This window comes from Symphalangus syndactylus, chromosome 1, assembly GCF_028878055.3.
Source record: "Symphalangus syndactylus isolate Jambi chromosome 1, NHGRI_mSymSyn1-v2.1_pri, whole genome shotgun sequence".
In the NCBI taxonomy this organism is placed as follows: domain Eukaryota; kingdom Metazoa; phylum Chordata; class Mammalia; order Primates; family Hylobatidae; genus Symphalangus; species Symphalangus syndactylus.
In genome coordinates this window covers 150,456,252-150,528,067 of record NC_072423.2, presented here as the reverse complement: position 1 = coordinate 150,528,067, position 71,816 = coordinate 150,456,252, and the positions used below count along the sequence as shown (strand labels likewise).

At 49.3% G+C, this 71,816-nt stretch overlaps 1 protein-coding gene across 1 annotated transcript; it reads left to right on the top strand.

Annotated features, from left to right (window-relative positions):
- The first annotated feature begins 37,789 nt into the window (after window positions 1–37,789).
- Window positions 37,790–70,916, top strand: C1H8orf74 (chromosome 1 C8orf74 homolog). Its single transcript, XM_055295017.1, has 4 exons — window positions 37,790–37,875; window positions 39,542–39,734; window positions 67,954–68,360; window positions 70,554–70,916. The coding sequence occupies exons 1-4, from the start codon at window positions 37,828–37,830 to the stop codon at window positions 70,788–70,790; spliced, it is 885 nt and encodes a 294-aa protein (XP_055150992.1). The 5' UTR covers window positions 37,790–37,827; the 3' UTR covers window positions 70,791–70,916.
- Window positions 70,917–71,816: the final 900 nt, after the last annotated feature.

The following is a 71,816-nucleotide window of genomic DNA, read 5'->3' as shown; positions in this document are numbered from 1 at the left end:
CTGTTGTTTTAACTGCTCTCAGCTTCCTCCTTTTGTCTCGGGCATGATAAACAAGCCTATTCCCTCAAGCCACAGCTGCTAATCCAGCTGCAAGAGGGCAGCGGTCAAGCAATCAGACATGCTCTTCGCTGCGATTAGGTAACTCCCAGCCGGGCCTGACCCCTCCCCGGCCTGGCAGCACGTCAGAACCGACTCCCTCCTGGCTATCCCTGGGGCTGCTGGGCTCGGATGCCCCGGGAGGCTGCCGGTCACCTGGATGGAACTGGAGTGACCAGGACTGTGGCCAGTCTGTCACACAGCTCCCTGACACAACTCCCAGGCCTGGCCCAGCCTTAGAACCTTCCCTGCCCTGAGGCCCTGATGGCAGGGCCCTACGTGGGGCCACTCTCCGGTGTACAAAGCATCCTCACTCACTCTTCCAGGTGGGCCTTGCAGTACGCTTGTGAGGGAGAGAGACAGGCCGAGATTTAGCGAAAAAGAATGCAAGGGTCGCTCAGGGCCATAGAGCAGGCAAGGAGAGAGCTGAGCCTTCCTGGTCAGGTTCCCGGACTCAAACTCAACGCTCACCGCAAGGCTGCCTCTCCCCATGTAGTCAGGGGCGTCCCCTTCACAGTCCCCAACCTTCCAGGCTTGGAAGTTTGCGCAGAGGGGCAAGGTCCTCTCGCCCCGGAGCAGAGCACGGGATTTCCTCCAGGATTTACCAAATGCACCACAATTAAGCCAATTAGGCAAAAAGACTTAATGGGGACCTCCTGTGTGTGCTGTCAATGTTGGGGCCAGAAAACTCCTCTAAGCCTTTTTTGGCATTAAATGAAGGCATAAACATAGCAATAAAAAATAAAAGCCGGCCACAGTGGCATGTGCCTGAAGTTCCAGCTACTCTGGAGGCTGAGGCGGGAGGATCGTTTGAGCCCAGCAGTTCAAATGTAGCCTGGGCAACAGAGTGAGACCCCATCTCTAAAAAAAAAATAAAATATATAAAAAAATTAAGAAACCTCCCCATTTATAGTCACTTGATCTACTTGATATATGCTGGACACTCTAGTTAAGTATAGCTCAGCTGAGTTTTCCTGCAAACAAAGAGTTAACGTAGCTGTTATTTGTGGTAACTTATCTCCTGCATAGGAGTTTATTTCCCTAGGTTGGTTGAGACAGGAGGGGAAAGAGAGGGGGGAAGTAGGAAGAGAGAGAGGAAAAATGGATTAGCTTCAAGATCAAAAGATGCTCAGAGATCTGAAAGGAAACACAAACTCCAGGGGTGGGGGGATTTTCAGGACTCTGTATCCTCCTGATAAGGAGCTAGTTCTTGGGACAGCCCCACCCTCCTGCCTGCAGCTCCACGGCTGGGTCCCCTTTGCAACAAGAATAGGCGATGGTGCCCACTCCAGAAGCTGGTGGCCTGCGAGGCCAGAGCAGCTTAGGAGGCACAGCCACTGATCCTGGGAAACGTGCCCTCAGTTCATGGTGGGAACAATTGGGAAATACCTGCTTTGTTTACATTTTGTCAGGCTTAATGCAATATTTTGTTAGTTTCAGGTAGGGCTTACATCGATTACACAGGTGAACACAAAAATATCAGATATGCTTGCCCGTGCAGATGAAACATACATTCAAACATATTTCCATGTATCCACAGGCACTTGTGATTCCCACCGAGGTCTGGTTGAGTAAAAGAGTTTGGGTAGCCTTGATGATAAAAGTACAAACAGAAGCATGAAATAGAAACTTGCCCTGAATGCTGGGGACTCAAGGAGGAATTCGAGACAGTTTCATGTGGGAAAAAAAATCAAAGGAAGAATTGCAATAATACTTTTTCCCACAAAATGAGATACAAATTTCTACTTGAATTGTTTGAAGTCCCAGCTACTCTGGAGGCTGAGGTGGGAGGATTGCTTGAGTCCAGCAGTTCAAATGCAGCCTGGGCAACACAGTAAGACCCCATCTTTAAGAAAAAATAAAATATATAAAAAATTTAAGAAACCTCCCCATTTATAGTCACTTGATCTACTTGATATATACTGCACACTCTAGTTAAGTATAGCTCAGCTGAGTTTTCCTGCAAAGAAAGAGTTAACATAGCTGGGACTAGGGCTGAGGACAAACGAGGGGGCTCTCCAGATGGAGGGACACAGATAAAACCCATTTGCTGCCCGGTGGATCATTAAGAAGCTGCAGCTGGGCAGTGGGACCCACATTCCCGCCTCTGCTCTCTGATAGAGCAAGCAAGCACGGGCCAGGCGTGGTGGCTCGCACCTGTAATCCCAGCACTTTGGGAGGTTGAAGCCAGCTGATCACTTGAGGCCAGGAGTTCGAGACCAGCCTGGCCAACACAGTGAAACCCAGGCTCTACTAAAAAATAAAAAATTAGCTGGGCATAATGGTGCATGCCTGTAATCTCAGCTACTTGGGAGGCTGAGGCAGGGGAATCACTTGAACCTGGGAGGCAGGGGTTGCAGTAACCCAAGATCGCACCCTGCATTCTAGCCTGGATGACAGGGCGAGACTGTCTCAAAAAAAAAAAAAAAAAGAAAAGAAAAGAAAAAAGAGAGCAGGCATTGCCTCTGTGTAGACCTTTGCTTGCCCTCAATTCTGCTCTTCATGCCTCTGCCCGGCCGCCCCGTCTGGGAAGTGAGGAGCGCCTCTGCCCGGCCACTCATCGTCTGGGAAGTGAGAAGCGCCTCTGCCCGGCCACCCTTCGTCTGGGAAGTGAGGAGCGCCTCTGCCCGGCCACCCATCATCTGGGAAGTGAGGAGCGCCTCTGCCCGGCCACCCCGTCTGGGAAGAAGTTAGGAGCGCCTCTACCCGGCCACCCATCATCTGGGAAGTGAGGAGTGCCTCTGCCCGGCCACCCCGTCTGGGAAGAAGTTAGGAGCTCCTCTGCCCGGCCGCCCCATCTGGGAAGAAGTGAGGAGCGTCTCTGCCTGGCCGCCCCGTCTAGGAAGAAATGAGCAGCGCGTCTGCCCGGCCGCCCCCTCTAGGAAGTGAGGAGCACCTCTGCCCGGCCGTCCCGTCTAGGAAGAAGTGAGGAGCGTCTCTCCCGGGCCGCCCTGTCTGGGAAGAAGTGAGGAGCACCTCTGCCCGGCCGTCCCGTCTGGGAAGAAGTGAGGAGCGCCTCTGCCCGGCTGCCCCGTCTGGGAGGTCTACCACGGAGGCCAGAAGCAATGTGGGGGCTGGACGTGGTGGCTCACGCCTGTGGTCCCGGCACTCTGGGGGGCCGGGGCGGGTTGATCACTTGAGGCTAGGAGTTCGACACCAGCCTGGCCAACATGGCGAAACATATGAAAAATACAACAGACAAACCAACCAACCAACCCAGTGACAACAGAACAGGTCTACCCTGGAGTCCTACTCTAATCTTTTCTATTTTCCTCCCTTTCTGATCCTTTATCCCACTTCGTTTTTCTTCCTCTTCCTTCTCCTTCTTCTTTGTCAAATAGAGGATTGAGTTATTATCACTGATCCATATAAAGTCCCTCTCTCATTTATTTTCTTTAATTCCCACTCCCCATTTCTATTCTCTGTCTTCCCATGTGCAACCTTCCTAATATGTTTGATACGCATCTTTTTGTTTGTATGTATTTTTAGAAAATGTTTATTGTTTTGTGTGCAAAAAAAAAAAAAAATTCTGCTCTTCAAAACCCCGTCAACAGTGGGAAAGACTCATGCATCAGAGAGAGAAAGAGACAGGACAAACGAGCAGCGTACAACCAAGGAATCTGCTCACGTGGCTCTATCCTCCGTGTGTGTTAACCTGTCCTGCCTGTTTTCCTTTGCTTCTTGCTGACTGTTTGAATTTATTTATTTATTTAGAGACAGGGTCTTGCTCAGGCCGGAGTGCAGTGACACAATCATAGCTCACTGCACCCTCAAACTCCTGGGCTCAAGTTATCCTTCCGTCTCAGCCTCCTGAGTAGCTGGGACTACAGGCATGCACCACCATACCCGGCTAATTTTTGTACTTTTTGTAGATATGGGGGTGTCATTTTGTTGCCCAGGCTGGTCTTGAACACCTGACCCCGAGCAGTCCTCTTGCCTCAGCCTCCCAGAGCACTGGGATTACAGGTGTGAGCCACTGTGCCTGGCCAGTTTAAATTTGTTGAATAAACCACATTATTGGAGAATCTTATTGCGAGCCTTTCTGTTTCATGACCTCAGGGAAAGCTTGACCGAACCGTACATAGACTACCTTTATTTCAAGGAATCCCCACATAACAAATTTGAAAGACGAATGCCATTTAACTCAGCAAAAATGAAATGAAAAGTATTTCCAGAAGAAAGGACAAAGTTCCTCCATTATTTCCCTCTTTTCAGGGGATGGTGTTGGTAGAATGTTACATGGGGTGTATTTATTTATTAAATACATTTTAATACAATATATGCAATTTATTTATTGTATTTACAGGGTTCTAAATGGTCAGGGTTTTTGTTTGTTTGCCTTTTAGTTCTACTTTGTTTTAAAAACAAAACTAAAAAATAAAGCTATCTCAGGATGACACCCATCATGGGAAAGAAAATATGAAAACAGGCTCGAGGATTTAAGGGTGAGATTGCTAATGGCCTTACACTGGCCCAAGGGGTAAATCTGCATGATCCAAATGGCTTCCTTTGTTCCTTTGTCTTAGCAGTGATGCTATTCTGACACTCAGGCCTCATTTACTTCACATAGTTGGAGAATGAACCATTTTACGTAAGTGAATTTCCCATGCAGGTAACAGAAATTTTCAAAGAAAAGATCAAGATTGTTTTATGTGCTGAAAATCATTCTAAATTGTTTTTTAATACTTTGTGGCTAGGCATGATGGCTCACGCCTATAACCCCAGCACTTTGGGAGATTGAGGCAGGCGGATCACTTGAGGCCAAGAGTTTAAGACAAGCCTGGCCAACATGGTAGTGTCTACTAAAAATACAAAAATTAGCCGGGCATGGTGGTGGGTGCCTGTAATCTCAGTTACTCGGGAGGCTGAAGCAGGAGAATCACTTGAACCCAGGAGGTGGAGATTGCTATGAGCCAAGATCACACCACTGCACTGCAGCCTAGGTGACAGAGCGAGATTCCATCTCAAAATAATAATAATTATTATTATTATCTATAAGGTGTAGGAAAGAGATTCTGTTGTAATATTTTGTGCTATAATATTCCAAGATTGTGCTATGTATTTTTTTGAGACAGGGTCTTTGAAACAGGGTCTGTCACCCAGGCTGGAGTACAATGGCGTTAACACAGCTCAGTGCAGCCTGGACCTCCCAGGCTCAAGCGATCCTCTCACCTCAGCCTGCTGAGTAACTGGGACTATAGGTGCATGCCACCATGCCTGGCTAATTTTTGTATTTTTTGTAGAGAGGAGGTTTTTCCATGTTGCACAGGCAGGTTGCAAACTCCTAGGTTCAAGCAATCCTCTCGCCTAAGCCTCCCAAGTAGCTGGGACTACAGGCATATGTCACCACGCCTGACTAAATAACATTAACCCATAAAATAAAATACGTTTTTCATACATTACATGACAGATGCAGTGCCACGGCTCATCCCATCAGGGGCCATGTTCTTCCATGTTCTTTGCATGTTTTCTTGTCCCTCGCATTTAGATGGAGCCATATGAGAAGTTCTTGCCAATGAAATGTGAACAGACATGACGTGGGTCACTACCATGTTGCTGCAGTCAGAATAGCAGAGCCCAAATCCTAGAGCAGCTTGGATCCTGGAGTCACCATCCACAAGACAGCGACCCCTGGGGGTTGTCTGGACTGACAGTGACCTTGTATCAATGAGAAATAAATGTGTTGCACGAAGCCACTGAGATTTGGGAATCATTTGTCACAGCAGCATAACCTTGCCTATCCACACAAATGCACACAGAAACATGAGAACAAAAATGATATACACATTTGAAAAAGATGTGAGGAGAAAACCCACCAGAATTTTGACAGTGCTATTTTTAGATGATGGCACCTACAGGTGAAAGAAATAGCTTTTAACCTTTTTGCATATTTTCAACATTATCGTAATGTAAAATGGACCATATGATTGGGCACTTGCAATCTTGGACATTTATCCTAGAGAAATGAAAACTTAAGTTCACACAAAAAGTTGTACAAAAGTATTCATAGCAGCTTTTATGTCAAACACTGGAAATATTCAGATGTCCTTCAAAGAATGAAGACTTAAGCAAACTGGTATGTTCATATCATGGAATGCTACCATTCAGCATTGAAAAGGAATGAACTATTGATACACACAAAAAATTGAACCCAAATGTTTACCTACACTGTGACTGAATTTACATAACATTCTCAAAATGACAACATTATAGAAATGGAGAATAGATTAACAGTTGCCAGGGTTAAGGAGGAATGGAGCTGGGAGGGAAGTGGGTGTGGCTATCAGACGTAGCAGGAGGCATCCCTGTGATGATGGACCTGCCTTGTCTCTTTACCAGGTCAATGTCAATGTCTTAGTGGTGATATTGTACTATAATTTTACAAGATGTTACAATTGGGGGAAACTGGGTGAAGACTATACAGGTGATCCCTCTGTATTATTTCCTACACATGCATAGAAATCTATAATTAATTATGTCAAAATGAAAGGTTTAATTTTTTTCAAAGAGGTTTTTAAAAAGTAAAAAGAGTGACAGAGATGTATGGTAAAGACTGTTAATATCTACTCTCCTTTTTTTCTTACCCACTGAGTTCCTATTTTGGGGGACTGCAATAGATACAGTTAATAAAACTACTGTCCCAAATTCCTTTCCAGATGAGGATGGCCAATAACTTTTTAACTGGACGTCATTTTGAAGAGCGTCTAGGAAACCTCTTGAAAGGTTGCTAAAACCCTTCCCTCCTTGCCCCTTGCTTCTTCCAGATGCCTGGAACACATATGCGATGGCTGGGGCTACAGATGCCATTTTGTGACCATAGTGAAACCTAGTACTAAAGACAAAAGACAAAAGGCACTCAGATGCCAATGATCAGAGACATCATAGCAGACCTGGACTGCCTCTGAATTTCTTGTTTAAGCCACTCAAATTTGATTTTCCATTAAATTCAATCAAATGTAATCCTAATTAGTATACCATATAATTCACCACATTGTTCTCTGCCTCATTTCCCCCTGCCCAGTCCCACTCCCTACAGAGCAAAAGAAATTTGTTGCCCTGGGTTTTGGTTGTGGTTTAGGGTAATAAGTGAGTGCAGAATCAAAAGAGCAGAGAATGTGTGGATTTTTTCACATTAGAAAGCTCTGGAGAAACTTAAAACATAATAATGATTAGGAAGTTGAAAGTGAAGGAAGAGAGGAGAGAACAATGCATAGTACCAGCTAAGATCATAAGAAGATTTTAAGTGTTTTGAAAAATTTTGGAGAGAGAAGATAGGTGAAGAATAGCTGTGGATGTTTTCCTATGGAATTATTTCCCTGGGGCCTCTTAGGAAGGATTCAGTAAAGATTTGGGTTAAAAAATTTTTTCAGGCAGGGCATGGTGGCTCACACCTGTAATCCCAGCACTTTGGGAGGCCAAGGCAGGAGGATTGCTTGATCCCAGTAGTTCGAGATCACCCTGGGCAAACATGGCAAGATCCTGTCTCTACAAAAAAACACAAAAGTTAGGTGGGAGTGGTGACGTGTACCTGTAGTCCCAGCTACTCAGGAGGCTGAGGTGGGAGGATGGTTTGAGCCTAGGAGGTGGAGGCTGTGGTGAGCCATGATCACACTACTGCACTCCAGCCTGGGTGACAGAGTGAGACCTTGCCTACAAAAAACAAATTGTTTTAGTATCAGAATGGTGTCTCTCTGATTCTGACTGCAGGCTGAGATGTGGCTGGTACACAGTCGGTCTCCATGTTAGTCCTTCCCCTCCTGGGACCTCTCCTAATCCAGCATCTGCCATGGGATGGTGAATCTGCCATAAACTACCTCACGATTCAGGGATCAGGGACAAGAGATACACTCTCAGCTTCTCAGAAAGGAGAGAAAAGCATTTAAGGTAATGTACTGGAAAAGAAAAAAAAAAAGCTGTCTTTCCATCTGGCTCTTTTGCCAAGTAGCAAAGAGTCTGGGGAAAGCTGGAATGTGGTCTTTCCTGCCTGGGAGATGAAAGCCAATCCCTGCATCAGGAAAGAGAAGATCCTGGTGCTGCCAACAACCTAATGTGGGTGCTGGAAAAACACCGCAGCCTTGCCTGGGGCCTCGCTGGCTACCTCTCACCTGGGCAGGTGGTGGTGCAGGGCAGAGCATCCAGTTCCAGGAACATGTCGATAGCGCCATGGAAATTCAGGGAATGGAAGCAACCAGGATGTTACCAGAAACTGATCTGCAAGACCAGGGCAACAAAACTGGCTGCGGTCTCTATCAAGCAGGCAGACATGGCCAGGTCGGTGGAAGGAAGTTGGGAGGTGGTCAGCGGGGAAGTAGAACCTTCTCGCGCCTGTCAACAAGGGATTGTATTGCCTGGGAGTGGTTTGGGAGGTGAAGAAGGCTACGTTGGGTTCCAAGAGCATCTGGCTCAATTCTACCTCTTTTGAAAGCTTGCACTCTGCCCCCTGCCATCTTAACCAACTGGGCCCCAAGCTCCGTTCGGAGACAGGGCAACTGATATCACAGGGTTACTCCCTCAGTACTGGGGCTGAGTGAATAGCATGCTGGTCTCACTGGGCAGTAAGGACTCAGGGATGTCACATCACACCTCCAGACTTTCTTCTCAAAAAAAAAAATGGGGAGGCTAGACAAGGCAGTCCCTAGAGAATCTGCTCATCCTGAAATTCTATGACCCTACAGGAAGGCTTCCAGGACACAGCAGCCCCAGCTGAGCTTCTGGGCTGAGCTGGTCTATCCATGCCTGGCCCTGACCGTTGAAGGGTCACACTAGGCCACATGGTGTAAGTCCCCCAGCCCTTAGCTGTGCAGAGAATTGTGATGGCTGAGAATTGATGGGTCAAGGTGATGCTGGACAGAGACCCAGGAACCAGTCCTTCCCCTCTCTAGTTTTGGCTAATTCATTCATCTCCCTGGACCTCAGCTCTTTAATCCTTTTCCATCAACAGAACCAGAACAAAAACCCTGCCCCTCTCACAGGCTTTCTCTGGCGATGCTGTGAAGCTGGCACCAGGAGGAGCCCTGAAGCCACACCCGCAGCTCTCGCACCAGCCACCCCAGGAATGCAGCCATGGCTCGCCCCGCAGAGAGACCTATTTAACTCCTTTCTAATATCTTTCTGACGCTTCCTATGGGGCTCTAATGTACAGCCAGGGATGAGAACCACATTTTACAACTCTGCATAAGTACAGGGGCTGTTATTACCAATAAAGGTGAAACATTCAGCCACATAATTTACTTTATACAACAGTAACAACCAGTTTGACTATTTTTAGTACTAATGACCATTTATTTTAACATTGTTTGACACAACTTCAGTGACCCCACTCACTGACCTCTTAAGTTTCTGTAATGTAGGACTGGGCATGGTGGCTCATGCCTGTAATTTCAGCACTTTGGGGGGCTAAGGCAGGAGGATCACTTGAGGCCAGGAGTTCGAGACCAATCCAAGAAACATAGCCAGATCCCATCTCTACAAAAAATAAAAACTTTAGCTGGGTGTGGTGGTGTACACCTGTAGTCCCACCTACCGGGGAGGCTGAGGCAGGAGGATCGCCTGAACCCAGAAGGTTGAGGCTTCAGTGAGCTATGATCGCCCCACTGCACTCCAGACTAGGCTACAGAGTGAGACCCTGTATCAAAAACAAACAAACAGACAAACAAAAATGTCTACAATGCTTCAAATTTTGGAACGAATGAGGGACACGTAAGCAAAAGGTAAAAATTTAAATTAATTTTTATGACTCCCTTCGAAATTAGTGGTGTTCAAACATCAGTCTTCAACACCAAATAGATCCTACTCAGCAGGGACTTTGGTCCACATCACAGATGTCCAATATCACTTTGTAGAGCAGAGGCCAGCCCTTGGAGGGAGGATGGGAAGTCTGTTAGCAAGCACCCCAGGTGACTCGGAAGCACAGCCAGGCTGCGGAATCACTGCCATGGGAACGTCCTGCCAGGAGCAAAGCCCTCTGGGAAGGGAAGGAGTCATGAGGCTGCGGGCATTGGGCTTCCCTGGGTCTTCAGGTCCTCTACCAAGCAAAGGGACACCTGCAAGTGATGGCACCGGTGCAAGCAAGTCCAGTCCTCCAGAGTCAATTAGGCCAGGCGGAAGGACACGCTCACCTATCGGCCACCAGGGACCTCTGAACCCTGCACCAGGCTCCATGAGGCATGACAAGCATGGCCCTGGTGGCTGGGAGCACCTGCCACACCTGGCCTTTCTCCTCCTCCCTCTTGTCTGGGCCCTACACAGAAAGCCTCATCCCTTCAACTCCCTGCAGGCAGCCCTGCCCTCTCCATTCCTTCCCTCAGAAGGGGCAGACTGAGCCTCCCGCTGGTCACCAAGAGAACAAGATAGAAGCCATCCCTGCACTTCCAAACTTAGAGTCTAACCTGGGGGGACAGGAAAGAAGCAGGCTACACTGGGAAGGGCAGAAGGTGCTGCAGGACCCGCAGGAGGGTATCGCCCACGAGGCTGCCAAGAGAGCCCACTGTGCCGAGGACCTGGCATCCCCATGCCAACTTTGTCACCACACACTCCTGAGGGAGACGCTATTCTATCTCCATTTTATGGTGGAGGACGTGGAGGCTCAGGGGTTTAAACTACCTAGAGTCATGCAGCTCTAGGGAGGGAGCTGGAGTTTCAACCCAGAAGCAGACACCAGGGCTGGTTTTCTGAATGGCTGGGAGGCTTGTATGCTCTCCTAAGATCTCACCTTTCATTTAGGAGCCGTTTAGGCAGCCTACATGCTAATGGGCCTTTAGGATTTTGCCCGTTATTGGAGCCCATGAGAGGATGGAGCCAGAGAAGAGGTAACACAGGCCCTAGAAACACCCAGGGGATTCCAGGTCCCCAGTGTGGACTCCAGATAGGGCAGAGGATAACACGTCTGCTTGGCCCTCTGGACTCCCTGTCCCTAGGAAGTGGTGTGGACGGAGGGGACCGAGCCAGCCCCTCTAAAGTCCGGGGCCTAGGCAGGGCCTCTCTTGCCCACACCTATGGGTGGCACACAAGCACTGCGGACAGCTGTAAGCCAGCTCAGCCACCTACTAGCTACGTGACTTTAGGCCACTGACTTATCTGCTCCACGCCCTCCTTACAAAACAAGGATAATACTGCTTTCCGCGGAGAGGCTATGAAGATCACAGTGAAGATTAAACAAAGATGGGTATTAAAGGCCTATTGTGTGTCCCCAGCTCTTAGGCACTTGCAGTCACTTTTGTCAAATGCCAACCTCCCCCCACCCCCCCGCATTTGTCAGCTTCCTTAGGGGGTCGCTCCAGTGGAAGAAAGCCTCGCCCGAGGCCGAACCCCTGGCAAGGCAGTGCACGACCAACAGAGATCCACGAGGGGCTGTAAAGGCCATGCATCCTCATCCGGCCCCCAGGCTGGGGCAGCAGGAAAGAGCTGTCCTGCCTTCAGAACTCCCTGTAAAAGTGGCTGCATTTCCACTGAGGCGCCACGGCAGCTCAGCTTCTAGCCTGTCCAGCCTGCTCAGGGGCCTCCCTACAACGGAGACTGGTTACAAGGCAACCAAGTACAAATCCTAATGAACGTCCGCCCTCTGGCCTTCCCAGGGAACATATCTGTGACAGCTGAGCCTGCTATGGTTGTCACTCTACTGTTTGTGTTTTTATTTTTTCAATTGTGGTAAAGTACACATAAAGTACACATCTCAGCCATTTTTAAATGTACAGCCCAGTGGCATTAAGCACATTTGTTGTTATGCAACCATCACTCCCATCTGTCTTCAAAACTCTTTCTATCACCCCGGGTTGAAGCCCTGGACCCTTTGCACACTCTATCCTCATTTCTTCTCTCCCCAGCCCCTGACAGCCACCATTTTGCTTTCTGTCTTTATAAATCTGACGCCTCTAGGAACTTTACAGAAGCAGAATCGTGCAGTATTTGTCATTTGTAACTGGCTTATTTCACTTAGCATCATGTCTCCAACATTTCAACGTTTTGCAGCATGAGTCAGCATTTCCCTCCTTTTTAGGGCTGAGTAATATTCCACCTTATGTATATGCCAGTGTTTGTGTTTCTCCATTCACTTATTGATGAATCCATGGATTATTTCTACCTTTTGGCTATTGTGAATAATGCTGCCATGAACAAGATGTACAAACAGCTTTTCAAGACCCTGTTTTCAATTCTTCTGTGTGTATACGTAGAAGAGGAATTGCTGGATCCTATGACAATTGTACATTTAATTTTTTGAAGGAAACTCCATTCTGCTGTCCACAGCGGCTGCACCATTTTATATTCCCACCATGGTGCACAAGGAATCCAGATTCTCCACATCCTCACCAGCATTTTTTATTTTCTGGTTTCTCTCTCTCTCTCTATATATATATATATATTTTTTTTTAGACAGAGTCTCACTCCATTGTTCAGGCTGGAGTGCAGTGGCGCCATCTTGGCTCACTGCAACCTCCACCTCCTGGGTTCAAGCGATTCTCCTGCCTTGGCCTCCCGAGTAGCCAGGACTATAGGCGTGTGCCACCATGCCTGGCTATTTTTTATATTTTTAGTAGAGATGGGTTTTCACTATGTTGGCCAGGCTGGTCTCGAACTCCTGACCTCAGGTCACCTACCCGCCTCGGCCTCCCAAAGTGCTGGGATTACAGGTGTGAGCCACCGCACCTGGCCAATTTTCTGTTTTTTTTTTTTTTTTTTTTTTTTTTTTTTTTTAAATAGTACCTATTCTAATGGCTGCTATTGTTTTTCAGTTTAGATTCCCAGTGCCCCCCTAGAGCTGTTCTGTTTATAAAGTGTCCTAGGCAAGTCTGACACACAAGTAGGCTTGAGACCCACAGCTCTGAAACCCAGCAGTTGCAGTGTATGTTCCAGCATGCATCTGTTATGCATTTCCAAGCTTTTAAAATAAACATCATGAGGAACAGTGGGGCAGGTCTGGGAATATGCCATCCAAGGCCCTAGGTTCTCTGTCTCCTTCAAAATGGACCCCACATCTTTGCCAGTAAAATGGGAGCTTCCAACTGAAAGGCAATGAGATCCATTTGGCCTTGCCATTCTGTGACTTTTATATGGGCTTAAGACCCTGACAGGGAACTTAGAGTAATCTCTTTGGCTGGGAAATCACTTGGATTGACAGACACCGCACACCCAGGGGAATCAGACCTAATGTTCCCGATTCCCAGCATTTATCTTCCTCTATCCTGCACATACCATCACTAGAGAAGCCCTGATGGTCTCAACATTACGGCTTTCCCATGATGCTTCACAGGATCTGCGAGGAGGCTTTAGGACCAAAGACATCCACTGACCAGGCAGGAGGGGCCAGGGCAGTGAGGGTGTAGGCCCTCCCCTCCCAGCCCTACTTTCATGAGGAGCTGCAGGGCCATGCCTGAGCCCAGACAGGAGCCTTCTCTATGGAATAAAAGCCTTGTAGGGGTTTTCCCTTCCTTAGAAAATTCCTGGATTCACCGCTCCTGTGGATTCGCAAAGCTCTCACAGAGGAGGAAGCGTGAGATTCAAACAACCCACAGACACGACTTTCTTCCAGTAAAACTGATTCTACTCTCAAGTCCCTCTTCATTCTCCTCGTCCACTTGCTGACTATACTCTGGTACTCGTGGCCGTTAGAGTTTCTTTCTTAAGCACTCAGGCGTGTGTCGGGAGCCTGCTCTAGGGACTACGGCTATGTTCAATTTGGGAGGAAACACAGCACACCATAGCAAGGCTTCAACCTTCATTTGTGAATCGCCAGGATCAAGGGCTTTGCTGAGAAATACCCGTGGCCAGCTGAGTCCCACCAGCTGTGGTCTCACTGTGACCCGCTAGACCACAGCCTGCCCCAGCCAGGACAGTAGGCTGCTCCATGGTGGGTTGCTGTCCGTGGCTCCCAGAGAGCTCAGTGTTCTCTCGGGAAGGCTCACAAATACCTATTTAAGAAGCTTCTGGCCAGGTGCGGTGGCTCATGCCTATAATTCCAGCACTTTGGGAGGCCAAGGCAGGTGGATCACTTGACAGCAGGAGTTCGAGACCAGCCTGGCCAACATGGTGAAACCCCATCTCTACTAAAAACACAAAACAATTAGCTGGAAATTCTGCTGGGGCCCCTTTCTGGCTGTGCTTCCAGCTCCAGGACAACACACGGGACTACAGATGTGCAAGCAATTCCCTGATGCCCATGATTCTTCCCGGAAAGAGATAGTGGATGTGGCCAATACTGTTGGCTGCCTCCCCGTCAGCCGACCCTGCCCCACCCTTTGCTTGCTGTCACAGGTCTGTTTGGGCGGCCTGCAGTTGGTGGGCCCCTCCCAGCTGCAGGGGTTGAATATGAGCTGGCCTAAGTCAATTATGCAGTTCCATTTGCCTCATTGTAGGGCACGTGATCCAACCCTGACCAATGAGAGGATTCTGAGAAACTGTTTTCATCCATCAAGAGAGACACGAATTTGAGACTCGCCTCTTCCTGCTTCTGGGGATTGTCATGTTGTATGGAATGCTGGGTGCTGCTGCAGCCACCACGTGATCATGAGGAGAAAGCCAAGAGAATCCCAGAGTCTCTACTCATGAAGCCAGTGAGTTAATCAACCCCAAACTTCCCTGCCTCTGGACTTCTTGTTAGACAGGAAAACAAACCCCACATTCTTCAAGCCACTTTTAGCTGGGAATTTTGTTTCCCACAGGCAGAAGCATCCTAGCTGGTAATAGTCTCCCAAAATACAGCTTTGACCAAAGAGGCCAACAAGACACAGAGCAGCATCAGCCAGTGTGTTAAATGCAAACTTGCGTTATTCACATCTATGATAATGAGCTGTCACGTGACCAAGGCTGGCACACCAGTGGACCCACTGGCCGTCCTGTCACATTGGGGATGCAGAAACTGAGGCTCAGGGAAGTCATAAGAGCAAGACTCCGTAGTTCTCTTTTTTTTTTTTTTTTTTAATTGAGAGGGAGTCTCGCTCTGTCATCCAGGCTGGAGTGCAGTGGTGCGATCTCAGCTCACTGCTAACCTCTGCCACCCAGGGTTCAAGTGATTCTTCTTGTGCCTCAGCCTCCCGAGTAGCTGGGACTACAGGTGTGTGCCACCACAACTGGTTAATTTTTTGTTGTTGTTGTATTTTTAGTGAAGACAGGGTTTTGCCATGTTGGCCAGGTTATTCTCGAACTCCTGACCTCAGGTGATCCACCTGCCTCGGCCTCCGTAAGTGCTGGGATTACAGGCATGAGCCACCGCGCTCAGCTGACTCCTTAGTTCTTCACACTTCACAAAAGGCTTTTATGTAGATCATCTTACTTAATCTTTATTAAAATTGCCATTATTATCCCCATTTGATAGATGAGCAAGTGAAAGCTAAAGGGGAACATTAAGTTGCTAATAGCTATAGTGTTTTCTGGTTTGCAAAGTGATCTGGGATAATTTGTCTAATTATTACCTTGAGATCTAGTCTGTAAGGTAAAGGTTGATAAATCAGGAAGCAGGCTCAGAAGGGGCAACTGACTCTGCCAAACTCCGCTAAACTCCAGGGCTGTGCTTCCCATACCAGAGGTTCTCACAGTGTAGGTCTTGGGCCTGCAGCCTCAGCCTGGCCTGGGAACTTCTTACAAATGCAAATTACCTGGGGGTGGAGCCCAGCACTCTGTGTTTTACCAAAACCTCCAGGTGATTCTGCTCACACTCACATTTGAGGAGCGCTGCAGTGCTTTCTCTGTGATTTGTCTGAAATGACCTTGCCAGGTGAATCTGGGGCCTTGGTCAAGGACCAAGTGCTCTTTCTAGAACAGCAAATTGATGCTAAACTAAAAAATAGAAGTAAAAGCTATGCTCAGGCCAGGCGCGGTGGCTAACGTCTGTAATCCCAGCACTTTGGGAGGCTGAGGCGGGCAGATCACGAGGTCAAGAGATTGACCATCCTGGCCAACATGGTGAAACCCCATCTCTACTAAAAATACAAAAATTAGCTGGTCGTGGTGTCATGTGCCTGTAGGCCCAGCTACAGGAGGCTGAGGCAGGAGAATCCCTTGAACCTGGGAGGCAGAGGCTGCAGTGAGCCGAGATCATGCCTCTGCACTCCAGCCTGGCAACAGAGCGAGACTCCATCTCAAAAAAAAAAAAAAGTTATGCTCAGAACTGTTGCTCCATGACTGTAAAATCCCAAGGCAAACAGTACACAGTCATGCACCACACAACGGCATTTCTGTCAATGACAGACCTCATCAATGACAGTGCCCCATGAGATACTCATGGCGCTGCCTATACAGGTGTGCCATTTTAAAAAATCTTTTATACTGTATCTATACTGTTTCTTTTCCGTGTTTAGAAACACAAATATTTCACGTTGTGCTGCAATTGTCTATAGTACTCAGTATAGTACCATGCTGAGCAGGTTTGTAACCTTGGAGCAATAGGCTACAATGTAAGACCTGAGTGTGTAGCAGACAACACCATCTAGTTTTGTGCAAGTACACTCTACGATCGCACAATGACACAGCTAACAACACACTTCTCAAAATGCATTCCCATCATGAAGCCACGCATGACTCCACTATAAATAAAAGACTGCCCTTCAGGGTTGAAGGAAATGATTTTAGGATCAAGAAGCAGGGACTGTAATATGATACACGTCACAAAGTGGACTCACAGAACTTAGAGCCCTAGCTAACAGTACGGCTGACAATATAGATATCCATCCAGAAGGGTTGGGGGCCTCCTCAGAAACTGATCCATCATGAGTGGTGGAGAGAAAGCAGATTATACATGTAGATCGCCTGCTGTGCACCAGACACTTGACGAATGCGATGTCATCTAACTCCAATATTCCTTCCTGCTGGGTATAACAAGCTCCGCAGTATCTTAAAGAATCTGGGGCTTGGAAAGCTTCAATGACTTGCCCAAGGTTCATGTAGGTAGTGAGCGGTGAAACCACTCTTTGAACGAAAGTCTGGTTTTCTCCAAATTCAATGCTTTTAGCTACTTCATTTTACAATTGATCCTTCTGTATTGAAGGAAAAAAAAAACCTTTCAAAGCAGCCCACAACTTAACACCAAGATTCCATCTGCAGCCTGAGGGTGGCCGGCTCTCCACTCTGATTCCCTATCTCCTCCCGTCCTCTGTGCGTACCTGCCCTTCTTGGAGGTCATCATGCTCAATTTTGTAACAATCACAGTGCCTAGCAGAGCTCTGAACAGAGCAGGTGCCCAGCTAATGTTACCTAAAGTATTTTCAGACATTAATGTTGGAGGAAGGCTCCGGTCTTTGGGGATCGATGACATCCCAGTGGGTGCCCAGTGCCTCAGGCCACTGTTGCACAAATGAACTCCTGATCTGAGGCAAGGTGAAAACTCTTTTTGTACCTGTGTGGCTGGGTTGTATCAGCCCAGCACCTCCAGCAAGCCACAGAGTGATTACTCAAGAGATACTGTTGACAGATTGATTTACTGACTAATTTATATGACATACTTATTCAATGACACAGGTCTCTTGGAGCGAGTTCACAGGAAAGTAACCAAGATGATTAAAGGATTGGAAAATGTGTTTTACAGGGAAAGGTTACAGGGACGGGTTATTTAACTTGGAGCTGAGAAAGCTGTTGAACACTGCATGCACAGGCCATCGAGATGGAAAGAACCGAAGGCTTGTTTAGTCCAGACCCCTTGATTTCCACCTAAGAGACCAAAACCCAGGAGCAGAGGAGCAGAGAACCATGTCGCCAGCCACAGTCCACATTTTGTGACTGCAGGTCCAGGGATCCCTCCAAAACACCAGGTGTCTCCCTCCAACACACACACACATGCGCACACACACACACGTGCAGTCATACACCAACACATCCATCACATGCACACACACATATCACATGCACACCCACCTGTATACACATACACACTCATGTACACACCCACACCCACATCACATGTGCACACACACCTGTATACACATGCACACTCATGTGCACACCCACACACATAGACACACACTTGTACACACATGTGCACTCATGGGCACACCCACACACCTGTACACACATGCACACTTATGTGCACACCCACACACATAGACACACACTTGTACACACATGTGCACTCATGGGCACACCCACACACACCTGTACACACATGCACACTTATGTGCACACCCACACACATACACACACCTGTATACACATGCACACTCATGTGCACACGCCCACACCCACATCACATGTGCACACACACCTGTATACACATGCACTCATGTGTGCACACCCACACCCACATCACATGTGCACACACCTGTAAAAAAATGCACATTCATGTGCACACACCCGCACCCACATCACGTGTGCACACACATACACACATGCACACTCATGTGTGCACCCCCACACACATACACGTATACACATGCACACTCGTGCACACACCGACACCCACATCACATGTGCACACACATACACACATGCACACTCATGTGCCCATCCACACACATACACACATGTGTATACACATGCACACTCATGTACACACACCCACACACATCACATGTGCACACACACCTGTACAAACATACACACTCACGTGCACACCCACACATGCATACACACACACACATTAAGCACAGAGGTGCAGAAAATGGCAACCAGCTCTTCTCGTCCCCTCCTGTTAGAGGAGAGCAGCAGGCCTGTCTGAGGTCACTATAATTTATAAGAGGATTTCTGGAAGATGTTTAACCAAGGGGGTAAAGAAAGAATGGTGTGGAGTGCACATCTTGAAGGTGTCTTCTCACCGTCTGAGATGCGTTTCTGGGCTGTGCACCTCCCCCAGGGAAGGAGTCCTGGTGCCCTCCCGCTACCTCCTCCAAGCTTCCACCCTGAGGCAGCGTCTTTGTTCCTTTTCCCTTCACTGTGCAGCAGCTGGGGAGGGAGCCTGGGGCAGGGGGATGAGCTGGCTGTGGGGCATCGCCCCATGGGGAACTACAGATCTCAGGCACAGGGACAGTTAGCCGCAGCCGCGCCGGACCTGGTCTGAGGAACCCAGTCTGGGCCATGGATCTCTGCTCACTTGCTGTTGGAACCACTGATCTCCCCTATGCCTCGGTTTCTCCATCAGAAAACTGGGACAGGAGACGGGCACTTGCCTGGCTGCTGGGGGTATGTTATTACCATAAAAAGAGCAGACCCCAGTTTGATTTTGTGGCCCTTCCATGACTTCATCTGTCCGGGCCTCAGTCTCTTCTGCAGAAATGGGCCCAGGATGCCAGCTTTGAAGCTAGGTAGAGAAAATTCAATGACCTCATTTATAGGGACCTTCTATGCCCGTTCCTTGCCACTCTCTCTATTTGCCCTGGATCTTCAGAGATTCTTGAAGTCTGGGTCCTCTAAGAAGCAAATTGGACCCCTCCCCAGAATGTGCTCCCACCCCAGCCAACCTCACCCTGCAGGAGTCAAGGGGCAGTTCCCCCCTCTCCCTTTTCCCCAAGAGCCCCAAGAAATCCTCAGGAGGGATTTCTCCCTCTCTGGCTCCAGCGACTGCATTGCTCACCCTCCAGGTCCAGGTGGGAGAAACAGACAGGCTGTGATACTAACATCCTGTAAATCAACGAGCAGAAACCTGAAACTCCACTGTGTCGTGTTTAAACATGATCTGCTCCCAAACAGCCCAGCAGGCCTTGCAGAAGAGACCCGATCTTGCGTCACCGCAAGCATCCTGTTCAAGACATCCCTCCCAGGCTCTCAAGCTGAAACGCCTCCCCACTTGCTGTGACTTCCCAGAGCCAAGACTCTCTGCCCCTCAGGTGGCTGGCTGACCCTGTGGGACACAGGCAGCTGCTGACTCACCGTCCTCCAGGGAGCACAAGGGCATGGCTCAGCCCCTAAGCCTCAGGGGGACGTCCTTCGGAGGAAAGTCAGGCCAGTGTGGACAGCGCCTCCTTCCCTGACACTGGCTCAGGGCTGGCCACCCTCCTCCAGACAGTCCTCGGGGCCACTCTCCTTGGCCTGAGAGCCTGAGGCCCCAGTCCCTTGGGCAGGAGCCCAGCCTCCTGAGCTCCAACAGATGGTCCATTTGCACAGAGACCTGCCACCCTGGCCACTCTTCCCAGAGGGAGCTGGATTATGGCAAACCCAAGAGGATTAGTGCGGGAGGCCATCTGCAGAGAGGATAATTAGCTTAGTGGGGTTACATGGATTGTTCCTGGCCCTCTGCCCAAGGGTACACTTGTCAAGACTGTTAAACACAGCCTGGGGGCTTGCAGGGGAGCCCTCTGAGCACCAGCAGCTCCCACCCTGTTCCAGCCTTCTGGGTGGGCCATGACAGGCCTGCAGGATTGGAGGAGCGCCCCGCCCACTGTGGTACTGGGCAGGAACTCCAGGTCCTGAGTGGGGGACACCCGGGGAAAGGTGGGGAACTGTTTTCCATCTCCTGGAAGAAAGCAGAGAAGGAAACATGGTGATACTGCATCGGGCAGGAGGCAGCACATGGAGGCCTGAAAGAAGCAGCCGAGAAGTCAACCCATCCTCAGCTGTTTTCTCCTCCAAAGCCAAACAGCAACTTCCCCCTGGAGGGACCTCCTTCTTCATTTCAGACAACATGGATCATTTTGGTTTTAGGTTGGCAGTGCCTATGGGGAGCCACGGGAGCCTAGAATATTCAAATCAACTCTCTCAGAGGGCTGGAAATTTGTTTTTTGTTTGTTTAGAATACGCATGTTTAGGTGCAGGGCTGCCTGGAGGCAGGGGACAAACTGTGACCTCCAGCCTAGCAGTTTCCTCCCTGGAAATTAACTATGTGGAAGGGCAGCCTGTGGAAGTTATGGGGACTCAGGGTGTGTTGCCATCAAGAGGCGAAGATTTAGTGTATGTGTAGTCCGCCTTGAACTGATCAGTTCCACAAATGAAATCACTTAAGGCTTGTTTCTGGCTGACAGACACAGCAGGTCAGTCCCAGTGATCAGATGTGTGTGGATGTGGGCTCTGGGGTGCAGATCACGCTGTAGGTGAAAGATAGGCTTGCCCAGGTAATTTTAATAAGTTAGCACAAGCATCGTCAAACACAGTAGTGATCAGCCAAAGTCCAGATGCTTCATGCAGAGCACAGAATATGAGTAGCGCAAAGGCATTTCCGATGATGTATGTTTGGTTCACATGTATTGAGCACCTACCTGCAAAGTGTACAGCAGTCATTGCTGTTCAGTAAATGCCAGTTCATCCAAATCCACGAATAAGCACAGAGCGGCAATAAAACACTTCACTAGCTTCTCTTCCCCAGGGGAATGTGGGGAAACATTCTAAGTAAAGGGAAAATACAATTTGTTCAATGTCCACACTTATAAAGGAGAGTATACTTAGGGGCCTCAAAGTGGGGTTACTGCATATTTTATCAGCTAAACCAACGCACTTTGGAGAGTGAAACAAGATATTATCAAGTTCATCTGGAAGACAGGAGTAAACCGCGACTGTCCCCAGGCAATCAGGACCCAGGGCTCCCTTACCTCGAAGAATGACCAAGTGTAATATCTCTGATTTTGTGAGTTGCATGGTCAAATAGCCTTTGTACTACAGAAAACCTACTTCAATGATTCAAAGCTGCAAGATGGTAGCTAGAAATTTTGAACCTGAGCCTCAGAGGTCTTTGTACCAACCAATAAGAGATTCATGGCTCAGTGTTTCCCAAACACCTACTATGTTCCACCTGCCCTCTTAGCCACTACTGAATATGCAAAGAAACCTCAGAGAAGCCAACATCAAATTGTAGCCGCAGAGATAAGCTAGTTAAAGTCAAATACCAATCCTAGGCTTTGACAACCCTTCCGAGTGGCTGAAAGCAGAACATGCAAAATGACTATTATTGACAGTAAGTGCTATAAATATTCCAAAGCTAGAAAGACTATCATGATTGGAAGGAGGACGCCATTCTTGAAGGATGAAAAGGAGAGGGCATTCTGATCCAGATGAAGCAGCATGTCTGTGCATGAATTTACACCCTCTGCTCCAATCTCATAGCCATGAGGGACCAAATGAAACAAAGGAACAATAAAAAGATATAACTAGGGTTTCCCCCTATACTCCCCAAAAGGCAAACATCTCTATTGCCCAAAATTAGAAGAAAAACACAAAGCAGTGAGTAGGGCTGAGACCGCAGGCTGGCTGGGCTCCTCCATACCTTTAACACACAGAAGTTGTGAAAGGGAATGCTGACCCCTGTGTGGGGGCGTGGCTTTATGATACTAGATCTCTGCTGGTGGAGCAGGGGTTGCCCAAGGATCATGTGGCACTGGTTGAAGACATTTCTGGTTGTGTCAGCTGGAGGGGGGAGTGCTACCAACATCCAGTGGATAGAGGCCAGGGACACCGCTAAACACCCTGCAATACACAAGACAGCCCTCTCCATGACAAAGAACTACCCAGCCCCAAATGTCAGCAGTGATGAGATTGAGAAACCCTGGGTTATAGGAAGTCATTAGTGTAATACACGTAAAGTATCTGAAATATATTTGTGCGACTCATATTCTGGCCTCTGCATGAAGAATCAGGACTTCAGCTGATAACCACTGGGTTTAATAACCTTTATTCTAACTTATAAAAATTATTTTGTTTACAAGAACCCATTGGTATAGTAAGTAAGAGGGACCAAAAAGATTCAGCCGCATGGCTGGTGACTGGGTCTAGAATATCCCCCAATATATTTGCAGAAGAAGAACTCCGAAAATGTCACCAGGAGACTCGGTTCTGACTAGGGAACTGCATGAGGGACACCATAAAACTACTACCCAGGGAGGGTAGCAGACAGAGAGGGAGAGAAAACAGAACAAAAGCAAACCCGCTGCTCTAGGTGAGCCTGAAGCCAACATTTAAAATCACATGACAAATATGATGTAAAGAAAGACAGTCGACAAAATCAGCAATGAGAACATGAATTCACTCCAAATGAAACTAATTTCATGGGATGGTCTGACAAAGACTTAAAATGTGCCTTATCTGGAGCCAGAGGGGTAGACAGGAGAGCTCTGAAGGAGAGAGGCTTCGTAGTTATCATATAGCAGCCATTGTCTAGAGTTTCAAAAACCCTAGGAGGTAGGTATTATCATACCACTTCCCATATGAGGAAACCGAGTCATGGAATTGAGAACTAATTTCCCAGGGTCATTTGGCTGGTATGTGGTGGAGCCAGAATTTGGGTCTAGGCAGTTTGGCATTGGCCTCCATGCATCTCATCAATACACTGTGCTTTGGGTAGAGAGAAGAGCATAGCCCCAAGAAGGGATTTTATTAAAGATATAAGAAAGAGAATTAAGCATCAAAAAGAGAATGAAGAGAGAAGAGTCAAGTACAGCAGTGTGAAAACAGGCTAATTGTGTTTGCAGGGTGCAGGAATGGTAATCCAGCCATGGCTGCTGAGACACCCAGGAGAATAAAAGGGAAAAGGCACCAGTTCTTGGCAGTGCAGGGAGCCCTCGTGGCCTTCAAGAGAGCTGTTCAGTCGAGAGGAGAGGGCAGAAGAGAGAGAGACTACAGGTGAGAAGCTGGTGGGGAAACAGAGGCAGGAATTACAAACCTTTTGTTTCGGAAGTTTGCCAATGCAAGGCAGGAAAGAAACAAGATGGTAGCCAGAGCAGGCAGCAGGAAGTGGCCAGTGATGGGGAGAGACTGAGGATGCAGGAGGGAGGGGACAATGCAGGTCCTAAAAAGGTGAGAGGAGGAGCCACAGCTTGTTACTGGGGCCTGGTTCCTGCGACTGGTATGTAAACCCAGCAACGGGGCATTTATGCACTGAGTAAGAACTACAGCCGGCTCCACATCACCTGGACACAGCCCGGGACAATGCAGCCTCTAGACCGTCACTTCCTTAGCTGTTCTCAAGGGAATTCTGCCACCACAGGCCTTCCTAGGGATGGGCTGGTTTTCCACAAACTGCGCTGACGGGCCATCATTCTCACACGTGGGCACAGCCCCTCCTTCCTTCAAAGGGCACGCCCACTGTCAGATTCCACCACCATTGGCAGCTCCTTGCTGCTGTCATCTTTGGACCTCATGGACTCACTCCCTCGTTCATGAGGAGTTGGGCACCTGGCCATGCAGAATCTCCCTGTCCGCTTTAGAAATGCCACTGTTCCCTGATGCCCCTATGTCTGTGTGGCACCCATCCCACAGCCTGGCCTCAGATCCCCTCAACTCAACACCCTCCATCCACACTCCAACTCACCAACTCACTCCCCGTCTGTTCCCCAGGCTTTGTTGCCCAGATGTGATCAGCTCTAGAAACCTAAACTCAAAGAGTTCAGTCTCAGGCCACAGTCTCCTATCCCTACAGCTCTCTCCTCTCCTGCTTTCACCACAGGACTGCCCAGTAGCCTTTCAGCCATTTTGCTCCCATGCCTTCTCCTGCTTCCTGGCTCTACAGTGGCTCTCTGCCTAGCCGTATTCTCATGGGACACACTTCATACACTGTCTTGCAGATCAATGCAACGACCTAACTTCCTCTCCTCCACTGCACCAATTGGAAGCTTCTGGAAGAATTTGCTCACTTCTGTGGCTTTAGGTTACTTCAAATTCACAGTCTCAGCATTAACTGAGACTTTGATTCATTTCCTCAATGTTTTTCTCATTCCCTGGTCCAGTCTTTGATGCTCTTTTCAAGGTTTCTCTCATTCCCTGGTCAGGTCCAGCCCTCACCGTTGCTACGCCAAATCTTCACCAGCTTCCCTGAGTCACCATCTCCACGGACCTTTGGGCAGGATAATAGGAGGTGAGCTATTTTTAACATTGTTCCTCTGCTAGTTGCAGAGGAATAGCAAATCTCCCCGAAAGAAGCTGCTCTATGTCCCGTTATAGTTCTGTCTCTATGATTGTCTTTACCCAGACACCACAGTAAGCAACATCCTACAGTCATGTGAGCTCAAATTGACTTCAGCAGGAAATCCACCAAGTCCTTACTGCAGAGCTAAGGTGGCTGCTGTGGTTGGATTAGGAGTTTTATCTTCCCGTTACCCTCTGGATTCTTCTCTTTCCTTCCCCGCTGCACCCCTCTTTACTCCCGGGGGGGGAAAAATGCTCATTTTTTTTCTCCTTACTGTTGAGAAGGCTCTCAGCTGCAGCCAGCCAGGCCATGCATGAGTGGTCTCTACAGGGCACCATCACTGGGGGTGTAGCTCGCAGGACCCCTCGGAGCTCCCCGCTGGACACGGCTCCCCAAGTGTCTGATCTCTAAGGCCAGACCAATCCTGGAATGAGTGGCAGGGCCTTAGAGCAGGGCTTCTAAAGGAATTGCAACCAGTTGTGAGTTGTGGGCAGTTTGTTACCTACCCAAAGTGGGATAAGTACAGACATGGTGGGTATGCATTTAGAAACTTAGAGCAATTTGACTCTGTGGTGATATCCAGGTGCAAGAACACTTGGCTCATATTTTGTGTGTCTAATACGTTTTTAAATAATTCCTTTTATTGTAATCTTTTAAGTACTGACCGACAATAGGTTCAAAATTTTTAAACCAAACAAATAGGTTCTTCTTTCCCAGGTGTTGCTGGAGAAGCACTTCTCTCCCCTGGGAGCCATCACGTCTTTCCCCTTTCTTTGGAGGGAGCCACCGACCTGGCTCATACCCATGCAAGGCTGGCACCCACACTGCAGTCGGCTTCGGCTTCCATAACACAGGACCACAGACCGGGGGCTTAGATTGCAGAAACGTATTTCCTCACAGTTCCGGAGTCTGGAAGTCCGAGCGTAGGGTGTTGCCAGGGCCGGTTTCTCCGGGTACCCCCCTCCTGGCCTGTAGATGGCCGTCTGCTCCCCGCGTCCTCACATGGCTGTCCTTCTGTGAGTGTCTGTTTCCTAATCTCCTCTGTTTGTAAGGACATCAGTCCTATGGGATTAGGGCTCTCCTCATACGACCTCCTTTTACCTTATTTACTTCGTTAAAGACTCTATCTCCAAATACAGTCACATTCTGAGGAACGGGGGATTAGCACTGCAACTTGTAAGTTTGGGAGGACCTGATTCCCCCTTCACACCATGAATTCACACACTCAGGACCCCGTCCTCCCAGCTTTTTATCCTCTCTGTGAGACTCCCATGTCTCCAGCAGCTCAGCTCTCCCCTTTCAACAGAACCACAGGTAAGGGCGGACTCGAGAACCTGGGCTCATTTCCAAAGTGCCCGACCAGTTGTAAACTGGTAAACCCCCAGGGCTGCTGCTGGCCAAATTACTACCATCAGGGGCTTCTTTCTTTCATTAATTCAACAAATACGGATCTGGTTTTTGGTTATGCGTCTGACAGTGTTCTAGGCACAGGAGATACCAAATAAACACGCAGTGCTCTCACGGGCTGAAGTTCTGGGGTCTCCAATTCTTCCTTTCACATCTCAGGCTCCCAAGATCGCTCCCTCCTTTCCGAAGGCTGCTTCAGACCAACCCTCCCCAGCCTCTGACCTCCCAGCCACAGCCTCCCCTCCAGGAGAGGCCTTGACCGGAACTCCTCCAGCCAGTGTGCCAGCTCTCCCAGGCATACAGAGGACAGGCTTTGATGAAATTAAGTTTCCACGTGGGTCTGGGTACTGCAGGGCCACTCTTGGAATCATTGGTGTCCTGTTCCCTACAGATGCACTTCCAAACCTCTGTAGACCCACCCCCGCCCCCACCTCTGCAATGACATCATCTCTGCTCTCTTTTGTAAAATGAAAATCAGACTGAGGTCTCTCTTTTTTCAGAGATTCAGGTAAACAGGCTCCAGCCCCATCTTACTGGATAGGGAACTTGGCCTCTCTCCGCAGATCCGTGGGGGCATTTGGGGGTTAATGCTTTCACCTAGTTAGAGCCAAGTCTGGTTTACTGCAGCCAAATTTCTCGTCTGTCATCTGTTGGGGTTAGGAAAGGCAGCTGGGGTTAGCTCAAAGGCCTGCAAGGGAGGACTTTTGAGAGTGACCAGTATGCAGCCTGGCACACCAAGCCGTCGGGCTCAACCCTCCTTGCATGAAGGAGTGTCCTGGTGGCATCTCCCCTCAAACTCCCTACTGCCCCCACTTCACTCTTGCCTCCAACCTCTTCACTGAGAGCCCTAACCCTCCACCTTTCCTACCCGTCTAGTGTCCTGCCACATGTCTTTTCCAGCCAATGTTTCCTTACCCCCAGGCAGAAGGTCCATGCCACTGTGACAGAGGGTGTTGGCTTTCCACGTGACTTCTCTACCTCCTTCCTGGCTGGAGAAGCTACTTTTGTCCAGACATTGAAGCCTCACCCCTTCTTACATACAGCCCTGAGCCAGCACTGGCTCCAGGAATCGCCCACAGCCATCCTTCCACGACCAAAGAAGCTATTAAAAACAAACTAAAAACCAAAGCTATTAAAACAAGCCATTAAAAAGAGACTATTAAAAACAAAAGACTCTCCCCAGGGGGCATGCCCCAGCGCTAAAGCTCACTTCCACATTGCATTTTCCCACACTAAAGTTAGGGTGGTGCTAGGGACGGCTCTTCTCAACCTCCCCGCACCGCCCACCTCTTCGCCCACCTCTCGGTGGGTCCCATCACCCTCCCGCTTCCCCTGACTCGGGGCAGAGTGATCCTCAGCGGGCCCCAGGCAGCTCATCTCCTCTCTGCTGGACCTTCAATCCCCAGTTAGTCCCACTCTATCTCCGGTGCAGTCACCTTTTGCAGCCAGCGGTCGCATCTGGGTCAGGGCCTGCCTCTCCTCCATCCCAGTCCCCTGAGAGTTCTGTCTTCACATTCCAGGTGCAGGCTGGTGACATGGTGTACTCCTCCCGTGTCCTGGGAGCTCTGGACACCCCGCCTGGGTGCTTTCATTCAACAAATACATTGGAAGGGTCAACTCCATGCCAGGAACTGCTCTGGGCACAGGTCCCCACCGGGAGAAAGCCAGGCCCCTGCTGTCCTAAGTAACATCCTAGTGGGGAAGACAGACACGTAGTAAACCAGTCCAGGACAAAGGGTAACCTGCTGGGGAGGAGGATGAAGCTGGGTGGGGAGGTGAGAGGAGGGGGAGCTGTTGAAGAGCTGTGCTCAGAGGATGTAATCCGAGGACGTGACATTGCATGAAGGCCTGGCCAAAGTGAGCTGGCCAAGCAGGGAGTAGCATTCTGGACAGAAGAAAAAGGCACAAATGCGTGAGGAGGAGCATGCCCGAGGCCTGGAAAGCCCAGCAGTGGGGATTCAGCAGAGCAGATCAAGCCAGATGGTGCCGGAAGTCGCGGCAGCGTCATATAAGCCCTCACAGGCCATCTCTGTAGCTCATGCTCTTAGCAGTGTGGCTACTGTTAAGGGCTCACTAAACATGTGTTGAGTGAATGAATGAATGAGCGACTGCTCTGAAGCATGCTTAGGTTGACTGTGTCCTGAAAGTGGCTTTTCTGGACTGTTTATCTTCCCCTTGCCACCTCCAGGGGCCTGGGCTTATGGTAACCTGGGAGCAACGCCTATGTTCTGGCTGCTACTTCCCCAGGGAAATGAAGGTTGCTGATCTGTCTAACAGGCTGCGAGCTCACAAGCCCAAACTGATGTTCTGAGAAAGTGTCCACCATGGGGTAGATTCCAGTTTCATCACGATGATTTGTCCTTAATGGAGTTCCTTTTATGTTGATGAGAAGGCTTCCCAGCCCCCACCCCCATGCTCCCACCCACCCCCCGTCCTGGAAAAGTCTCCCAAGATGACGGCCAGACTGTCCCTTTCTCAGAGACCTGAGAGGAAGTAGGAGGTGCAGCTCACATGGGTGACAAAAGGAGACATCCTGAGGCCTCAACACCCCCACTTCCTGGCTCTGGCAAATCACTTTACTTCTGTGAACGACAGCCCCTCGCTGCCTGGTCCACCTCACAACCTCATTTGACCCAACCTAAGCCTCAGCAATTCAAGCCTATAGCACCTAGTGCAGCTATGTGGAACTCTAAGCCCAAGCAACAGCAGCTTAACTCAGCTGTGGGTGTTTCCTTCTCATACACCACGGAAAGTCCAAGAGTTAGGAATCAGTGACCGGTGCAGCAAGCCTTGGCTCTCACCAGGGACCCTAGGATGGGATGCCCATTCATATGCTTGCAACATGACTGCCAGAGCTGCAGCAATCATCCCAGCACTCCCTGCTGGAGGAAAGAAAGGCATAAAGGGTAAATGGGGTTCCCAAAGCCCAGAAAAGCTGTCAATGATCATGTCACATGACTCATCCAATCTGCAAGGAAGGCACCAAAATGTCATTTTTTTTAACAGTACATTACTGTTGGCAGTCTCCAAAAATGGGAATTCTCTTGTAAAAGGGCTAGGAGAGAATAATACTGGACAGATCACAAGCAGTGTCCACCACAATCCACCCTCTGGAGTGACCCTTCAGCCATAAACATCTTTTTCATATTCACCTACAATTGGCCCTTCCACTAAGGGACAGACAGGCTCCCTGAGAAGGAGAGCCTTCTCCTCTCTATCAAGTCTAGATGTGGTCCTTATAAGTTATAAAAAGTCAAAATCGAAGAGTCTACCCCTAGCAGGTCCCATACATAATGGCAGAAAAGGAAGGGAACTGTAGTAAAAACTTCCTTCAAGAAAAGAGAACTGGGGAGGTGTGGTGGCTCACACCTCTAATCCCAGCACTTTGGCAGGCTAAGGCAGGCAGATCAACTGACGTCAGGAGTTTGAAACCAGCCTGGCAAAAACCCCATCTTTACTAAAACTACAAAAATTAGCTGGGCGTGGTGGCAGATGCCTGTAATCCCAGCTACTTGGGGGGCCGAGGCAGGAGAATCGCTTAAACCCAAGAGGCAGAAGTTGCAGTGAGTGGAGATCACACCGCTGCACTTCAGTCTGAGTGACAGAGCCAGAGTTCATTTCAAAAAAGAGCAAAACAAAACAACAACAACAACAACAGAGAATAATGGGAAACACTCAGCAGTCACTGGGCCATGACAATTATCAAATGTTCTTGAACAGAAATAATGAGGGAATTCTGTCTTGGCAATGGATTACATTCTTTTGTTAAAACCCACCTGGCCGATTTTGCTCCAGCTTCCGGGTGAATCTCCCTTAAGCATTAGTCCTCCATTGCTTTTTCTCTGGAAGGTTCCTCTTGGTCTATTATTTAAGCTAGCTTGGTCTGCCTAGTTTTGTCTCAGAAGAGTGTTTGGGAGGATAACCTTCTTTATAAATGCACAGCTTTAAAGCTTACCTCTTATTCATTTGGATTTCGAGGTTCTCAAATAGTTTGAGATTAAATTCAGAGATGTAAGAGTTAAAGGATGTTGCAGTTCAGGTTGGGCTTTCTATAGTGAAATGGTTTTCTCAAAACTTAGTTCACTTTAGTTGTAATTGCTTCCAGTTGATTTCATGCAAGTAACACGTGGAACCAAAGACCGTATCCAGGCATAATTTTTAGGGCCGAAGCTACTTGTCTTTTACTTATTGGACATAGTCACTGTGCAATCCCCCATTCCCTAGCACTTAAAATATAGCTACCAACTTGAGGTAATTTCTAAACCAATAAGCTCCAGCTAGAAGGTTAAAGCCTGTCTTTGCCAGGAGACCATTGCTTTGTCTGATGAGATAGGTAGTTTATCCCACTGTGGCTGCCATTTTGAAATCACTACTTATAAATTGTTCAATTTGGGGTATAGAAGCAGTTGGGGTGCGCTGATCCTGCAGGACTCCAAATCGTAGTGTTCTCATCTGTACACTTAGGTTCATAGCAGCTTACGCACAACAGCTAAAAGGTGGAAGCAACCCAAGTGTCCATTGATGGAGAGGTGGATAAACAAAATGTGGTAAATACATACAATGGAATATCACTCAACCTTTAAAAAGTAGACAATTCTGACACACGCCACAACATGGATGAACCTTGAAGACATTATACTAAGTGAAATAAGCCAGTCACAAAAGGACAAATGCTGCATGATGTGTGAGTACTGCAAGTGCTCACTTATATGAGGTCCCTGGAATAGTCAAATTCATACAGACAGAAAGTAAAATGGGGATTGCCAGAGAACTGGGAGTTAGTGTTCAATGCATACAGAGTTTCATTTTGGGAAAATCAAGAGTTCTGAAGATGGGTGATGGTGATGGTTGCACAACAATGTGAATGAATTTAATGCTATAATACTGTACACGTAAAATGGTTTAAATGGTACATTTTATGCTATGTTTACTTTGTCACAATTTTTAAAAATCATCTTAAATAAACATATGAACAACAAAAATTGCAGTAATCTCAGTCAATACAGATTACAGATCACAGGTAGAGGATGTGTCTTCTAGAAAAGCAGTATTTGGCCAGGCGTGGTAGCTCATGCCCGTAATTTCAACACTTTGGGAGGCTGAGGTGGGAGGATCACTTGAGCCCAGGAGCTCCAGACCAGCCTAGGCAACAAAGTGAGACCTCATCTCTACAAAAAACAGAAAATTTAAAATTATCAGCCAGGTTTGGTGTTATTCTTGCGTGGTTCCAGGTACATGGAAGGCTGAGGCAGGAGTATTGCTTGAGCCCAGGAGGTTCAGGCTGCAGTAAACCATAATTGTACTACTGTACTGTAGCCTGGAGAACAGAGCAAGATCCTGTAGAAAGAAAGAAGAGAGAAAGAGAAAGAAAGAAAGAAAGAAAGAAAGAAAGAAAGAAAGAAAGAAAGAAAGAAAGAAAGAGAAAGAAGAAAGAAAGAAAGAAAGCAGGAAAGAAAGAAAGAAAGAGAAAGAAAGAAGAAAGAAAGAAGGAAAGAAAGAAAGAAAGAGAAAGAAAGAAGAAAGAAAGAAAAGAAAGAAAGAAAGAGAAAGAAAGAAGAACAAAAGAAAGAAAGAAAGAAAGAGAAAGAAAGAAGAAAGAAAGAACAAAAGAAAGAAAGAGAAAGAAAGGAAGGCTGTATTTCCGTCTATTTCTGCTTGCAGACTGTCCCACCCTAGTTCAAATTTATTTCTCTGTCTCTGAACTTCACTGCTAGCAATCTGGATTCTTCCTACCATATTCTGCAATGCTACAGCCTTGGTTAGTGTGTGGTACATGATCCAAGGTATAGCAGGTGACACAGTTTTTAAGAATGTTTTCAAATGCATCACAAGCACTAGCTTTTAGTCTGTAATGTTCGATATATTAATTTTTCTTTACCTGCCTTCTTCATTCAGTCCCTGTCAAGTATTAGCTTCTTTTACTTATGGCACCCACTTCTGGTACCATAGTCATAAGTTAGGAGATGTTAGAGCTGTGAGTACCATGACTTAAGTGTGGTGGCTTAAACACGAAAGGGTTGGTTTTTGCCATCTGATGAGAAGTCCAGGCACAGTCACTGCTGGTATTGGCTCAGTGTCCCGTGGTGTCAAGGTCAAGTCCTCTCTGATTAGACTGGTCTTTTCCCTTATGATCCTAAACGTTTGCTGGGGCCTCAGCCATAATGCCCATGTCCTAGGTAGGAAGAGAAGGAGAAAAAAAGGCAAAAATGTGTGTCCCAGCTGGGAATACTCTTCCTAAAAATCTCTCCTGATATTCCACCTAAGAAGTCCTGCTTATATTGGGAGAAATTTTATCACTGGACCACTCCTAGCCAAAATAGAGGCTGAGGAAGATAGATTTTGGCTGACCCTATAGCTGTACCTGTCCCTCCTCCACAAAATATCAGGGTCCATTAGGAAGACAAAAGTAGAGAATCAATATTGGAGAACATAAGCATTCTTTGTATCTTCACTAAAGAAACTCGGGTTCTCTTGATACCATAAGCTGACATCTCCCAGCTGATCCATCCACTGTCCTATTAGACTGCTTTCACCTTTTCCTTGGTCATTCTTAGTAGGTAGAAATAGTTCTTTGGGTTGTTTTATTATTTTATGTATTTCCTTTAAATTTAAATATGTTGTATTTGTAAACAAAATGTTACTTGTAAACAAAAAGTTACTTGTGCCATATAAGTCACTTAGGGCAGTATATCAACTAGGGTTCTCCAGAGAAGAAAGCCCAGTGGGATGGATAGATTGATAGATTGTAGAAAGACAGATGATAGATAGATGACTGATAGTAGTTAATTGAGGGATAGATAATTGATAGATAGATGGATAATTGATAGATAATAGTTAATTGAATGTTAGATGCTAGAGAGATAGATGATATACGTAGATGAAAGATAGATGATAGATAGATGATTGATAGATAATAGATAACTGATGGATAGATAGATAGATAGGCTGCAGATAGATAATAGATGATGGGTAGATAATGGATATATAGATGGATGATAGATGACGGATAGGTAGATAGATGATAAATGATAGATAGGTAGGTAGATAGATAGATAACAGATAATTAGGAGATTTACTTTAAGGAATCGAATTGGCTCATATGATCACATTAGGTGGCAAGTCCAAAATCTGTAGGGCAGACTTGCAGGCTGGAAGCTCAGGGGGTAGTTGATGCAACAATCTTGAGGCAGAAATGTTTCTTTTTCAGGAAACCTCAATTTTTTAAGGCCCCCTTTGAGGCAGAAATTTTTTTTTCAGGAAACCTCAATTTTTGTAAGGCCTCCAGTCAGTTGAAGGGCTGGCAAAAAATGAGGTTTCCTGAAAAGGAAACATTTCTGCCTCAAGACTTCAGCCTTACTCACAATACTGTGAGCAATTTCCTTAATTTAAAGTCAACTCATTATAGATGTTTACCACATCTGTAAAATACCTTCACAGCAACATCTTGATTCATGTTTAATTAAATTCCTGGGTACTACAGCCTAGCCAAATTGACACATACAAATGACCATCACAGGCAGGTAACATGATGCAGATGAAGCAGCACTAATATCAGATCAGAGGCTTCAGTTCGAATCCTGACCTTGATATCTGACTACTGATGTCCCCTTTTCTTCTCTGAACCTCATTCTGTTATCTAGAAAAGTCGAGGGCTTGGGCGAAAGGATCTATGTGCTCCCCTCCAGATGGAATACTTTTAGATAATGTGACCATACCAATATACCTTCTTATACTTCCAGCATCCAAGCTCATGTCTTAGCAGGGGGTCAATGATGATGACAATGAAGATGATAAAAACCATACTGATGATGATAATGATGATAAAGAATAAAAAGGGAAAAATAATGGTCAAATCTTGCATGCAACCAAGGATAGTCAAAACCTTTGTTGTATAGGTGATTCTTGTAGCTTGAAGCAAGTGGTGAAGTAAACTCTGCTTTAGTACTAACTAGAAGCCTATATGTCAGGCCCTACCTGGAAAACTCCTGAATATTGCAGCAGTGTTGATAGCATGGCCAATTGTTAAGATTATGCGATTTTTGCACAAGATATTTAATCCCTCTATGCTCAATTTCATCTTATATCAAATGGGAATGTTAATAATTATATCCGTCTATTGCAAGGATGAAAAGAGATAATGCATTTGAAGCTCTTGAAATAGAACTATCTACTAATGAAAAACACTCTTCACTGTTGTTTGGTAACTCTGTGAGGCTTTTATTTCATTTTTATTACCAAACAGGCCTTTAGGATCGGTAAACTGAGATCCAAACATTCATCCCACACACAATAAATGCGAAAAGACACCACAAATGCCATTAAGTTCAAGCCTGACATGCCATGTGGCTTTTGCATGGCTCTCAGAAGAGATTTGAGAATGTCCATGTTTCTTTAGCAAGAGAACATTGGATATGGCCAAAATGAGTCAAGAACATAGCTGGGCTCTGTCCATAACCAGTTCTTGCCATCAACATCACTTTGTGATTCTTTTGATTATTCACCAGTAAACTTGTACTGAGTCCCAGCCACCATCCAGGCCTGCAGTGGGCACCAGGGCTCCAGAGGTGACTAAGACATTGTCCATGCCCTTGCAGGACCAGCAAGCTAGAGGGGGAACCCACCATTCAATCAATACACAAGGTGCAATGTCAGAAGAGCCATGATGGAAATGAACACAGCCATGCAACCCACAATTGTGCCTACTATGTGCCAGGTATGTTCAGTGATAAATAACACAGTCATAAATAAAACAAAATGCCTCTTTGTCTTACAATCTAGGTGAAAGCAGCATTAGAACAATCATCTACATGAAATGAAAAAATTACAACGTGAAAAGTGCTACTGGGGGTGCATTTAACGCTACAAGAGCGTGTGATAGGGACTCAGGAAAGGTTTCCTTGAGAAAGGGATGATCAACCTGAGACATGAAAAGCCAGAAAGACTTATCCAGAAGAGCAAGGGAAGAAAGAGCATTCCAGGGAGAAAGGGCAGCAGGCAAAGTCCTGGAGGGAGTGTGGGTGAAGCCAAGGCCATTGGGCGAGAGGCCAGTATGGGCTGGAGAAGAAAGAAGGTCACACGAGGCTGGACAGCCACATGAAGGCCTTGGGGCTTATGAATGAGCAGCCATGGAACATTTGGATGCAAGAAATTGACATAGTCTAATTTCATATACGCATGTATTTGTGTGTGTAGAGAAAGGGGAGAAGATGTAATTTACATAAAATAAAATTCAGAGATCTTAAGTGAGACATATATATACCAGCGTAACCACTCCTGAAAAACAATGCCACACAGCAGCACCCTAGCGAGTGCTCTTGTCAATGCCAGTCCATAATAGATTTATTTTTTTAGTTACCTCTGGCAACAGTGTGGAGAATGGATGGTGTAGGTGTGGGGGTGGGGGTGGTGGCAAGAAATGGCAATGAACTCTACTTGGGGTAGCAATGGGATTCAGAGAAGAGAATGGGCTCAATAAATGTTTAGGAGGCAGAGTTCCCAGAGCTTCAAGGCAGCTGGAAAGGAGTGAGGGTGAGGAGTCAAGAATGAGGTCCAGTCCGTCAGGTGTGGTGGCTCACGCCTGTAGTCCAAGAGCTTCGGGAGGCCAAGGCAGGGGGATGGCTTGAGGCTAGGAGTTTGGGACCAGCCTGGGCAACACAGTGAGACCCCATCTCTACAAAAAAATTAAGAATAATTATCCAGGCATGGTGGGTGTGCACCAGTAGTCCCAGACACTTGGGAGACTGAGGCAGGAGGATCAATTGAGGCCAAGAGTTGGAGGCTGCAGTGAGCCATGATCATGCCACTGCATGGCTTGAGCAGTGGAGGGCACCAGATGAGCCAGGGTTGAAGAGGGATCTGGAGGGTTTTCCAGAAGAACTATGTTTCGTAGAGGCTGAGTTTGGTGGTGTCAGTTAAGAGTCGGCCAGGTTGGGGGGTTTAGAAGTGCATTTAGGGAGGACCCTGAGAATGGATGAAGAACAGGCAAGCAGAACCAGGGGTCAGGGAGGCGTTCCTGACAGCTCCGTGCCAGCACCTGGCCCCCGCCTGCCTTAAGCAGACCTGAGATTTCTCAGTCATGTGAGACAGCACATTCGCATTTGGCCTAAGGTCAGGCTGAGTCTCTGGCAATTGCAGCAAAAAGCGCTGTACTAATACTGACTCTGAGGAAATGGAGCAGGATAGGACAGGGGATGAGAAGGGGCTCTAGGCTTGGGGTATGGAGCCCCATCCCAGCTGCATCCTGGGGTGGTCCCGGGGCCACAGACTTGGGAAGGACTCGAGTGAGGGGCTCCACCTAAGGGCGGAGGCATGGTGTCAGCCTGGGGGACACACCCAGCACTGCATTCAGGATAGCCCCTGCCAGAGGAGCCTGGACATGGAGACCCCTGTCTGACCCTGGAACAGGACTTCCGCCAGGGACACACCCCAAACACTCAGAAGCCCCGAGGACCCCTGGACACCGCACAGGCAGCACAGGTCCCCAGGTATCCGTTCTTTGGGGAGAGGTGTGGTGTGTCACACACCCCAAGGCGGGAAGGGGGTGAATACCTCCACTGTGTAAATGTGTGAGTCATTTTCTGTGGATGGACACTGAAGTCATGTGGTTGGATAAAGTCATTCAATACCAGGTGGCCAGGAAGGGCAGTGAGGGCCCTGAAATATCACCATCATGACGGGAGGAAGGTGGGCGGGGCCTTGACGGAGTCACATGGCTGAAGGAGAATGACGGTTCAGGATGGCTGGAGCCTCTTCTAAGACAACCCCCTGGGAAAATGGGGTGACCTGGGGAGCCAGGGGTCCTGGGCAGCTGCTCACCAACCCTGGCGAGTAGGCCCAGGCTTTCCTCACTGGGACTCTGGGCAGTGAGGCAGAGGAAGGAAGGACTTGCCTCTCAGGCGACCGGTGGGTACCAGTGACTTCCAGGACAGAGAAGAGCAAGGCTGGCCTGGAGAAGGAGCGGACCCCTCCCAATCGCCACCTTCAGGGGCTTGGGCACTACACTTGGGGACACCCCTAAAGAGCTGTTTGCTGCACCCCAAAGCAAAGTCATGATGCCAGAAACAGAGCCATGGATGCTACTGGCCACTGGGGGAGGTCGAGGAGGCGAGACCCTAATACGGGGAGTCAGGGAGGACGTGGAGGCAGCAAGCCCAGGCAGTCCTTTCTGTGGAGACAAACACGTGCCTGTGGGCGGGCAGGAGGCAGGAGGCTACAGTCAGAAGAACGTGAGGATGATGGACAGTGTGTGTGCATGTGTGTATGGGCGTGTGCATGCATGTGTGTGTGCGTGTGTGTCCACGTGGGTGCATGTGTCTATGTGTGTGCAAGTGTGTGTGTGTGTTTATGGGAATCCTCAGGATGCTCACTTCCTGAAGGAGAACAGGTTATGAGGGAGAGGCAAGGGGTTCCTGTCCCTGAGCAGGTGTAGGTGACGAGGCCCAGAGCATCGCAGGAGGGGCCGGGAGGAAAGAAGCCTGGGAGAAGCCATTCATGACCTAACAAAGCTGGCACTGGCCACCCCCAGGGTTCTGCAAACTCTGAGTCAGTCTGGCTCGGTCTCCTGGCAACCAGATGCAGGGGCCATGGCACTCTTAACACCCCAGGAAGTGAAAGAAGTCTTCCAATTTCAGGTGAAGGAAGAGAAAATGTGGCTTTTAAACAGAGACTGGCTCACCCTGGGCACATAGGGAGGTGTGCACTGGAAGCGCCTCTTCAGGAGACCCTGGGGCAGGCACCCCGGCTCAGCACAGCACCTCTGAGGCCATGATGAGATGTGCAGGCCCAAACTTCAGGCCAGGGCTTACCAGCCCCTGGACCTTGTGCGCTGTTTTTCAAGCCCACATGCAGGCCCAGAAGGGGCAGATCCTGCCTGAAGGGAAGTGAGGGACTGTGCCTGCCTCCCCTGGGACTCTCAGGGTCCTGTGAGCCCCTGTGTGCGGGGAGTGTGTTGGGGGAGGCTCTGTTGCTTTCTAGGGGGGTGTTGTCTGGATTAGGCAGAAGAGTGGTGGCAGTGGAAGAGGAGTCTCTGGGGGCCGAGGACAGGACTCCGGGCCTCCCTCTGTCACTAAGGCCACCATTGGTCCTCCAGGGACCCTTGGGGTCCTCCCAGCCACAGGACCCCTTGCCCCAGGAAAGCAACACTCTTGCGTGTGGTGGGTGGGTCTCTGCTGCACCCCAAACATTTTTTTGCCACTTCATTTAAGTGGCACTTGCTTCTCCTACATCTGCTGGTAGCCTATAAGAACTTTCTAGAAGGGACAGCTGAACTCTTAAGTAAAATGGGTTTTTACTTCTCGGCAGGGAAAAAAGTTTACCTTTTCCTCTTGGCCTGCCAGTGTGTCTGAATTTTCACCAAGCCAGACTCATTCCTTCTGCTAAAGCATTACCTCACCAAGCCCCTACTCGGTCAGTCACTTACACTATAGTATGAATTTCATTGTCATATCAATGCCTCTAGTGCAGCTAGTTGACAGTAGGCTGAGGAAAGTCAAATTTTATTTTAGGAAGAGGGGGTAGGGATCATATTTCAGGACCTCAGGCCTGCTGGAGGTACACAAACCCTGGGCTGCAGGGGCCAGCAAGAGAACTCTCAGAGGAAAGGAAGTCCTAGAAGAAGAGCAAGTCCCAGGAGGAGGAGCGAGTGCTGCCAAGAAACCAAAGCATAGCTCTTCCCAGGGACACCCACGTACCTAGTTACTCTTCAGGGCTCTGGAGCACCATTGTGGGGACCCCAATAGCGTCTTACCCAGTAGAGATGGCTTCTCGACTCCTCAACCCCATATCATACCCTGCAACTCCCATATCATACTCCCCAACCTCCATATCAAACCCTGCAACCCCGTGTCATACACTGCAACCTTGATATCGTACCCTGCAGCCCCAAACCATATCCTCCGACCCCCATATCATACCCCACAGCCCCCATATCATACCCCACAACCATCATATCATACCCTGCAACCCCCATATCATACCCTGCAACCCCCATATCATACCCTGCAGCCCCCATATCATACCCCACAACCCCCATATCACGCCCTGCAGCCTCCATATCATGCCCCACAACCCCCATATCATACCGCACAACCCTCATATCATACCCTGCAGCCCCCATCTCACGCCCTGCAGCCCCCATATCACACCCTGTAGCCCCCATACCATGCCCTGCTACCCCCATATCACACCCCGCAGCCCCCATATCACACCCTGTGGCCCCCATATCATGCCCTGCAACCCCCATATCACACCCCGCAGCCCCCATATCACACCCTGCAATTCCCATGTCATTCCCTGCAGAGACCACAAGGTCGGGAGCACCTGCGGAGGCTTCTGAACTGGGAGGAGTTTGACGAACAAAGAGACTCCCGGAGGAGCATCCTGCTGGACACCCTCTACCAGAGCATCATTTTTGCAGCGGGCAAAGGCTTCCCATGGTTGGAGGTGGCCCAGGTGGTCAAGTTCACGGAAGAGCTGCTAAGGGAAACCAAAGGTACGGGGCATCCAGGGCAGGAGTCAGCATGAGAGGTGGCAGCGTGCTGGCAGTCCTCACAGCCCTCGCTCGCTCTCAGCGCCTCCTCTGCCTGGGCTCCCACTTTGGCGGCACTTGAGGAGCCCTTCAGCCCACTGCTGCACTGTGGGAGCCCCTTTCTGGGCTGGCCAAGGCCAGAGCCGGCTCCCTCAGCTTGCAGGGAGGTGTGGAGGGAGAGGCGCGAGTGGGAACTGGAGCTGCGTGCGGCGTTTGCGGGCAGGCTGGAGTTCCGGGTGGGCGTGGGCTTGGCGGGCCCCGCACTCGGAGCAGCCAGCCGGCCCTGCCGGCGCCAGGCAATGAGGGGCTTAGCACCCGGAGCAGCGGCTGCGGAGGGTGTACTGGGTCCCCCAGCAGTGCCAGCCCACCAGGGCTGCGCTCGATTTCTCACCAGGCCTTAGCTGCCTTCCCACGGGGCAGGGCTCAGGACCTGCCGCCCGCCATGCCTGAGCCTCCCACCCCCTCCGTGGGCTCCTGTGCGGCCGGAGCCTCCCCAACGAGCGCCACCCCCTGCTCCACGGGGCCCAGTCCCGTCGACCACCTAAGGGCTGAGGAGTGCCGGCGCATGGCACAGGACTGGCAGGCAGCTCCACTTGCAGCCCCAGTGCGGGATCCACTGGGTGAAGCCAGCTGGGCTCCTTAGTCTGGTGGGGATGTGCAGAACCTTTATGTCTAGCTCAAGGATTGTAAATACACCAATCGGCACTCTGTATCTAGCTCAAGGTTTGTAAGCACACCAATCAGCACCCTGTGTCTAGCTCAGGGTTTGTGAATGCACCAATGGACATTCTGTATCTAGCTACTCTGGTGGGGCCTTGGATAACCTTTGTGTGGATACTCTGTATCTAACTAATCTGGTGGGGACGTGCAGAACCTTTGGGTCTAGCTCAGGGATTGTAAACGCACCCATCAGCCCCCTGTCAAAACAGACCACTCAGCTCTACCAATCAGCAGGACATGGGTGGGCCAGATAAGAGACTAAAAGCAGGCTGCCCGAGCCAGCAGCGGCAACCCGCTCGGGTCCCCTTCCTCACTATGGAAGCTTTCTTCTTTCACTCTTTGCAATAAATCTTGCTACTGCTCACTCTTTGGGTCCACACTGCCCTTATGAGCTGTAACACTCACCGCTAAGGTCTGCAGCTTCACTCTTGGAGCCTGCGAGACTGTGAACCCACCAGAAGGAAAAAACTCCAAACACATTCGAACATCAGAAGGAACGAACAACTCCAGACGCACCACCTTAAGAGCTCTAACACTCACCAGGAGGGTCTGCAGCTTCATTCTTGAAGTCAGTGAGACCAAGAACCCACCAATTCCGTACACAAGCAGAGGCTGGCGGGATGGGGTGGGTGCACACAGGACTCCCCAGCCGTCCACAGCCCCAGCAGCCTTGGAGGAGCCAGGGGCCCCTCCTGTCCTTCCCTGGCGTTGGGCCTCTTCACATGCTTGAAAATAAGGTCCCTGCTCAGCCTTCCCAAACATCCTCGCTGAGTCTTCACTGGTCTGCCTGACTGCAAATCTGAACCACTCCAAGCTGTTTGCACAACAGCCAGGGTGTTTGCTTTTGTTTTGTTTTCTTTTGGTTTTGCTTAACATAAATCAAATGTGTCACCTTCCCCGACTTAAAACCCTTCACGGACCTGGAGGGCTGCATGTTGTTCCTGGTAGCAGATCTGGCGTTGCTGTAGGTCCCAGGGGACTCTTGGAGCTTGCTCATGCAAAGATGGGAGATGCAGTCAGATGGGTGCATGGAGGCAGCATTGCTCCCTCCCTGGTCCTGTGCAGGGCTTGCATGAGAAAAGGACCTTGTGGCATGAGGAGCTGTGGTCACTCCACTCACCTCTTGGGCAATGAAGTGCAGATTCATTCATTAAGCAAATACATGGGGTAGGCTCTCTGTGGCTGCCCTCACGTGATACTTCATTCCCCTGAGAACCATCCATGGGTGCTGAAAGTAGTGGGCGGCTGCTTGATGAGAAATGGGATACTTCCATGCTTTCTAAGAACCTCTCCCACAACATCCTTCCTAGTGACAAAGAGAAAGGAATACTCTTATAGGGAAGAAGCTGATAGCTGCCTCCTTAGTCAAATGATCCACGTGGACATTGTCAGTAACAGGCCACACACAGAATCCTATGCACCTGGTCGGATGCAGCGAGAAGCCAGCATTCTCTTATGATGGTTCCAACAAAGACTCATGGCCTGAATCTAATCAAGAGAAAACAGCAAATTAGGAAGATGGCTCAAAGTAACTCTCCTGCCAGCTGCAAACACTCAAAGGCCGTAAGAGCCAAGGAAAGACTGATAAACCTTTCCAAACTGAAAGAGGCGAAGGCATGTGTTCAAACGTGACCTGTAGCCTGTCTGGGTCTTTTTGCTATGAATGAGGTTATTGGGAGAACTGTGGAAACCAGAGTGTGGTCTGGGGACCGGGCGGTAGTGACATGTTCAGGGTGAGGGTCTGGATCGGATGGGTGGTGATGATGAATGTTCTTGCTTTAGGAGATACACGGGAAAGGATGCTTCGGTGTTGTGTGTCGGGTGGCGCACTTCTTTTAAGTGGACTGGGAAGACTTTCTTTCTACTATTGTTGCAACTTTTCATTTAATTTATTGTGCTTTGAAATTATTTTCCAAAAAAGTATAATAAGATTTTTTAAAAGTGAGGTACATTAGAGATGTTCCCTGGCTTTCTGGTCATAATCTCAGTAGCTGCCAGTCACACAGGCTGCACGATGCTGTGTCTCTCACCCACAAGGCATCATCCTCAAGGCACCCAGAGCTCATCACTCAGTCCTGCTGGCAACATCTCAATGTCCTTGTCTAATCTCACCACTTCTGACCATCCCCAGGGCCAGCACCATTTCCACCCCCCTCTCGATTGGTCCATTGCTTAGAAATCTTGCATTCTGCAATCGATTTAGCAAACTGTGAGTGCTTTTTCAGACACATAGAATGTCCCATGATACCTCTGTTTGAAGGCATCCAGTGCTCCCAGCATTAGGCACACCTGGGTCAGCCTTTCTTTAATCTCTTCAGCTGCCAGATTCTCTTCCAATTCTCTCCTGCCAGCCTGTGCGCCCACCCAGTGGTCCCAGCCTAAAGGCTAGAGTGACATAGCATCACTCACAACTGGACCCAGAGATCCTCAGGACATCTCATCCCCCTCCTGCTATCTCTAGCCCCACAGACAGGAGCCTTGAGGGTATCCCTCAAGGCCCCACCTCCCCACTGCTGACAGCCACATGTGGGTACCAGAGTTCAATCCCGGTGTCTGAGCTCTGCAGGGGCTCGTGGCCAGAACAAACACTGACAACCAGGAAGAGGAATGTCAGCCACAAGCAGGTGGGAAGCGAACTCTTTCAAGTCCCCATCAGAGCCTCCACAGGCCAAGCCCTTGGAAAACAGTCGATGACGATGCAAACCCAACTTCAACCCAAGATTAGGGCGCCCTGGAGCTTTCGGCACTTCTGGTTGGAGCATGCCTTACCAACACAGCACAGCTATGTCTCATGGACTCACCAACTGAGTGCACAGAAAACTCCTCTCCCTGACTGCAGGGAGCCCCTGGATGCCAACTAAGCTCTTCCAGCTTCTGCTGGCACCCACCAAGGGACAGGGAACCCCTACTCCTCCTGCACTTCATTCCTTACATGACCACACTCATCATTAGGAAGTTCTTCCTTGTATCTAGCCGACAGCTGCCTTCTGCCCCTCTCCAAATCTGTCTTCCAGATTCTCAGCAGCGTGTGGGCTCTGAGCATATTTATTGGGCTTCATATAATGCGATTAAGTACATCTTTCCGTTTGGACTAGACATCCTAGTACCTTTCATTATTCTTTTTAAAAACTCAAATATTTACTGAAATGCTAGCTAAATTTCTGCTACATACATTTATCTAGAGCTTCCATAAATCATATATATACCCTTTTATTTATTTAACATATGTTCATTATTTACCATATTTTAGTCTTCAGATGCTGTATATAATGAGTCAAATATGCCTGTGTTTACTACCACCCATACCACACCATCTCTTTTTTTATTTTAATATGACATCATTCCCATAGACCCTGCCCCCACCACCTCCTAACTAACTTCTGCCCCCTCTCTTGCTGCCCTCATCCAGGTAGCCTTGTGTTTGTCAGTATTATTCTTAACATACAGCATCTGGATTCAAACATAGCAATCAGTGAGGTGGTCAGGGATGTACCGCCTCCCCTGTGCTGGTCATGATGCTCCTGTTTATATAGCCGATGGGCGCACTAGCTTTATCAGCATCAGGTACACAGACTGGCATCAGGCTGGCAGTCCACTAAAGCCCCTAACCATTTCCCCAGCCTGCCCTTGTGCAGTGGCGATTTCGAATGCACCTGCAGGACCTGACAGTCACCCCGACGGATGCCGCCTCGTTCAGACTGGCCTTCCTTTCCTTCCTTCTGAAATCTTCTCAGCCTTAATCCTGGGCCATCCAGCTTATGAGTTCCTCCTCTCACTTTCATATCATCTGAAAGCGTGTGAGACATGGTTAATACAAACATGGACTCGAAACAAGCTCTTAGGTGGGCTTCCCGTGCCTAAAATTAAACTGGCTGAAAATAGACATCAGGAGGCTGGGGATCCAGAGGGAAAATGCAGATCCTACCTGGCCCTTTACTGGGTGCGTGGTCTACGGCAAGTGTCATCCTTCTGAGCCTCTGTGGACACATCTAGAAAAATGGGGACACAGGATCACTTTCCTCCTGGGATTGTTAGAAGGATCAAATGAGGCTGTGCCTTAAAGCCCACAGAATGGTGCTCGGTGCCTGGGAAGCACCCAGTGAGTGGCACCTTTATTTTTAGGAGACACAAGGACCTGGGAACTCGAGGGAGCAGGATGTGATCCAGAAACTTGGCATAGTCAGGGGTCACCTGACTTCAGAAGGGCCCTAGGAAGGATGAGGCCCAGTAGACACGTGCCAGGGCCCTTTCTCCTCAGACCCTGCACTGCCCCAGTGACCCTGCACTGCAGGAGATGGGGCAGGACTAGAGGCAGGACCAGGAATTAAAAAAAAAAAAAAGCAAACTGCAGATTTGTTTCAGAAGTCAGGAGCAAGACAGGAGACAAAATGAGACTGTCCCAGTTCCGCGCAGTGGGCGACTGACCCACCAGGAGAGCTGACTCCTGAGAGCCGTGCCAGGCTGGCTGCAGTGTGGAGAGAGTAGGCAGTGGAGTGCAGCCGGAGCACCCCAGGGTGCAGAGCCCCACGACAGCCAGGCCTCCTGCACCTCGGCTCACCACGGTGCCGTTCAGGATGGTGCCTGCTGTCCCTGAGCCAGGAGGCTGGCCCAGGTGGTGTCCTTGTCAGCACCTGCGTTCTTACTGCCTTGCACAGGGACACTCGTGAGAGCGTGAACAAGCCCTGCAGTCCCCCAGATGCCGAGGGTAGAATTCCAGCTGCACCTCCTTCCCCAGGTCCTCCTCACTGACAAATGCTGTTGTCACCTCCAGGCCCAGGCTGAGCCCTACATGTTTCCGGGGACCCAGTTTTGCCATTTCCTAGCTGTGGGACCTTGGCCATCCCCTCAACCTGTCTGTGCTTCAGGTCACTCATCCATAAATTTGGGACAAGAACAGCATCCACTTCACAGGCTTGTTGAGTTCATTTATGGCCCTGGAACGGTGGTCCCCATAGAGGAAGACCTGAAAGTGTGCACTGGAGTCCGCCTTTATGTTACACCTGCTTGCAGGGGTCTCAGGCACCCTCCTGGGCTCCACTGTCCACCTGGAACTTTAGGTCTCCTGCCTGCCCCACCCGGACTGCAGCGGCCTAGGCAGTCCTGCAGCATCGCTCGTGGAAACCACAGCCTTTCCTCCCCCCGCTTTGCTCAGTGTTTCTGCTCCAGTTCTGCCCAACCCCAGCCCTAACCTTGATCTTCTCTGGAGACATCCAAGTGGCACTGCACAGGTTTGGACCACAGGCTCTGAGTCACCAGCCGTTACCTGTGCTCCATTCTCTGCTGGGCCCTCCAGCCCTGGGTAAACTCCCCTCTTGACTAAGCCTCTCCCCATCCTTGGATCGCATCACCCAGAGCTGATCTTGGCCCCTTCAGCGTTGGGCCTCACGGGCTTAGCTTCTTTCTCCAGGCCATGGCCATGGCCATGGCCACGGCCTGGACGCCTCACACCTGCATTTCTGCAGCTGTGTCCTCTGTGGGCCCTGCAGGCCTGCCTGGCCCGGCTCCTTTCCTGTGATGACTGCCTCGTCCGTCCTTCTCACGCCCTGCTTCCCCAGGCGGTCCCCCTTCCCTCTCCACTCAGACCACAGGCCTCCCTGGAGTCCTCAGCTGGACAGTGAGGAAGGCCTGGCCTGGAGAGGCTGGAGCTGCCAGAGGGGGGTCTGCACCCTGTACATCTTTGTTCCCTCTGATCTCCCAGTGCTGAGCAGTGCATATGGCACAGAATAGGAGTTGAGGGAAGAAACCAATGAATGAACAAACCAATAAATGTGTCGATTCCTGATGCCCATGGAGACAGACAGTTTAAGATGCGCAGAGGAGGCGAGGGGCTGGCCTTCCCCCAGTGACGCTCCTTCCACACTGCACGCATCGCCAATGTGAGAGGCAGCAAACAGCAAATTCTGCAGTCAAGAGGTCTCAGTTCAAATCCCACTGCTGTCACTTCACTGCACAGCCTTGAGAACAATAGTTTCCCTCTCTGTGCCTCCGTTTCTGCCTCTGTCAAATGGGGGCAGTAACAGTTCCTACTTATAGGAAGGAGCAAATGAATTGGACATGCAGCACTTACAGCAGGGTGACCAGCACATAGTAAGTGCTTAATCAGTGTTCTCTACCATATGCCTGGAGGCGACACAGGATGGTCCCATGTCCACGTCCACCCATGTCCAAGACTCGCCAAGCAGAGAGAAGGTGCCACCCTCTGCAGCCATGGTTCAGGGCAAGAAGGAGCTGCACGCGGGCCATCAGGGTGCTCGCTGTCTACACCATTTCTTGTCTTCCCTTCATCCTGTAGATAGGTTCAAGGCATGGGCCAGCAGAAGGGAGGCCCAGACCACCTCTGGCCTGGACTCTAACCAGCTGCCCACACTCATGCTTGGCCCTGGGCACACAAGGGAGCCAGCCTTGCTGCCTACCAGACTGAGAGAGCAGGAAACTATTTGCTGTCCTCAGGAGGGGCCCAGGTGGCCAGGGGCAGAAAGAGCTGGCGGAGGTGGCAGGTCAGATCCTGGCACATTCCAGCTCTTTCCCACCTTGCATCCCACCCTGTCCTACTCCTGGCATTGTCCCCATCTCAGAATGTGGGTGCAGGCAGCCAAGGCAGGGGCGGGGGTTCTCTGTCTGTTTTGGCTAAAATCCACATGGGGCTTTCAGTCGTCTTGGAAAGTGGCTTCTCCAGGGATGTTTTTGTTGTTGTTGTTAATCTGGAGCTAAGGATGGTTGCACTGTGTTTGCATTCTAGATAACAAAGTTGGCAGTCGCAGTGAAGGAGGGTCATGTTTGCACAGCAGTGATTCAGAGCTCTGCCAGCACAGCTGCCAGTGCAGTTTATCTCCCAGTCCGATCAGGCCTTGGCAAAGGGAGGGAAGGTGGCCCTTTCTTCAAAAGCTTCAGCTGGCTCTGGCCTGACAAACACCTCTCCAGGACGTTCTGCTCTCCACACCAGGCCAGAAGAAGGAGTCCTTTCCTTGTGCCTTCTTGGCCAGCCTCCAGGAAGCTCTGGGCAGCTCACATCCAGCCATCTCCCCCGGGCCAAGGGTGAAGCCACCAGCCGTGGCACAGAACGGCGGGAGTCTTCAGCTTGGGATGTCCTGGTGGGAGAAAACCACAGGAAGGGGGCCCAGTTTGCCGGCCTTATCTAATCCTGGGGAGGCTCAAGAAAGGAGAGGGATGTGGGGGCCTTGAGGAGCCGCAGAGATTTAGGGTGCCCAGGAGGCCTGCACAGGAGGCAGGGAAGGTGGGGACAGACTCCCCTGCTTCAGGCTTCCCTTGGCAGGAAACTGAGCCTGGAGGTGTCCCACCTGTGGCCACCTGGCACCTGCAGGACCTCCCCAGCCCACCACCACTCTGACCTCTGTGCTGCTCCGCCCTTCATCATCATCACGCGTGGCAGGAATGGCCTCTCTCGGACACTCTATCGAGACAGCTGAAGCAGGAAGAACCTTTGCATATGGCCAGGCCGGCAAATCCCAGGCCTGGCAGGAGACGGGACTTGTGACAGGTCAGTGGAGGCACAGGGCAGCTGGGTGAGTGCCTGGTGAAGAGCGTCATGGTCCTGGCATCCGCAGTTCCACCCATGGCCACTCCTGGTTCTAAAGGAAATGCTGCCCAGGTAGCCTAGGATGAGAAGGCAGCCACCTGCCCACGGCAGCCTGTGCAGGCAGGAGGCAGTGACTCTTCCAAGCTCCTGGCATGACGGTTCTTGCGGGGACACTCATGGCCATGCCTAGGGTCTGCCCAGCAGCCCTGAAGTACCCCGCCCTCATATTGGGGAGCCTACAGCCTCTCAAGACCCCCGAAGCAGACAGAAGATGCCACCTCTGCAGCCTGGGAAATGCTCCTTCCCAACCAGAAACTGACACCCCTCAGGCGAGACCTGGAGGGGCCTTTAAATGAGACTTCATGATTGATGGATGGTGGAAATCTCCACAGCGGCCCTAGATTGAGATCTTAGAGGAGCATTTCTCGGGACAAACGAGCAGCTCTCCTTTTGTAGATGCCTCCGTGCAGTATTAGTTTACCAGGGTTGCTGCACAGAACCATGGACTGTGTGGGTTCAACAACAAACATTTATTTCCTCATAGTTCTGGAGGCTGGAAGTCCAATGTCAAGGCCCTGGCAGGGCTGGTTTCTCCCGAAGCCTCTCTTCTTGGCTTATGGACGTCTGCCTTCTCCCCACGTCCTCTCGTGGTCTCCCTCTGTGCACCTGTGCCCCGGCGTCTGCGTGTGTGTCCACGTTTTCTCTTCCTATGATGACAGCAGTCCTGTTGGATGAAGCCTGGCCCTAATGATCTCATTTGACCCTAATCGCCTCTATAAAGACCCTCTTTCCAAGTACGTCCTGACATACTGGGGATTAGGACCTCAACACGTAAGGAGGGTGTGAGCACTCGAGCCTGTAACACTGAGCAAGGTCACCACTCCTCGGGTGAGCGGGTGTCAGTAAGTAGGTCAGAAATCAAGACGGGGCCATAGAAACCTTCCCCTGCCTTCTGCAAGAGACCATCTACCCCACAGAGGGAGGCCTTGTGTGTCATATGCTTGGCCTCTTACACAGCTTCTGTAACTGTCACTGCAACCTGGCTTCACAGGTGCCATTTGAAAGATGAAGACACTGAGGTCTGGAGAGATTGGGTAACTTGCCCAAGGCCGCACCTCGAGTGAGTGGTGTCGGGATTTGAACCCAGGTCAACATCTACCCAGCTGTGTGACTTTTCATTTTGACAACAGGGACCTATCCACTCATCCAGGGGTGCAGGAGGGCCTGAGAAGCAGGCAGCCCAGGAGAGGCCCCATGGCGAGTGGGCCAGGGCTGCGGAGTGCAGACCGAGCAACACCTGGATGAGCCAGGTCGGACACCTGCTGACTTCCTAACTGGGTCACCCAGAGCTGCTCACAGGAGAGGCTGGGATCCTGGCCCCAGCAGGAAGCCTCCAGGATGGTGAGTGGCCCAGGCCTAGCTGGCAGGGTGATTTGTGCCCTTTGGCTAAGGTGTCCTGGCCTGGATGTGCCACCTGTGCGTGGGCAGATGGTACACGTTCTCTCAGGACCCCTTCCCACGTCTGACTTATCAGGTTCTTCCTCCATCAGCTGGACTTACTGGTCAGCCTTGGAGCCCCAGCATCAGAGGGGACAAGGTATGAGGATGGAGTAGCCACATCTGAGGCTGGGAATGGCACTGCGTCCCTGAGACTGTGGGACTGCCCAGTCGCTTTCATCTCTGGGGGACGATGACCATGAGGATGACCAGGATCCCAAGTCAGGGCTCCCCTCACCAAGCTTGAGTCAGCTGCAAGGCTTGGCCAAGATGCACTGGCAGTGCCCCAGCCGTGGCTACAGGGACCGTCAGCTCCACGGAAATCCCCACAGCTTATGAGAGCTGAGAGGAGCCCCAGAGGTCACTGGATCCAACCCCCACCTGACAGACATCCAGGAATCCCGTCTCTCCGGTGTCTGAGCATCTGAGGCCCTCAGCTGTCAGACTGATGGGGAACGCCTCCTCACTTCTGGAGAAGAGACCTACTCTGCCAGTGAGCAGCTGGTGCTTCTGGAAAGTTCTTCCTGCTGTTGCACTGAAAGCTGCCTCTTTGAGCATTCTGTTGGCTGGCCCCTGTTCTGCCCCATTCTCCAGCAAGCTCAGAGTGAGTCCAAAGCCCTGCGTGCTAAGGAGCCGGCCTTCCCATGATGCTAGGCAGGAGGTGACTGCAGCAGGACAGGAGCCCCATGCTTCCAGGAGGACCAGGGAAGGGGATGATATCATAATCTCAGCCATAGACATGGCACACTGAGCCCTCTGCCCATATCATCTCATTTAATCCCCATGGCAGTCTTGGGTGGATGGGTACTGTTGTCCACATTTCACTAACTCAACTGAAGTTCAGAGAGGTTAGGTAACTTGCCAATGATCACACAGTAGAGGGCAGAACCACTATTAACCTTGAGACTTTCTGGCTGCAGAGCATGTCCCTTCTGCCAAAGCTCTTTCACATGAATCATTCTAGCTCCCTGAGAAATGGGGGCAAATATCGGTGAGGGGACAAGTCTCCTAAGCGGACCAGGTAGGGGGACCATTATGGACAAAGAGAAGGGCGTGGACAAGAGCCCATGACAGTCTTTAAAACATATAGTCCTGAGCTTGCCCTCTGAGCCCTAGGCAAGTGACCAAAAAAGAAGTCTTTAAAAGAACAACAAAATATTTCTAATCTTAGTGTTTGAGTAGATTTTCCCCTTAATATGGATATTGGTTTATAGTAGTCCCCTCTAATCCATCAGAGACATATTTCAAAACCCCCAAGGGGTCCCTGAAACAGGGGATAGTACCACACCCTATATCCACTACTCACCAATTTATTTTTCTCTCTTCACAATTTCACAGATAGAAGATTTGTTCTTATGTAGTTCTTAGAAACCTCAGCATATGATTTTCTTTCTTTCCTTATGAAATCGAGAACTTTCACCTTTTCACTGAAAGGAAGCACTTGGTGGCTTCTGTTTGGCATATCCGAATTGCCAGCATCACTACTGTTGCCCTTTGGGGCCATAATTAAGTCAAATAAGGGCGACTTGAGCATGAGCGCTGCGATACTTCGACGGCCCATCTGATAACGGAGATAGCTCCTAAGTGACCAGTGGGAGGGTAGCGTTGACAGTGGGGGTCCCCTGAAGGAAGGATTGATCCACTCTCCATGTGGGACAGAGCAGGATGACGCAGATTCCATCATGCCACTCAAAATGGTGCAACATCTAAAACTCACGAACTATTTATTTCCGGAGATTTTTACTTAATGTTTTTGGACTACGGTTGACCACAGGTTATTAAAACCAAGGAAACTGGAGCTGCAGTTAAAAGGAGACTACTGTATCTTATCAAATAAAGTGAAAAGATGTAGTGGATGGGAAATCAATATGGCAATTCCTCAAAAAGGCAACAATGGAAGTGGCATATGATTCAACAATGGCTCCTCTGGGTACACACCCAGAAGAACTGAAAGTGGAGACTCGGGTAGGTGTTTGTACATCCATGCTCATAGAAGCTTTACTCACAACAGCCAGAAGTGAAAGCTACCCTAGTGAGCATGGATGGATGAATGGATAAGCAGAATGTGGTCTATCCATACAATGGAATATCATTCAGCCTTAAAAAGAAAGGCAATTCTGTCCCATGCTACAACATGGAGGAACCTTGAAGACATTATGCTACATGAAATAATCTAGACGCAAAAGAATAAATATCACATGAGTCCGTCTATGAGGAACCCAGAGTAGTCAAATTCATAGAGACAGGAAGTAGAATGGGGATTGCCAAGCGCTGGGAGGAGGGGGAGTGGGGAGTTAATGTTTAATGGATACGGAGTTCTAGTTTGGGATGATGAGAAAGTTCTGGAGATGGATGGTAGTGAGGGCTGCAAAATAATCTGAATGTTCTTAATGCCATAGAACTATACACTTAAAAATAGTTATAATCGGCTGGGTGCGGTGGCTCACGCCTGTAATCCCAGGACTTTGGGAGGCCAAGGCAGGTGGATCACGAGGTAAGGAGATTGAGACAATCCTGGCTAACACAGTGAAACCCCGTCTCTACTAAAAATACAAAAAATTAGCTGGGCATGGTGACATGTGCCTGTAGTCCCAGCTACTCAGGAGGCTGAGGCAGGAGAATCACTTGAACCCGGAAGGTGGAGGTTGCAGTAAGCTAAGAATGCACCACTGCACTCTAGCCTGGGCAACAGATCGAGACTCCATCTCAAAAAAAAAAAAAAAACAAAGGAAGTAGTTAAAATGGTCAAGGTTATGTTATGTATATGAAAACAATTCAAAAATTAAATTTATATCTAAGAATGCTAGTGGACACATTGTAGTGCTGTATATTTCCTGTATCTTCCATTCGCTCCTAAAAAATGGCTGTGGTGTACTCTCCTTGGAGTTGGAGGATCTGGATTGAGACCTGATTTTGCTACTGAATAGCAGTAGATAAGCCACATGCATGCTCTAAACCTCAGTTTCTTCATCTGTTAAATGGTATCAAATTCCTATTTTATAGGTTGGTTGTGATAATTAAATGAGTTGATGGATAGTGTAAATGCTTTAAAACTGTAAAATAACACACTAATATAGTGGTAGTATTATTTCCTGAGAGCTTAGCACTGGGCAGCAACCACATGTCCAGAGCTTTCTGGGAAGATTTTCCATTATCTGCCCTGTCGTTCTCATAAGCACCCACACGCTTTTCAGTACAAGAATCTAGACTGGGGTCTATGGCCACACCACCTTGAACGTGCCTATCTTGTCTGATCTTGGAAACTAAGCGGAGGCGGACATGGTTAGTACTTGGATGGGAGACCACCCTGGAATACCTGGTGGTATTAAAAAAATTAATTAATTCAATAAAATAATAGTAATAAAAAGAGAATTTGGGTTTGGGAAGTCTGGCCCATCTAGCAGGTTCTTGCCATGGAGGCACCCACAATAGTGGGGAGAGAGAGGATAAAGCACAAGAGCCTGTTGAGATATGTGGTAAGTGGTGGCCTCTTCCCCTACCCATAACTGGGAACCCAGCCCACTCCCAGCTGTCCTGTCCCCTCCACTGTTTGAGTGACCAGGAAAGAAAGAGCCTCCACTATTCTTTGGGTGGGGCCCCGTGTCCGCCCATCCCACCAAAGGTGAGTAGAATCACCAGGCAACCGCCAAGAAGGGACTGGATTAAAGAAATCCAGTCTCTAGGGTTACTGTCCTAGAGCCATGCTTCATTCTCTGCCAAACCAGGTTGAGTCCAGGAGCCCACATAACCCACCAGAGAGTAGGAATGCCAGCAGAGGCCTGATGATGGCAATGACGGTGACAATGGCATTACTTATTGAGTGCTTACTGTGTACCAGGCACTGTGGAAAGCACCATATATGCATGCTGTTCTCTAATCTTATGAGGTAGAGATTTTTATTGCCTCTATTTTACAGGTAAGAACACTGCTGCCCATGTCTCTTAGACTGTGCAATCAATATATGCAATGGTTTTTATTAAAAGTCTTGAATAATAGAAATAGATTGCATTACGGCCAAACACAGTGGCTCACGCATGTAATCCTGGCAGTTTGGGAGGCCAAGGCGGGTGTATCACCTGAGATCAGGAGTTCAAGACCAGCCTAACCAACATGGTGAAACCCCCACCTCTACTAAAAATACAGCTACTTGGGAAGCTGAGACAGGAGAATCGCTTGAATCCGGGAGGCGGAGGTTGCAATCAGCTGAGTAAGATCGCACCACTGCAATCCAGGCTGGGTGACACAGCGAGACTCCATCTCAAAAAAAAAAAAAAAAAAAAAAAAAAAAGAAATAGATTGCATTAGAAAAACTGCTTCCAGTGTGAAAAGATTCTGCTTTCAAATACTATTTTTAAATCTGTTTACTTTTCTGTGATTTTATCATCATTGCACAAATTAGGAATAACTTATTTTTCAGGGTCACCATCTTCTTAAAGTAAATCTTTCATTTAATTATAGCATACACACAGAAAAATGCATAAATTATAAATGTTCATCTTGATATTTCTCAGAAAGTGTGCCCGTTTACCAGCATCCAGAACTAGAAAGTAGAATTAAAACATTATCAGCAACCAGGCCAGGCGCAGTGGCACACACCTGTAATCCCAGCACTTTGGGAGGCCAAGGTGGGGGGATTATCTGAGGTGAGGAATTCAAGACCAGCCTGGCCAATATGGTGAAGGTTGTCTCTACTAAAAATACAAAAATTAGCTGGGCGTGGTAGTGTACACCTGTAGTCCCACCTACTTGGGAGGCTGAGGCAGGAGGATCACTTGAACATGGGAGGTGGCGGCTGCAGTGAGCCAAGATTGCGCCACTGCACTCCAGCCTGGGCAACAGAGCAAGACTCCATCTTCAAAAAAAAAAAAAAAAGAAAGAATAAAGAAAATTATCTGCAACCAAAAGCCTCTTTCTAACTCTTTCCAGAAACTACTACTGACTTCTAACATCATGGTTGTGCCAGTTTTAATAAACGGAATAAAAAAGACAAAGAAGTGCGTTACTTCCAACTATGTGGTCAATTTTGGAGTAGGTTTGGTGTAGTGCTGAAAAAAATGTATATTCTGTTGATTTGGGGTGGAGAGTTCTGTAGATGTCTATTAGGTCCGCTTTGTGCAGAGCTGAGTTCAATTCCTGGGTATCCTTGTTAACCTTCTGTCTTGTTGATCTGTCTAATGTTGACAGTGTTAAAGTCTCCCATTATTATTGTGTGGGAGTCTAAGTCTCTTTGTAGGTCACTAAGGACTTGCTTTATGAATCTGGGTGCTCCTGTATTGGGTGCATATATATTTAGGATAGTTAGCTCTTCTTGTTGAATTGATCCCTTTACGATTATGTAATGGCCTTCTTTGTCTCTTTTGATCTTTGTTGGTTTAAAGTCTGTTTTATCAGAGACTAGGATTGCAGCCCCTGCCTTTTTTTGTTTTCCATTTCCTTGGTAGATCTTCCTCCATCCCTTGATTTTGAACCTATGTGTGTCTCTGCATGTGAGATGGGTTTCCTGAATACAGCACACTGATGGGTCTTGACTCTTTATCCAATTTGCCAGTCTGTGTCTTTTAATTGGAGCATTTAGCCCATTTACATTTAAAGTTAATATTGTTATGTGTGAATTTGGTCCTGTCATTATGATGTTAGCTGGTTATTTTGCTCATTAGTTGATGCACTTTCTTCCTAGCCTTGATGGTCTTTACATTTTGGCATGTTTTTGCAGTGGCTGGTACCAGTTGTTCCTTTCGATGTTTAGTGCTTCGTTCAGGAGCCCTTTTAGGGCAGGCCTGGTGGTGACAAAATCTCTCAGCATTTGCTTCTCTGTAAAGTATTTTATTTCTCTTTCGCTTATGAAGCTTAGTTTGTAAAAGAACAGAAATTATAACAAACTGTCTCTCAGACCACAGTGCAATTAAACTAGAACTCAGGATTAAGAAACGCACTCAAAACCACTCAACTACATGGAAACTGAACAACCTGCTCTTGAATGACTACTGGGTACATAACGAAATGAAGGCAGAAATAAAGATGTTTTGTGAAACCAATGAGAACAAAGACACAACATACCAGAATCTCTGGGGCACATTCAAAGCAGTGTGTAGAGGGAAATTTATAGCACTAAATGTCCACAGGAGAAAGCAGGAAAGATCCAAAATTGACACCCTAACATCACAATTAAAAGAACTAGAAAAGCAAGAGGAAACACATTCAAAAGCTAGCAGAAGGCAAGAAATAACTAAAATCAGAGCAGAACTGAAGGAAATAGAGACACAAAAAACCCTTCAAAAAATTAATGAATCTAGGAGCTGCTTTTCTGAAAAGATCAACAAAACTGATAGACCACTAGCAAGACTAATAAAGAAGAAAAGAGGGAAGAATCAAATAGATGCACTAAAAAATGATAAAGGGGATATCACTACCGATCCCACAGAAATACAAACTGCCATCAGAGAATACTACAAACACCTCTACGCAAATAAACTAGAAAATCTAGAAGAAATGGATAAATTCCTGGACACATACGCCCTCCCAAGACTAAACCAGGAAGAAGTTGAATCTCTGAATAGACCAATAACAGGCTCTGAAATTGTGGCAATAATCAACAGCTTACCAACCAAAAAAGTCCAGGACCAGATGGATTCACAGCCGAATTCTACCAGAGGTACAAGGAGGAGCTGGTATCATTCCTTCTGAAACTATTCCAATCAATAGAGAAAGAGGGAATCCTCCCTAACTCATTTTATGAGGCCAGCATCATCCTGATACCAAAGCCTGGCAGAGACACAATAAAAAAAGAGAATTTTAGACCAATATCCTTGATGAACATTGATGCAAAAATCCTCAATAAAATACTGGCAAACTGAATCCAGCAGCACATCAAAAAGCTTATCCACCATGATCAAGTGGGCTTCATCCCTGGGATGCAAGGCTGGCTCAATATATGCAAATCAATAAATGTAATCCAGCATATAAACAGAACCAAAGACAAAAACCACATGATTATCTCAATAGATGCAGAAAAGGCCTTTGACAAAATTCAACAACCCTTCATGCTAAAAACTCTCAATTAATTAGGCATTGATGGGACGTATCTCAAAATAATAAGAGCTGTCTATGACAAACCCATAGCCAATATCACACCGAATGGGCAAAAACTGGAAGCATTCCCTTTGAAAACTGGCACAAGACAGGGATGCCCTCTCTCACCACTCCTATTCAACATAATGTTGGAAGTTCTGGCCAGGGCAATCAGGCGGGAGAAGGAAATAAATGGTATTCAGTCAGGAAAAGAGGAAGTCAAATTGTCCCTGTTTGCAGATGACATGATTGTATATCTAGAAAACCCCATTGTCTCAGCCCAAAATCTCCTTAAGCTGATAAGCAACTTCGGCAAAGTCTCAGGATACAAAATCAATGTAAAAAAATCACAAGGATTCTTATACACCAATAACAGACAAACAGAGAGACAAATCATGAATGAACTCCCATTCACAATTGCTTCAAAGAGAATAAAATACCTAGGAATCCAACTTACAAGGGATGTGAAGGACCTCTTCAAGGAGAACTACAAACCACTGCTCAATGAAATAAAAGAGGATACAAACTAATGGAAGAACATTCCATGCTCATGGGTAGGAAGAATCAATATCGTGAAAATGGTCATACTGCCCAAGGTAATTTATACATTCAGTGCCATCCCCATCAAGCTACCAATGACTTTCTTCACAGAATTGGAAAAAACTACTTTAAAGTTCATATGGAACCAAAAAACAGCCCACATTGCCAAGTCAATCCTAAGGCAAAAGAACAAATCTGGAGGCATCACGCTACCTGACTTCAAACTATACTACAAGGCTACAGCAACCAAAACAGCATGGTACTGGTACCAAACAGAGATATAGATCAATGGAACAGAACAGAGCCCTCAGAAATAATGCCACATATCTACAACTGTCTGATCTTTGACAAACCTGACAAAAACAAGCAATGGGGAAAGATTCCCTATTTAATAAATGGTGCTGGGAAAACTGGCTAGCCATAGGTAGAAAGCTGAAACTGGATCCCTTCCTTACACCTTATACAAAAGTTCATTCAAGATGCATTAAAGACTTACATGTTAGACCTAAAACCATAAAAACCCCAGAAGAAAACCTAGGCAATAGCATTTGGGACATAGGCATGGGCAAGCACTTCATGTCTAAAACACCAAAAGCAATGGCAACAAAAGCCAAAATTGACAAATGGGATCTAATTAAACTAAAGAGCTTCTGCACAGCAAAAGAAATTACCATCAGAGTGAACAGGCAACCTACAGAATGGGAGAAAATTTTTGCAACCTACTCATCTGGCAAAGGGCTAATATCCAGAATCTACAATGAACTCAAAGAAATTTACAAGAAAAAAACAAACAACCCCATCAAAAAGTGGGCCAAGTATATGAACAGACACTTCTCAAAAGAAGACATTTATGCAGCAAAAAAACACATGAAAAAATGCTCATCATCACTGGCCATCAGGGAAATGCAAATCAAAACCACAATGAGATACCATCTCACACCAGTTAGAGTGGTGATCATTAAAAAGTCAGGAAACAACAGGTGCTGGAGAGGATGTGGAGAAACAGGAACACTTTTACACTGTTGGTGGGACTGTAAACTAGTTCAACCATTGTGGAAGTCAGTGTGGCGATTCCTCAGGGATCTAGAACTAGAAATACCATTTGACCCAGCCATCCCATTACTGGGTATATACCCAAAGGATTATAAATCATGCTGCTATAAAGACACATGTACACGTATATTTATTGCGGCACTATTCACAATAGCAAAGACTTGGAACCAACCCACATGTCCAACAACGATAGACTGGATTAAGAAAATGTGGCACATATACACCATGGAATACTATGCAGCCATAAAAAATGATGAGTTCATGTCCTTTGTAGGGACATGGATGAAAGTGGAAACCATCATTCTGAGCAAACTATTGCAAGGACAAAAGACCAAACACCACATGTTCTCACTCATAGGTGGGAATTGAACAATGAGAACACATGGACACAGGAAGGGGAACATCACACTCCAGGGACTGTTGTGGGGTTGGGGGACTGGGGAGGGATAGCATTAGGAGATATACCTAATGTAAATGACGAGTTAATGGGTGCAGCACACCAACATGGCACATGTATACATATGTAACAAACCTGCACATTGTGCACATGTACCCTAAAACTTCAAGTATAATAATAAAAAAAAAACAGACAAAGAAAAGGAACGCTGATGCCCAGAGAGGCAAAATAACTTGTGCAAGTGATGAAGTTGTGCGCCTGAGGTTAGCCCACATCTGCCTGAATCCCCAGTCTGTGCTCATACCAGACATACCCCACTGCCCCTGACAGAGGAGCCGAGCTTCAAGGAATGGCCCCAGCATCAGTGCCATCTTCAGTCCCATCTTCAGTCCAGGTGTTCCCTAGGCTCAGGGGTGGCTGCCATGTGACCATGAAGGTGGCTAAGAACAGAACACACAGCTATTGAATCCTTGGTGCCGAAGTCACAGGGCAGGAGGACGATGCATCTCCAGCCAGTGTGGTCCTCCTCTGGCCAGTCCGGGCCCATCCTGATGAGGTCAGGAGGGATGTGGCTGCTCCTCTTCCCCCATGGGAGTGTCAGGCCCAACCAGCCTGCCCTCTCTCCTCTCCCTGCAGTTTACCAGGTGGCTTTGGAAAGGCGTCATACTGAAGGGACCACTTGTGCTGCAGTAGGAGGTGGGAAGGCCAGCAGTCCAGGGACCCTGGGACAGGCAGGAGCCACAGAAGAGGTCTCAAGCAAAGGTGGCAAGCTCTCAGTGGTCTTCCCGACAATCCTGCGTGTCCCCAGGCTGTGGTCAGCAGGACAGACACAAAGCTAACTCCCAAGAACAGCACCTGGCCCAGTCTCCTGCCGTGGCTCCTCTGTTCCCTTCTCTGGGCATACAGTGCCCCAGCCCACCTTTCACAGACATTTCTGACCTACCAAAAAGCACCAGGGCTGGGGCAGTGCAAAGAAATAGACAACAACCCCTTCCCTACACAGGGAGTGGTGACCGGGAGGGCAGCTCTACCACCAGGTTCCTGACCCTTCACCCCTGGGCTGGAGCTCAGGTCCTGACTTTGCCACAGGTTAGCTTTAGGCAAGTCTCATTCTTTTTTCTGGGCCTCAGTTTCCCCATTTGTAGAGAAAAACGATAGGACAAGCTCAACATTTCTCCTTGGTCCAGAGAGATGTGCTCCTTGGTCCAGAGAGACTATTTGCCCCGAATAGATTTGAGAAGCATTGCAAACGCTCCATGCCTTTTGGTGATCTGCTAAGCTCATTTGCATATTTTGTTGAGCTCATTAGCATATTAAAGCTCTATTTAATCTCCTTGGATCCAACATATCTTAAAGGTCTCTCTGGCTGTGAAACATTCATTTTGATATACAAGTGACTCTTGAACAACACGAGATTTAGGGCCACCAACCTCCTGTGCAGTTGAAAACCCATGTGTAACTTTGGACTCTTCCAGAATTTAGTTACTCATAGCCTACCGTTGACCAGAAGCTTACTGATAATATAAACAGTCGATTCACATACATTTTGTATGTAATATGTACTATATACTGTGTTCTTACAATAAAGTAGGCTGAAGAAAAGAAAGTATTAAGAAAAACATAAGGAAGAGGAAATACATTTACCCTTCATTAAGCGGAAGTGGATTACCATCAAGGCCACTATTCTCGTCATTTTCATGTTGAACAGGCGGAGGGGGAGGAAGAGGAGGGGTTGATCTTACCGTTTTGGGGGTGGCACAGGAAGAAAATCTATGTGTAAGTGGACCCACAGGAGCATCTGGAGGCCGAAAGTTAGAATTCAGCCTAGGGACTCCTTCCTCGTGCAGTTCCAACCCACGTTGTCCCAGGGTCAACTGTAACAGCTATTGCAAAACGTTCTTTGGAAAATGTGACCGGTGGGGTTGGAGGTCCCTTGCAGTGTCCACCTCCAAGAATCTACAAAAGACCACAAAGCCGCTTGGAGCTGGATGGCCTGGAGTTTGAATACCACCTGAGGGGCCCTGAGCCAATCCCTCAGCCTCTTTGAGCCTCAGTTTCTCTCCCGGGAGGAGAGGGGTTGGTGCCTGCGCCAGCCTCACCGTGCTGGGAGCTGGGAGACCGAGTGACCCAGAGCATGCATGGCACAAGGTGATGGGTGCTCCCTAACTGAGGGGAGCTCACCTGGGCGGTACAGTCCCCGGCACCCCGGGGTGAAGGAGTTTAGTAGAGTCTCCCCAGGAGCACAAAGGGGGCAGGGGGCAATGCGGGGCGGGAGGGATGAAGGATGCCATTGGGTGGAGATGCTGGGCCCTTGCTTTCGTCTGCTTCCCACCATACTGGGCCAGCCCTGGTTGGCGCTCAGGTGTTGGGAAAGGTGAGCAGTGCCACGCTGTAGCCTGAGTTGGTTCCTGCCCCTGGGAGGAAAGATGGGGGAACCAAACTGGTTTATCGGGGTACCTGGGTCCTCCCACTCAGGCACACCCACAAGGAGCAGCCTTCCCCGTTTCCAGCCCTGCAGGGATGTGGCGATCTCCCCCCGGCTCACCCAGCCCAGACTCCAGGTGTGAGGGGCCAAGGAAGCCACTGGAGCCCCCTGGTCTGAGCTGTTTCTGCCCTGATCTTGGAGCTTCCCATGCTGACATCTGCCCAGCAAGCCTCCCCCACCCTTCCCGTCCTCATTCCTCTCCTCCTCCACTCGTGCTGCATCTCCTCGCAGGTGCTGGCCTCCAGGGGCTTGGGGACCATCTTCAGGAAGTTCCCAGCAGCCAATGCAAATGAAGGCCACTCCCTGTTATTGAAGAGCAACTTGCAGGCACAGATCTGTCCGCCCGGCAGCCAGAGGCTTCTCCCTGAGACTTAATCCCTCCGCTTTCTGAGTCACCAGGAACTTCTCAACCCGAGGCCCAGGGAGTGTGGTCCGAGGCCAAGAAACTGTGTCTCATAAGCCGGCTTCCAACAAGCTTTGCTGAAACCCAGAACCAGCCAAGAGTGTCTGGGGGCTGGAAGTTAGAATTCAGCCCAGGGGCTTCTTCCCTGTTGACCCAGGACAAGGTCTGCACTTGGTTTGTATGACCTGTCAGGTGCAGGCCACAGCCTATGGCCATAGTAGGGCATCGGCCAGGATGACAAGCTGCCAGGATACCCAGGCACGGCTGCTGAGTGCATTCACACTGCTGAGCCTGGCGGACTTCTCTTTTCAGATCTGCGTTCTGTGTACGGCTGCTGGGGCTGAACAGAAGGGCTCAGGGGCTGGCCTTCGCCAAGGAGGCAGACACAGCCACCCACAGCTGCAGGATGCAGGTGACCCCACCCCACGCTCCGTCAGGCCAGGCCAGGCTGGAGGAGGAGCAGGGTACCTTCTGGCAAGTTCAGAGAAGGTGTGATGAGTCATCTGATGAAGCTCACACACTGTCACCCCCACACAGGCCCAGAGTCCAGCTTGCTAATCAAAAATGATGGCCTCATGCCTGCCCACCCTCTGGGATCCCTCGATGCGCAGCCTCTGGTGTCCTCCATGCGGCCACCATCTTCCCTCTGGGATGGCCCCAACCTCTCATGTCTGGCCTCAGTACCTCTCCACCAGGTTCTTAACCCTGAGGAATTTGATAATTTTATGTACACTATCCTTGGAGGTCCTGGTGCTCCGTGATGAAGTCAACTCTTTCACATGGCACACAGGGCTCTCATGAAACGACCCTGTCCAAACTGACCACAAGCCCTGGGTCCCCCACCTCAGTCCCCAGAATCCAGCTTTGCCTCCCAGACAGCTGGGTGTGGCCCTGTGCACACACCCACGCGGTACCCCACTCACCTCCGGCTTTTACTGCTGCTGGCCCCTCTGCTTGGGACCGCCTTTCCCACCGGCATCTGGACTCCAGCCTGGTGCCCCCAACACGGGGCGTGTGCAGATCCCCTGGCCTCTTCAGAGCTCCTTCTTCTCTCACTGCATCCCTGCGGGGAAGCTCCTGCCAATTGATGGCAGGCCTGCACGCTCTGATGCCCAACTCTGAGTGAAAGGACAGGAAGGGACAGAGGGCATGTGGGGCCAGGGGGTCTTTGCTGTCCTGAGGGCAGCAGCAGCCAAGAGCTTCTGGTCAGTGAAGCAGGACCTGGACCCTGCCCTGGGCTGATCCCCGCCAAGGCCTTGGCCCTTCCTTCCGACACAGCTCGTTCCTCCTGCTGCCAGATTAGCTCCCTGGAACCTGGCTCCACTCACCCGCTGCCTGCTGGAAACCCTTCTGCCATGTCTGGGTGGGCCTGGCCTTTGGCGCCTGTTCTGCCAGCCCAGCAGCCTCCATGGTGAAAGCCTCGGCCACAGGAAACATCCCCCAATGTCTGGCACATGGGAATGTTCCCTAAATAAATCCTTTTGTGTGTGTGTGAGACAAGGTCTCACCTTGTCGTCCAGACTGGAGTGCAGTGGCACGATCTGCAGCCTTGACCTCCTGGGCTCAATTGATCCTCCTGTCTCAACCTCCTGAGTAGCTGGGACTAAAGGCATGCACCACCGTGCTGGCTATTTTTTTTAAAGTGTTGGGGTCTTTCTATGTTGCCCAGGCTGGTCTTGAACTCCCAGGCTCAAGTGATCCCCCTGCCACGGCGTCTGAAAGTGCTGTGGCCACCCATTCCCTTGTGTCCATTCAACAAGTCTCCTCTTCTCTGCAGAGCACCTCCTGGGAGCTGACTGCTCTGGCACTTGGCACCCAGCAGTGAACAGAAAAGATGGCCTCTCACTCTCTCGCAGCTTGAATGCTAGTGGAGGGAAAATGACCAAGAACAAATCACATCAGTAAAATTCACAAGATCAAAGACCGTGATGAGTACTCTGGAGAAAGACTCCGTCGGGGGTAGGGAGATGGGCAGTGGAGAGGGTCTCTGCCAGACAGTGGTCCTGGGGGTGGGACCCCTGCAGGGCAGGGCATGCTATGGGCTTTCAGGGCCTGGCCTACGCAGCCTCATCTCCAGCCAGGCAGCTCCTTGCCTGCAGATCTCCAGCCTGCTCACTGCCTTCCTCCCCTACCTTTCAGTCCCTCAGTGGGCCATGCCTGCTTCAACCACAGGGCCTTTGCACACGCTGCTCCCCCTCTTGCCTCGCCCTTTACCACCTTTCTTTGCCCAGTAAACCCCTCTGACCCAGACCATCCCAGCTCCTTTACTGCCTCCTCAGGGAAGCCCTTCCTGACCTTCTGCCTGTCATGCGTGCTGCCAACCCCACACAGCCTTTTGCAGAGCTAGATATCTGTGCGTTTCCTCCCCAGCCCTCCACCACCTCCCTGGAACCTGGAAGAATTCTTGGCACAGGCAAAGCCCCCAATAAGTATTTGTTGACCTAATGAATGAACACCTCCACCTTGACATATTAGAGCTGGTTCACTTACTCTCTAGACTTTGATTGGGCCTCCACTGTGCACAAATCCCAGTGCTGGGGGCTGAGAATACAAAGGTGGCCATCATGTGTTCAACTGTCTCCTCTTCAAGACTGGAAGCTCTCTGAGGGCAGGGGTCATATCAGAGGTCAGCGTGTCACCATATGGTATTCTCTCTGTTGGTAGGCCCACTGTCCCTCAAACATCCCCCGTAAGAACCTGGGGGTTGTGCCAGTTTCTGTCTTGCACACCCTATGTCCAAGGACGGCCAGGTCCTGCCACTGAGATCTGCTCCTTCTGTGCACTGCCCAGAAGACAGAGCCCTGGCTTCTGAGTGTGGCATCCATCCAAGGCCCTCGGGTCTGTCTTCCACCCACCTCTCCATGCAGCTCTTGCCATCGTCTGCCTCCACCTTTAGGTGCCAACGACAACAAGCCTCACCTTGCTCCCACCCAGGCCAGGCTGCTGCCTGCTCCTCTGCTGCCACTCCGCTGGGCTGTGAAGTGGCCCCACCTCTGGGCCTGGCTCAGCCTCACTCTGGGATGCAGCTCACACATCACCTTCTCTAGGAGGACCCGGTCCTGAAGCCCATGCTCTTCACCCAACTCTGCTCCTCTTTACTATGCACTGTCATTATCTGCTTGTGTCTCTCCTGTAAGCAACTGAGAGCAGGGGATATGACTTATTTGTTGTCATAGTACTGCCAGAATCTTGCACAGTGCCGAGTAATTAATAGGCAGTAACAATTTATAGGTTCAGTCACCTTTGGCAAACTAATCTTGGGTGAATGGAAGGATAAATGTGTAAACCGAAAAGTATCTGAGATAGGTCTCAAACAATTTAGAACGTTATTTTGCCAAGGTTAATGACGTACCTCGGAGAAAGGTCTGTTCCTTTCTCCAAAGATAATTTTGAAGGCTTCAGGATTTAAAGGGGCAAGTGGGCTGGAGGGGAAAGAAGGAGGGTGTGGTAATCCACATGTTGCAAGAGAAAAGGAGCAGGTGGAGAATAATCAATTCTGTGTTCCTCCCTTGCTCAGTAAATTGGCACTCTATATAAGATAAGGCAAACATAGAGTAGCTACCTGTGGAGATATTTAACCTTTTATTTATAGCTACCTGCTTAGGAATCAAAGGAAAGGCAGTTTCTCGTGTTACTCAACTTTCAGCTTAATTTTTTTCTTTTGGCATAGTGAATTGGGTTCCCAAGTTTTTATCTTCCTTTCACAAACGGATGGAAGGATGGGTGAATGGATGGGTGGATAGATCAAAGAATTAATGGATGGATGAATAGGTGAACAGATAAACAAATTGGTGGAAAAACAGATCGATGGATGGAAGAATGGATGAATGAATGGATGGAAGGATGGATGGATGGATGGATGGATGGATGGATGGATGCATGGAAGGATAGATGGATGGATGGATGGATGGATGGATGGATGGATGGATGGATGGATAAGTGGAAGGATGATGGATGAATGGATGGATGGGTGGGTGAAAGAATGAATGGAAAGATGGACAGAGATGAAGGAAGGAAGGAATAGAGGGAAGGCTGGATGGGGGAGGGGAGAGGGGAAGGGAGAGAGTTTTTTTGCAAAGGTAGAAATAAATTCTTTCTACAGCATTTATTGACTGCTGGCTTGTATTAGGCTCTGCACGAAGCTGGACATCTTACCCCATTTGACCCTTCCAACAAGCCTGTGAAATCAGTGTGACTAATCTGAATTTTACATTTGAGAGAAAAAGGCCCAGTGTCATATGTAAGAGGGACAGAGTATCTCAGACCTCCAAACCCAGTACCCTCCCGAGAGGAGTGTAACCCCTGGGCTCCAAGCCTGCTGCTTTGCCATGACAGAAAGGAGAAGTACAGCCTCCAGTCTGTGATTCTGCATGATGGAGCAGTCCCTCCTTCCCTCCCCCAGGAGGCTGAGATTGCCAGAATCCAGGCGTCACTCCCAGCACATCCCAACATGGCTCCAAGTTGAGTGGTGCCCCTTTTGCTAATATTTTCCCAATACCATGATATCTCCACCCTCTGGGTATTTTGGGGAGATTCAAGGTGAATATTTCCATACAGAGCAAGACAGCCTCAGTGACCAGCCAAGAGGGAACATGAAGGGAATGGGGGGTGGGGGGACTTCAAAACAACCTCATGGGCAAGACTGAGACAGTCCCCGCTGAAGGGGCATGGAGCAATCTAGCTGGGGGTGAGGAAATCGCATAGGGCCCCATGGAGGGCTCACACAAAGGAAGAGAAAAGGAAGGAGTCTGTGGACAAGCCAGGTCCCCTCCTTCGGGGAAAAGCCCGCCTCCTTGCCTATAGCATGTTACTTTCATTGTCGGCAGAGGGAACTGTGGAATTCTCCAAAGCACATGATCTAGTGGGTGCCTGGCCCAAGCCCTCATTCTTCAGAGGGGAACACTGAGTCAGGGAGCAGGAGAGGCTTGGCCAAGTCCACAGTGCACTTCCGGGCCGGTGTCTGTGAGAACCCAGGTCTCCACGCCAGGGCTGTGCTCTTCCACTGCCTTTGACTTGCCTATCTCTCTGCCTGGTGTCTGCTCATCTGCTCACCAGGGTAGGCATGTAATTCAGCCACGACCCTTCATGAACCACCTCCTCTGTCAAGACCCAAGCAGATGATGGGAGAGCCCTGCCTCCGACCACTGTGCTGAGCACCTGAAAGAGTTGTGAGCAGGAGGAGTAAAGGGGAGAGGAGGAGAGAAGAAGTGGGGAGATCCAAGGAGCACTGCCCTTGGTGCTGCCCTCAGGGCCAATCCTTTGCATGGGGTAAATAATATTTTCCCAACTCTGCAACATGAGCCACGAGCACAGCAGTTGCCTGGGCATCAATCAATCACCTCCTGCTCCACTCTTTTTTTTTCTTTTTTTGAGATAGAGTCTTGCTCTGTTTCCCAGGCTGAAGTGCAGTGGCACGATCTCAGCTCACTGTAACCTCCACCTTCCGGGTTCAAGCAATTCTCCTGCCTCAGTCTCCCAAGTAGCTGGGATTACAGGCACCTGCCAACACACCCAGCTAATATTTGTATTTCTAGTAGAGATGGGGTTTTGCCATGTTGGCCAAGCTAGCCTCGAACACCTCACCTCAAGTGATATACCCGCCTCAGCCTCCCAAAGTGGTGGGATTACAGGTGTGAGCCATTGCGCCCCACCGCCTCCCACTCCACTCTTACGGGAATTCCTTTTCTACATTCTCATCTCCTTCCTAAAGAGTTAGAAGCAGAAATAAGATAAAGCACAGCTTAAGTAGGTCTTTAAAACAGGCATCCAAAGACACAATACCGGCCAGGTGTGGTGGTTCACTCCTGTAATCCCAACACTTTGGGAGGCCACGGTGGGAGGATAGCTTATGCCCAGGAGTTCGAAAAAAAAAAAAGACAAAATACTGGTAATAACAATGTGATTATACTGAGATCATATAATCACATTTATATGATTATACTGGGGTAATCATGTAAGAAAAAAATGGGATAAGTGTAAGTTACTGCAAGTAAAAAAAGAAACGTGGTACACTCCATACCTTTCAAAAGCTAATGCGTGGTAATAAGAATCGCACTTACAGCCGGCATGGTCGCTCACACCTGTAATTCCAGCACTTCAGCAGGCCGAGGCAGAAGGATCGCTTGAGGTCAGGAGTTCAGCCTGGGCAAAACAGTGATAACCTCATCTCGACAAAACATAAGCAAAATTAGTCAGGTTTGGTAGCATGTACGTGTAGTCCCAGCTACCCAGGAGGCTGATGCACGGGGATTTCTTGAGCCTGGAAGTTGGCGGCTGCAGCGAGCTACGATTGCACCACTGCACTCCAGCCTGGGTGAGAGTTAGAACCCGTCTCAAAAAAATAAATAGGAATAAATATTTTTTAAAAATCCAGTGGGGACATGGGCTCTGTGACCAGGCTGTCTGGGTGCAGAGCCTACGTCCACTGCCTGGCAGGGCAGCTCTGTCCCACTCCCCCTCTGTACCTGGCCCCTGTGCCCACAGGCTGCTCCATTACTGAGGCTGTGACGATCCTGGGGAACAAGCTCAGAGATTACCAGGGCCATTTCAACACCACCCACCTGCTGTCCCTCTGTGACTACTTCCACGACACCTTCATCCGCCACTACAAACTCTACCAGTATGTCCTGGGCCGGGACCAGCAGGTCGACCTGACCGTTGCCCACCTGGAGGTGTGCATGCCACCCCAGCCCCTCCCGCTGGCCGAGGGCATGGACAGGGACTTGTGGACCCACGAGCAGCAGGTGGCCACGCTGACGGAGTCCGAGGCACAGAAGCGCGCCGACGTGCTGCTCCTGAAAGAGGCGCTGCGCCTGGAGCAGGAGAGCTCGCTGCAGAAGGTGTTCGCTGCCGCCGCGCCTGCGCAGCCCGGCCAGGTCCTGGAGAGACAGGTGAGGCTCTGCTCACCTGCTGTGGGTGGGCACCTGGGCCTGCAGAGACACCAGCCAGGGCTGGAGTCACTGCAGGAGGGGAGATGCAGGGAGGAATCAAGAGTCTACCACGGGCTTTGTGGTAGACTAAAGGTAGAAATTCCGGTCCCTATTTTAATGATGAGACGACTGAGGCTCAGAGAACTTTTCAGCTCGCCAAGGTCACCAAGCTAGCATGTGGTAGAGTTCACATTTGGACTGAGGCCTGGCTGACCCTGAAGTCTAAATTCCTTCCTCTGTGTCATTGATCAGTGACAGATTCCACCAAGAGAGGCAGGAAAAAGACCCCAGCTTTGGAACTGCTGCAGATTCTCCACAGCCCGCATGCCCCTAGGCTGGGGGAGAAGATGGAGGAGGCAGGGACATGGGGATAGCTCGGGGAGGGTCATGTGACCAGGGAGACAAAGGCTGGAGCTGGGGCCCGGGGAGGACTTAGGAGGATCCGGTGCCTGGATCTCAGACTTTGGGCTGCCCTCTTGGAGGGTCTGCCAGACCACTGGGGCACTAGCTACCAGCATTTCCCACAACCAGCTCTTCAATGACCATGACGACCCCGGCCCCAGGGTAGCTGACTTCCTGAGGGCCTGGCCAAGCCTACATTAGTTTCTTAGCTATACACAGGCATTGAAGTCATCATTGTTGCATCATCTTTGAACATACTTTGAGAGACAAGTATGTGCATGTGTGTGTGTATGTATGTGCGTGTGTTTCAGGCATTGGAGTGGGGGAGTTGCAGGGCCTGTGAGTTCCAAGGGATTTTGGTTTCTGAATCATCAGCTGAAGAGCAAATGGCCCTGGGAAGTATTCCTTTAGGGTTACACACACACACAACACACACACACACACACGCACATACACACACAGGAAAATCTCTACAGAGCAATGAGCATAGCAGCCTGGATGGTGCTCATCTAAGGATAAGTCTCCGGACAAATAGCACATCAGGGGGCCATGGCCATGTAATCTTAGTTCATGAAGACATTCAGTAAAGACCCAACAAAACCTATGCAACAGTCTATGTCTCTGGCCCCCTTCAGGGACCTTGCTCTAGCACACGGGGTGGGGCGGGGCATGGCCACAGTGGCCCCCTAATGTCCTGCACTTCCCACAGCTGTTCCTGCCTGTTCCTCCCAGCTCCCTGCCCAGCCTCCAGCATGGCATTGCTGGCCTCTGCCTGGCAGAGCTGGTGAGCCAGAGCCCCTACACTGTGTGCCCCAGCTATGTACCTGAGATGGGGCACTCAAGGGCATAGGACAAACACCACGCCTTGTCTTATAGCACAACCTTCCCCAATAATTTTTTCTACAAAAACAACCAAGAGGATATTCTGGGGCAAATGTACAATTTTGCATACCTTTTAAGTGAATACAAGATCTCAAAGAAATGCACTAGAGCCAACCAGTTGCTTCCAGTGTGTCCCCTGACAGTAGCTCCTCTGCTGTGTGGTTGCTCGGGCAGGGAACCTGGAGAAACACAGTTACATGGTCCATGTGTCCAGGCTCTGTGGGCTGTTAACTCTGATGGAGTTGACCAACAGGGTTTCCTGTTTAACATGGGGGGTGGACGGTGGCTGCATTTCCATTCTTCCTATGGCTGGCTGGGTGCAGGACACACCCGCTCTCTGAAGCAATTTCCCCTGTCCCCTCCCATGAAGCTGCCACTAGAACTTTGAGAGGTGAGAATGAGGATGGTGGGGGGGCAGGGTATCCAGATAGAGCCTGCACTGACCAGGAAGTAGGGTCTATAGGAATTATGGCACTGGCCGATGGGCCCAGAACAAATGACACACTCAAACAGCCTGGCCGTCACTCTAGGCCAGAAAAGAAAAGGGAGGGAGTGACACTTGGAATCCAAAAAGAGAACTTTAGTTATAGGCAAGAGCTGAGGCACAGGGAGTGTGACTACCCCTGGTCCGTGGCCCTGGCCAGCCTACAGCCAGTCAGGAGAAGATGAAGACCTCCCCACCCTCAGACCTCCCGCCCCTAGTTGGCTGAAATCAACCAGAAGCCAGAGGTCAAGGCAGCCACGGCCCATGGGCAGGGTGAGACGGGTGGACAGTGGACACATTCTTGTACCCGCAACAGGGGCTGAGTTGAGAACCGGATCTGGCGAGGCTCCCCAGCCCCACTCACCGGCCCTGCCCGTTCCTTCCAGGAGTTGGAGAGCCTTGTCTGCGAGGCGGTCCACACCCAGATGGAGATCCTGCAGCAGCTGCTGCAGCGCCAGATCCAGAACACATTCGCCATCTTGGACCTGAAGCTTCAGAAGAAGACTCTGAACCTCAACGCCCCCACCCCTATCCCGCCCCCCATCACCAGCCACGCAGGCCAGGAGGAAGCCCTGAAGCCCCAAAGAGCGAGCAAAGGAAAGAAAGCGAAGGCAAGGAAGTAGGAGGCCCCGACCGCCACACGAGACTGACTGGGGACCAGCCACCCATAGCCATGAGCCTTGCAGCACGGTGAGCTCAGCACCCAAGAGAGACTTCTCGTAATTAAAAGAAACAAACCCTTGCCATCATCTGGTCTCTGTCTTGGAAACCACCTGCTACCACCTAAAATCCAATCCAAATGATCTCCTCTGAGTGACAAGAGATGGCTGTGCACCTCTGCTAAGCACAGAGCTTTGCTCTGGGGGTACTTGTCACATGCTGACAAGCCTGAGCTCCGCTGAAGATGGAGCCACCCATGGGTGCAAGCCGGTAAGAGTGAGGGTGCCCCACACACCAGCGAAGCCCTCCAGGGAATCCCGTGCCAAGTAAGGAGAATCTATCCTAGGATTCTTCCTCCTGACATTTCCACCACAGGCTTCATTGCATGCAGTCCAGCACGCAGGTCTCCCACAAGCGGACCCAGAGCCATGTGCCCTCTAGAAAACTCTTCCTCCCAGGAGCATCTGCACTGTCTGGACTCAGGCAGGGGGCAGGTGCTGTCCCAGAGGTGGGAGACCTGGCATGGAGCCCGCTTTGCCATGGATCAGCTGTGTGATGCTGCCTGTGTCCCTTTCATCTCTGGGCCCCAGCTCTCTCCTGTCGAGTAGGGGTGCTGTGGGATGGTGTCTCCGGTCCCTCTCTCACTAAGAGGCGGACATGGTTAGTATTTGGATGGGAGACCACCCTGGAATACCTGGTGGTATTTAAAAAATTAATTAATTCAATAAATTAATAGTAATAAAAAGAGAATTTGGGTTTGGGAAGTCTGGCCCATCTAGCAGGTTCTTGCCATGGAGGCACCCACAATAGTGGGGAGAGAGAGGATAAAGCACAAGAGCATGAGCTCTGTCTGTGTTAGTTACTTATTGCTGCATACCAAACTATCCTAGAATTCGGTGGTTTAAAACAACAATCACAGCCACGTGTGGTGGCTCATTCCTGCAATCCCAGCACTTTGGGAGACCAAGGCAGGTGGACCACCAGAGGTC

Coding starts and splice junctions, on each gene's coding strand:
- C1H8orf74 (XM_055295017.1), top strand. CDS start 37,828: ATGGCACTCTTAACACCCCAGGAAGTGAAAGAAGTCTTCCAATTTCAG. Junction 37,876..39,541: donor AAGAAGTCTTCCAATTTCAG/GTGAAGGAAGAG, acceptor CATTCCCTGCAG/AGACCACAAGGTCGGGAGCA. Junction 68,361..70,553: donor GCCAGGTCCTGGAGAGACAG/GTGAGGCTCTGC, acceptor CGTTCCTTCCAG/GAGTTGGAGAGCCTTGTCTG.